Here is a 72,089-nt window from a genome sequence, read left to right on the forward strand (position 1 = left end):
CATTGGAAGCCTAGGCGTCTGCCCGTAAGTCATAAGCGAAAGCTATTGCTGGGTTGGACATTTGTGTATTTGGGACAATTGTCATTTGCATTTGTTTGGTATTTGGTATTTGATACTCGGTATTTGATATTTCGCATTTGATATTTGGTTGTTAATATTTGGCACTTGATATTTGATATTTGGTATATTTGGTATTTGATATATAAGTATAATGGTATTAGCCAAATTATTTAAGAGTAAGAGTGTGGGAAATATAAACACTGACGAAAAGATACTGAAAACATCACCATTGGGATGTTTATTGGCACATTGGGGTGAATTACATGATGATTTAGATAAAAGTCAAATGATTGAATATTGTAATAATTGGTGGCCTTTTTATGTTTTGGAAGATCAGGAAAAATGACCAACAAATGGAACTTTAAGTTATAATACTATATTACAGTTAATGTTATTTTGTAGGAGAGAGGGTAAATGGAGTGAAGTGCCATATGTGGATTTGTTCTTTTATTTGAGGCAGAGAACGGATTGGCAAAAAGAATGTAAGTTAATTAGTCAAGATAATTTGGTGATGACATTAACTTCAGAAAATAAGAAAGCTAAGAGTTGTTGTTTGGCTTGTGATATTGGAAGGAGGTGCATTAGATGTACGGTACCAAAAGAGGATGAAATGGAACTAGAATTAGAAGTAGCCCCACCAAGGGAGGAGCAGCATCTCTCTCCCTCACATGCATGGGAAAGGAGTATTCGATCAGGGAGAATAATAGAACCTGATAGTACTAGAATGAGGGAAGAAGCTGATGAGACACCAGAAGTAGTAATTCATACCCCGGTGTCTTGGAGAACTCGTCAGCAATCTCAGTTGTTGGCTCCTTTGAGACAGGGAGTGGGACAGCGTGGGCCAGTATATGTCAAAGTGCCATTTTCTCTTATGGATTTGATGGCATGGAAACAGGCAGCAGGAGTTTATAGAGAAGATCCGGAGAGAGTAGGAAGGGTTGTAGAAACAATTAATAGAACTCAGGATCCCGACTGGAATGATTTACAAGTAATATTGGATAATTTATTGGATAGTACTGAAAAACAGATGGTATTAAAAACTGGAAAAGAACAAGCAGAGGCAGCACTTATGAATGAAATGCTCTCTGGAACTTTGGAACAGAGTTTTCCTTTGGGAGATCCCCAGTGGGATCCGAACAACCCTGTACACAGGAGAAGGTTAACTCGATATCAAAATTGGGTATTATATGGAGTAAAGCATGCAATGCCGAAAGCTTTGAATTGGTCTAAATTATATGAGATAAAGCAAGATAAAAATAAATCTCCCTCTGTGTTTTTGGAAAAATTAAAGGAAACTGCTAGAAAATATACTGATTTAAAATTGGAAACAGAGGCAGAACAACAACAATTGGCTTCGATTTTTATGGGACAGTCAGTGCCTGATATAAGGTGAAAACTCCAAAAATTGGAGGGAGCGGACTCAAGAAATTTGAATAAAATGTTAGAAACAGCATGGAAAGTCTATAATAATCGAGAGAAGGAAGAAGAGCAAAGAAAAGAAAAGAAAGAAAAGATCAGAGACAGTAGATTGATAGCTGTCTTAACAGGGCATGCAGCAAGAGGAAGAGGACGAACTCGAGGAAGAGGAGGTTTTAGAAACTTTGGTAACCAGGAACCTAATGCACCTCTAGGAATGAATCAGTGTGCATATTGTAGGAAGGATGGACATTGGAAAAAGGATTGCCCTAAACAGCAAACAAATCAGCAAGAGGCTGCAAAAATGATGACTTTAAATGAATGAAGGGGACTGGAGGGGAACCCATCTGAACCTCTGGTTACAATTAAGCTGGGAGATGATAAAGTTGAATTTTTAGTTGATACAGGAGCAGTATATTCTGTTTTGAATACTTATAAAGGGAAATTAGGAAATAAAACAGCTAACATAATTGGAGCGACTGGGAAACAGGAAAATAGACCATTCTTTCAACCCTTTGATTTAAAATTTGGAAATAAGGCAATTACACATGAATTTTTGTATGTGCCAGAATGTCCGATACCCTTGTTGGGTTGAGATCTGTTATCCAAATTAAATGCACAGATAGCTTTTGAGGGAGGAGAAATTCTTTTAAAAATACCAGAATCAAAGACAGGAGAAATATTGATGATACAGGAGAAGATTCAGGAGATGCCACAAGAAGTTGATGATGCTGTGATCCCTACAGTTTGGAACACAGAGATACCTGGAAAATCTAAAACGGCACAGCCTGTAAAGGTAGAACTGAAGGAAAATGTGAAGCCAGTGAGATTAAAGCAGTATCCAATTAAACCTGAGGCTAGATTGGGAATCAAGAAATTAACTGATAAATTTTTGGAATATGGAGTTTTAGAGGACTGTGAATCTGAATATAATACTCCAATTTTACCAGTGAAAAATACATCAGGAGAATATAGATTAGTACAGGATCTGAGGGCAATAAATCAGATAGTGAAAGATATACATCTTGTAGTGGCCAATCCATATATACTTTTAACAGCTCTAGGGGAGAATCATCAGTGGTTTACAGTGCTTGATTTGAAGGATGCTTTCTTTTGTATACCCCTGGAAGAAGGAAGTCAAAAATTATTTGCTTTCGAGTGGGAAAATCCAAAAACAGGACGAAAAGCACAATTGACATGGACAAGATTGCCGCAAGGGTTCAAGAATAGTCCAACAATTTTTGGGAGCCAATTAGCAAAAGAACTTGAGATGTGGAAATGAGATGGTCCCAAACCTGGACATTTGCTCCTACAGTATGTAGACGACATATTGATAGCGACAGAAGAGAGACCAGTGTGTATAAAGGTAACAGTTGATCTTTTAAACTTTTTGGGGCTAAGCAGATACAAAGTCTCTAGAACTAAGGCCCAGATAGCAAAACAGACTGTGATATATCTGGGTTTTGAAATCTCACAAGGGGAAAGACAGTTGGGAACAGACTGCAAAGGACAATTTGCAGTATCCCGGAGCTGAGAAATACCCATGAATTGAGAACCTTCTTGGGAACGACTGGGTGGTGTCGGCTATGGATAATGAACTATGGTCTGTTGGCTAAACCATTATATGAAGCTCTTAAAGGTCCACCATTTGAATGGGGTCCAGATCAGCAGAGAGCTTTCAAGAATTTAAAACAGGCCCTGATGACAGCACCAGCCTTGGGACTTCCAGATTTGACTAAAGACTTCCAGTTATTTGTACATGAGAAACAACACATTCTACTGGGAGTGCTGACTCAGAAGATGGGAAGTTGGAAGCGACCGGTTGGATATTTTTCCAAACAATTGGACTTTGTAAGTAAGGACTGGCCTGCTTGTCTGAGAGCGGTAGCAGCCACTGTGATGATAACACAGGAGGCTCGAAAATTGACTTTGGGAAGAATGATGGTGGCATATGTGCCACACATGGTGATATCAGTGTTGGAGCAAAAGGGGGGCCATTGGCTATCCCCGAGCAGAATGATGAAATATCAGGTAATTTTAATGGAGCAAGATGATGTGATTTTGAAAACCACTAACTTAACTAATCCTGCAGTCTTTCTGAGTTCTGTACAGGAAGAAGGACAACTGGAACATGATTGCCTGACTACCATTGAATACGTATATTCCAGTCGAGAGGATGTGAAGGATGTACCTATGGACAATCCGGACCGGGAATTGTACACAGATGGTAGCAGTTTCATTGAAAATGGAATCCGCTATGCAGGATATGCAGTAACAACTGAAAAATCAGTTACAGAAGCCAATGCTTTGCCAAGCACAACTTCAGCTCAGAAGGTGGAATTAGTGGCTTTGACAAGGGCTCTAGAATTGAGTGAAGAAAAGAAAGTAAATATCTGGACTGATTCGAAATATGCATTTGGTGTGGTCCATGTCCATGGGATTTTATGGAAAGAAAGAGGATTATTATCCTCTCAGGGGTCCAACATTAAATATAAAGAGGAGATTTTGCATTTATTACAAGCAGTTCAGAAACCAACTGCAGTAGCAATCATGCACTGTAAAGTACATCAATCAGGGAATACAAAAGAGATTGTAGGGAACAGATTAGCAGATAAATCAGCTAGGGAAGCAGCCAAAAGGAATGCCTTACAAATGGCATTAATTCCTACAAAAACTATTGCATTACCAAAGGAAAAACCTAAATATTCAGAGGAGGATGAGAAATTGGGGAGATTATTAAATGCAAGGAAAAATCTGGAAGGATGGTGGGTGACATCAAAAGGACAAGTAGTAGTCCCACCATTTGTAAGGAGGGAAATAGTACAGACAAAACATAAGGAATGTCATTGGGGAGCAGAAGCATTAGTAACTCTTTTGAGAAGGCAAATGGTATCAGTAAAAATGCTAGAAATAGCTAAAATGACAACTGCTAAATGTGAGATATGTTTAAAAAAACAATCCAGTTGTAAAGAAAAAGGTCCAAATGGGAATATTGAAATCAGGAATGGAACCAGGGGATTATTGGCAAATAGATTTTTCAGAGTTACCTCGACAAAATGGGTATTGATACATTCTGGTGGGGGTTGATACTTTTACAGGATGGCCGGAAGCCTTTCCCTGTTGGACCAATCAAGCAAAGGAGGTCATTAAATGGTTATTACAAGAAAGTATCGCGAGATTTGGAGTACCTATTGGAATCTCTTCTGATAGAGTTCTCATTTTGTTGCAGAAGTGGTCCAGGGCGTTAGTAGAATTTTGGGAATTACGTGGGACTTGCATACACCTTGGAGGCCACAATCTAGTGGAAGGGTAGAAATAATGAATCAAACATTGAAAAGGCAAGTTAGTAAAATATGTCAAGAAACTAATTTAAAATGGCCTCAGGCACTCCCACTGGCCCTTTTACAAATTCGGGTCCAACCAAAGAGTGGGACATTAATTAGTCCTTATGAGTTATTATATGGAAAACCTTATGAATCTCCCAAACCAAATTAGAGCATACATTTAAAAGGAAAACAAGATGTATATAACTATTTACTTTCTTTAGGAAAAACTCTAACTGCGTTTCGGAGTGTGGTTGTTTGGAGCAGGCCTCTGTCTTTGGAAAATCCAGTACATGATTTCCAACCAGGTGATTATGTCTATGTGAAGACATGGACTTCTGAACTTCTTCAGGAATGCTGGAAAGGACCCTTTCAAATATTGTTGACTACTTTCACCGCTGTCAAGATTGCTGAATCAGATGCATGGATCCACTATACTCGGGTGAAGAAAGATCCATCATCTTGGAAAGTTGTATACAGAGACCCTAGAACTTCAAAACTGACTTTGAAGCATGTCTAATCTTGCATATCATTTTGAAATCTGGGGGAAATGGATTTTGATTTGGAAAATAATATTGGTGGGAGTCTGGTCTGAGATTGTGGCTAAACAACAAGTAACAGTGAACTATGGAGGTACTCTGGGATTGGGATGTAATTTTACTCAGATTCCAGAATTTGATCCTGACAAATTAGAAATTAGTTGCATGAGAGATAAAGAAAAAAGTGAGTATCTACCAGGACAATTTGAGCTGAAGAAAAAGATAAGAAATAAGAGACAAGCTGAACAATTAATTTACCTCCCAAAGAAAACTCAGGAAGAAAATTTGATAGTAGGATTGATTGAGGGATTTGCTAATTTCCAGAATGTGACACAAATTACTGCCTGTTTGCCAATACCAAGGGCCATTGGTGAATCTCTTCCATGGGGAATTTTGACAATGAATTTGATTAATTTAGAACATAGAAATGTGACTACCCACTGTGAACAAAGGCCAGTAGTTGGATGGCAAGAACAAGTGACAACTATTAAGAAGCAATGGAAGTCGCCAGGGAGCAGGGCAGATTGTGAAAAATTATTAAATGCTGTTTTTATTAAAATTGGGAGATTTCATAATGTAGGATATTGTACTTGTGATGAACAAGTTAAGAAAAATACAACTTGAATGATCATGGAATGGAAATGTGATAAGGCTAATCAGGCAATACCAGAAAGGACAATTAGTTGGGATTCAGTGTGGTCTATGACTATACTGTCTCAATTCCAATATATGGCTAAAGCTCCTTGGTGTTTTAGTTGGGATGGAACCATTTTTACAACTTGGCCATCAGTAAATGACAAAGGGAGTACATTATGAGAAAAGGAAAATTTAGTATCTTGGTGGAAATGTGAGAAAATATACAATTGCAGTACTAAAGACATGGCAATTCAAAGAATTCCACCTTTAGCAGCAGCCGTGAAGTATGGCTGCTTGTGTAGAGGACTTAAAAATGATCTTCAATTGACTGAAACCTTTAAACCTAAAAGAGGAACAATATTTAGTTGCAGAAGAACTACTATTCAGAGTCCAGGACACTTAGTTTGGGCAATGAGTGATGGAACCTGGACAACCCACCTGCCTCTTGATGGGAAGGTAAAACAAATCACTTTGGGAATGCCAACATTATGCCCAATTTGGAATAAGTCTCCTTTTAAAGAAACATTAGAAAATTTGAAATTGGAACGGACAAAAAGGTCAAAAATAGATGATGAATGGAATGAACCTTCCACTAGAGTTAGAATTAGTTGGGCCCTAGAATCTCTACTAACCCCTTTGGCAATATACAGGAATCGAGACTGGCTGTACCAACTAACAGGACAGGTAGAGAAACTGGCCAATGTGACCAGAAAAGGATTTAGAGATCTAAATATACAATTACAGGCCACTTCCAAAATGACTCTGCAAAATAGAATGGCTTTAGATATGCTTTTACTTAAAGAACACGGAGTGTATGGATGTTTAAAAGACAGAATGGACCATTGTTACATACACATTCCGAATGTAACTCAGGATGTAGAACATGATTTGGAATTATTGGGAAAAATTGAGAAAGACACACAAGAGTTGCAACAAGATATGCAAGAGAGTTGGATAGACAAGATCTTTAAGGGATTAAGTTGGAATCTAAGTTCTTGGATTAAATCATTGATTAGTACAGTATTAACTTTGTTGATAATCTCTTTAATGATCATTTTGTTTTATTATTTTCTGAAAAAGCAAATTACTCTTAAAACTTCTTTTAATCACATGATCATCCAAACTCTTGCAAGACAACAAAATGGACAATCAATCCCAGAGTTTCCTCCAGCTTATAGTGAATGATTAGTAAAATTATAGTAAAAGTATTGAAATGATTTTCAAAACTTTCAAAGGGGGGAAAATGTTACAATACAAAAATCAGTTTTGTACTTAGAAGTTAAAATTGTAACTACAGGGAATTGTGTTAGGTACAATGAATCATGATGGGTATAACCATAGAAATCTCATATATTTTCTGTCAAATTTTGTGTTTAAGAACTAACATTATGATTGAAACAATAGCCAAAAGTGTAGCCAGGGGACTAGCTAATAGACGTAATTACAAGAGTGTAGTTAAGTGATTAACTAGTATTTACTCATAAGTTTTGCAGTTCTTTGCTCTTATGACTAGATGTTCCTGTACACTAGATGAGAACAATGTTGAAATTGATCACATGTGACTGAAATTGCGCTAAGCTTCAAGATCAAAGAACAAGGACAAGAACAAAGACTTCAAGGACAGCCAACAAGAACTTCAAAAGGGTCGGTGGTCGCAAAAGCAGCCCTTCGACTCAAATGGATCCTTCATTGAGCATGATCGGATGTAGGCAGTACTAAGATAATCACTTGCAATTTTTATGTATATGTATACTAATCTGATTAATATGCAATTAGTTATTCTATATAACCTGTTAGTGCTAAAGCTGTGGTATGCACGCTAGGTGGAACTATCCCCCGTGCATCCAGCACTGCAATAAACGAAGTGCCTGCTTCTTAACTTCTCATTGCTGTTAAGGAGTTTTATTCCAGATTTCGGCAACATACTGATGTGAATGGGGTTGAGAACCAAGTTTTACTTGAAAAGGAATTTCAAATATTAAACAATAGCATCAAAGAACTGACTTTTTAGATATTTTTTACGTTTCTAGATGAGTATATTGTGCTTAAAATGTTCCTGCAATAAGTCCTACATTTATTAATGGGAGGAAAAAAAAGGTACAAAATCATGGAGACTAAATGTGAGAGATTGAATTGTTATCTCAAGCTGTATTCTCAAAGATAATTAGGTGCAAGAGACTGGACTGTCATCTCAAGCCATTCATCTCAAGAATTGTGAACTGCTTATCTCGAGCCCTTTGTCTCTGAGATGGCCTGTCTAAGCAGGACATTCCTCCATCCATAAGGGCAATTACTAGGCCACTGAGGCATCCAGGAGAGGAAACGGGCTGAAGCCGACAAGCATGCAAGAATGTGGAGGCTACCATTCTCACGGAAACTGTAGTCTTTGAGATAAGATACTGGTTTCTGGTGTTGACCAGGCGAAGGTCGTGTGGTAGACAAAACCTGCAGCTTGTGAACAGTGCATGATCAATACATATGTGCATACCCCATCAAAATATGCCTATAAAAAAACGTGGAAACAAGCCGTGGTGTGCACCCATCACCGAAGAATTGAAGACTGAGGACCAACAGGACACCGCTGGATCCATGGTGGTGACTATCCTTGCAACTCTATCCCGACTGCTTGCTTGATTTCTGCCTTTTCTTCCATTCTATCCTATCACCACTATTTTCTACTTTTGATACTTTTGATAATAAAAGGTCTTTTGTGTATACAGCATTTGACCTCGTTTGTGTGTTAATCTCACTCTTGGGATCATATCAAAACCTTCCCTGACTTTGGATCGGGACGCTAAGTGTCACAAGAGACAGCTGCTGGGTAAGAATGTGGAAGTAAAGACAAGAAATAACATGCAGAAATGAAGACAAATGTGGAGCTTAGAAATATGAACAAAGGAAGCCAAAGAAAATCCTAAAAACCTCTTTTTTTTTTTTTTTTTTAACTTTTGCACAAGACAGAATGAATCAATCTTGTCAAGAGGGACAGACAGAGTGGATCAGCTAGCTGTTTTCTAAACACACTAGAAGAAAAGCTTCCATAAAAATCATACTGTCACCGAGAAAAGCAAACAGCTTGGAATGGTGAATAGAATAGAATAGAATAGAATAGAATAGAATAGAATAGAATAGAATAGAATAGAATAGAATAGTAGTTCATTTGGAAGGGACCTACAACCATCATCTAGTCCAACTGCCTGACCAATTCAGGGCTGACCAAAAGTTAAAGCATATTATTAAAAGCATTGTCCAAATGCCTCTTGGGCATTGACCACCTCTCTAGGAAGCCTGTTCCAGTGTTTGACCACCCCCTCGGTAAAGAAATGCTTCCTAATGCCAAGTCTGAACCTCCCCTGGTGCAGCTTTGAGCCATTCCCAGGCGTCCTATCACTGGATCCCAGGGAGAAGAGCTCAGCACCTCCCTCTCCACTTCCCCTCCTCAGGAAGCTGTGGACAGCAATGGGGTCACCCCTCAGCCTCCTTTTCTCCAAACTAGACAAACTCAAAGTCCTCAGCCACTCCTCACAGGACATGCCTTCCAGCTCTTCCACCAGATTTGTTGCCCTCCTCTGGATGCATCCAAGGACCTTCACAACCTTCTTAAATTGTGGGACCCAGAATGGCACATGGTACTCCAGGTGAGGCAGCACCAATGCTGAATACAGCAGGATAAGTACCTCTTTTGGTGGCTTATGCTGTGTTTGAAGCACCCCAGGATGCAGAGGTTTGCCCTCGTGGCTGCCAGGGCACACTGCTGACTCATAATAAGCCTGCTGTCAACCAGCACCCCCAAGGTCCCTTTCTTCAGGGCTCCTCTCCAGCCACTTCTCTCCCAATTTATACTTGTTCCAGGTGGAGAATCCAGCATTTGGACTTGTTAAATTTCATGCTATTGATGATTGCCTGATGCTTCAATCAATCTAGATCCCTCTGCAAGGCCTCTTGTCCCTCAAGAGGAGCAACAGCACCTCCCAGTTTGATATCATCAGCAAACTTGCTAATGGTGTGTTTAATTCCTACATCCAGATTGTTGGTAAGTATATTGAACAGAACTGACCCTAGAATTTAACCCTGAGGAACACCACTGGTGACTGGTTGCTAGCCAGATGTAGCTCCATTTGACCTGCAAGTGGGGAGTGTATCTTGAAAAGACTTAAAGAATCTCGGGAGACTGTGCATTTGAAAAGAATACTTCAAGACCCTTTATTCTGTCTTACTCTTTCTCTTCCTGCCCAAGCCAGAAAGAAATTGGTTCCTGTAGGTGTTTAGGGGTTACTGGTTTGTTTGTTTGTTTGTTTGTTTGTTTAATGCATGTTGAATTAGGGCTCAAGTAGCTAGAATAGGCATATGTGTTCCCATGTGTCCTGATCCAATATTGGGGGAGGTTTCAATACGATCCCGAGAGCGAGATTAAGACACAAACGAGGTCAGATGTTGTACAACCCTACAAACTTTATTTCCATGACAAGGGGTAACAGCGATAAGACAGAGAGAAGAAGGAAGAGAAAGTCAGAATACCTAAGCAAGCAAACAGAAGAGATTTAGCAAGATTATCTACCACCACCACGAATCCAGCGACGTTCTGTTGGTTCAGTCTCAGTGAAGAAGAGTCCGGAAGAAAGAGAAAGCAAGAAAGCGATGCAGTCCTTTTATTGTCTTAGTCCCCGTGATTTTTCAAATAGTCCGCCCATTTCCACGACGTACACGCTGTCCATGTCCCTCCAGGCACGCATGCTTGGGTGTCCGTGGTGGTTCCTTCTCCACTAGGCTCGCGTGCAAGTGCAGCTTGGTAATCACTGCCAGGGACATTGCTGTTTTCAGGCAGGTATGGTGGTTTCTTCAGGGACAGAATGTTGTGGTCAAGAAGTGATAGTGGTGTAGCAGCAGTGTCGAGACAAACACAGTCTAACATAGTCTCTTACACCCATGTTACCATAGGATCTTTGTACTCCTTGTCTTCTGAGACAGCAACAGTGGTGATATTCCTAACTTTGCTCTCATAATTCTGTTGCATTATCTTTTCTTCCACTTTACTTTTCCCTAACATTTGAATTATCACAAATTTGCTTGAAGTCTTTCAGCATAGTTTTTTTTCCCTCTAGATAAAAGGAGAGGAATATATTTAAACTTTATTATCTTAGACTCTATAAAAATATGAGGTATTTGCAAGTGATACCTATAAATGGAATGACAGTTTTGAGACATACCTGTGTGCTCTCACACTCTTCAGGACCTATTTCAGGATGAAGTATTTCCTGGAAGCAGATCCATAAAAGAGGATCAGGGATCAGGGACCAAAAATTTGAGAACATGTTTAAGGATGTTATCTAGGGTAAAGGAAAGCTCTCGAAAATGTCCTGAATTAAAATGAAAGAGTTTTACCAGCCTATGATTTGTCCACCTCTGAAAGCTCTTGTTCTAAGGTCCTACTGTCCTACTCCCTAATGGTATCAAAAATCCTATCTTTCTACAGTTTTTATTCTCCTATATATTTAGTTTACATGTATCCTTAGTGTGAACTGCCATTGTAAGATTGCATTTTACCTATTTATGTTCCCCTCGCTGCAGCTGTTCTTTTAGTATCTGCATGACTTTTTGGTACCCTACTGGCTTGTATACCAACTTAAAAAATTCTCCATTTATATTCAGTTCTTTCATCATGACTGTAACACAATTTCTTACTTGGTTTTCTTTTTCTGAGTTAACCAAAACTTAAAATACCCTAAGTTCATTACTAGTTATTGTCAGATAAAAGCATACTTGCTGACTTTCGTTTTACTACTACTTATTGCTTGAAATTCAGAATTGAATGTTGTATATACCCCTATTCATTCTAACTTCTGCATAGCTTTTAACTGTTTTCTTTTGCACTTGACATTCTTTGTTTGTTCATTTGTTTTGTTGCAACTCACTTGTACCTAACCTTAAAGGCCTTATAAAGCAGCTCTTCTAAAGGAAATTCCCTGATTATGTCTTACCCATAGGACCGTTAAGTGCTTCCTGTCTCCCACACATATACCACAGCAATCTCTCAGCTTGATAGCATGAGACCTTATGACACAGCAGAGACCCTTTCTGTTAAGTCTTGGTTTATAAGAGCAGAAAAAACAGAACATGTAGGCCAAAACCAAGCTGTGAGGTGCTCTGGCTAGGTATTAGAGGTGCACCCGTCCAACCATGTTGATATTATTTCAGTAGTTAACCTTTTTTAAAACCCCATGTGTAAATTGGCAGTAAGAGCTTTCTTAGGCTTTTGGAAATGTTAATCTGTACATATTTTTTAATGCCTTTTGAATACAAGCCTATAATGGGACCATTGTAACAGCTATTCACAGGAAAACTTCTGATTTCTACTGATTCAGGATGTGTGGCTTTTTTTCATGTGCTAGTAACATGACAGCTCTGGAAGCTTTTTGTTTCCTTTTGGGAGTAAGTACAAAATTCTTATTTTTAGCCTTAAAGCTCTAGATTACTTGAGTCCAAGTAAACTATACAAATACCTTTATCCCAGTGCAGCTTTGTCATACCAGTGTTCACTTAATCACTTTTGCTAATTCATTTGAATATTTTCAAAGATGGTATATGTGAAATGTCAACAGCGTTGGGGATGGAGGTGTGAAAGAAGACCTACAGGAAACCTGTGCTCTTTTGAAGTAGCCAGGCAGGCTGTTGCAACCCAAGTAGCACTAGATATTAGTGCCGAGGTAACTGAACTAAGATTGCAATGGGTGGTGAGACACCTGGCGTGCCTGCAGTCTGTACATAACCCCCTAAATTGAATAGTTTTATGACTATCTTAAAATATGTTCTGTAAGCTTATTTACGCTTCTGCCTTAGTAAGGGTCATACTTATATTAACAGGAATGTACATTTTTCAGTCATCACCTCAAAGCTGTTTTAGCCTTTTTAACAATAAGAAATCTAGAGGGTCCTTTTGAAATGAAAATTTTAAAGGAAAATTTATAATAAAAAGATTTAGATATCATCATATAATTGATCACCTATCATCTCATTATTTTCACACAATCACTGTCCATTTTGAATACAGTGCTTATTTTATAGTTTTATAGATGTATATTTTTTTCTGACTTTGTACTTCAGAGAAGACTGCAGGGAACAGCTACTGTTTCTGCATATCTAATAGCTATCTTTACTATATATTAATCAGTCAAATACCTTGTATAGTTTGATACAGATATCTGTGAATCATTCTTATTTGTCCTATCGTTAACTTATTTTAGGAGAAGGCTGATTTATGAACCAGCATTTAAACTCCTTTTATATTGACTTATGATGATATATAATTTTGCTGAAATATGACTTTTTTTCATAGGAATGAAGTTCACATTTTAAAGGATTCTATTTCTGCAACAAGCTATTTCAAGTTGATGTTATTTTGTGGGCAGTAATGTCTCTTATACACAACATTTTATAGTATAGACTTTGCTATAATTAATCAGGATAATACTGTCTCTTCTAAACCAACTAAAATTTCTAGAAAAAAAGTTAATCAAATGGTTTCATTGCTACCTGTACACAATACCAAACAATTTTTCTGCATTATTCCTGGCATACTGCAATGATGGTTAACATCCTGTATGCCTCTTTTTGACTAGGACTGTTGCTGTCTGTGAAGTTAAAAAGCTTGATAGATGATGTGGGTTATATTGGTTTATATGTTACAGATGGCTACTCATAATACCCAAATGTTAGGGTAGTCTGTGGTGACAGAACCTCCACTGTAGACATTATTGCCTGTACAACTTCTTATCCATCCCTATATAACATACTAACTTTCAGTAATAATTGTAGCCCTTTTGTACATATATGAATATATACAATATATATAGGCACCCAAGTAGTAAGAGTGATTCATTTCAATCACACAGTAGAAATGGTTCAGCTCAGTAATGGAGAGAGATGTTATTCTTCTAATTTTGTATTAGGCTAAATCATAATTGAGAGGAAAACTCAAAAGTCCCAGCTCTTGGTCAGCAGGCAGGTAATGCTATCCGAGCATAAACACAGCTAACTTTATTACATCCTGGCCATTTCTTCTGCTAGAGTAAGCACTTCTACTAAAGAAGAAATCTGCTGAAGTACAAGTAAAGGTCTTATTTTGTAGCTACATAAGTATGTACATTAATTAGATAGGCTGTTGTTTGGGGTGCCAACATTCAAATTCACTGTGCCATAAACACCGACCTTTCCTTTGTAAACATTCAGTGATTATAACTCTTCAAACAGTTGTTGAGGAGTATTACCATTTTTCTTCATTTCCTTAAATATAAGATTATTTTTTGTGGTGTAAAAGTTGCATGTTAGTATTTCTATTTACATGTTTAGTGATATGAAAGTTATATTTCGAGATAGTGCAGTGTCTTATTAAAGAACAATTAATAAATTCGACCACAATGTACTGAAACCTGAAATTTCCCCTATGTGGGAAAGTCTGATATTTTAACAATATCTTAATTAAAAACAGAAGTAAATGCTAAAGCTTCGGTACTGTTCTAATATACGGGATTTCAAAAGACATTTTGAGAAAATTAAAAAAAAATCAAATGCAATATGTAATTTTATTTTCTTTTTTCCACTCAATTGTATATGTTTATATATTCCATGATATTTCAATAGAAATTTCTAACTGTCTCCAGCTGGTACATATCAGACGTTATTCTCTTTCTACTCTCTTGTATCCTAGCTCAAAGGGGCAATATTTAACAGTGACTGATGGGTTCGAGTCACTTTAACTGCTTCTTCAGGTAAAAAGTAAGAAAAATATTAAATTCAGAGTAAGTTGTTTGGACAGCCTTACAGACCTTAAAAATCACGGTTCTGTGAGAAGCTTGAAAGGAACTCTAATCTCACATAGAATCACATGCATGGGTATAAAGTGCAGAAGGACTTGTTTGCTCAAGAAATTTTCAGTATTCTTTTTTTAGCACTTACCAGTCCAAAGAAATCACTGACCTTCTCTCTTGTTCAGGAGTATTATTTACAAATTAAGGTGTGTTTTCTGTGAGCTTCTATGTTTCATATGAAAAAATTACTAAAACAAACTTACATAAATAAAATAATTGAAAGAATTAAAACTTCCTCTGTTTTCATTCTTGTTTGTTATTCAAAGATGTCTGTTTATTAAGGTAATCAAGAGAACTGAGCTTCAAATGGTTCCTCAAGTAAAACTACTTCATAGGTTTCTATCTGGCCTTACTGAATAAAATGGAATTCATACGCAGCTTTTTTATGTAAAGGAAAAGATAAAACTCTGTAGTAGAACAGAAGTCACTTGTCTTGTTCAGAGATAATGTTTTAGGAAGGCGAGAGATACTATCTTCACCTTTTAGTTTATTATGAAATAAATAGTTCTGGCTACCACAATGTGACATGGAAATGTGCGTTATTGTTCTCATACCACAGTTTTAGCAATATTTGAACTAAATTGTTCTTGAGCTTGGACAGAAGTGTCAATATTTTTTTTTAATCTCTTATGAGGAATTCTATAAATTAAGATAATGGGATTCTTTAATTAATTGACAACGTATTATGGAGATTCAATACTTATTCTTCTTTTATAATGTTTTCAGTAGTCAGTTTTATTGCAGTTCATCTGTGCTGAACATTCTTATTTTCTAGACAGCATTCACAATATCCAGGTGTTCCAGGTACCCATATTAATATGTTTAATTGTGTATCACTGAGAAATAACATTCCTTTTAAAAAACCACCTAACTTTAAATATCATCTTGCTGAGGCCACCGCCCCAAAAAAATAGTCATTTATTTGTTGGAAGGTTTTGCTAATATTGGAATCAATGTTAGTTTATTATTAAATTTGAACTAGTTGAGAACAGCTGGTTTGAGATACCACTTAATACAAGGACAAAGGATAAAGGCTAAGACAAGAGTCTTCACACAAGTCACATTATTAGTGTTTTCTATAAGTAAGGAGATTAAATATAGGTAGGGCATGTAAGTTCACTGAAACTAGACATAGCTGACACAGAGAACAAATGTAAGGGAGAAGACGATTGACAAACTTAACCCTAATGTGACAAGTGGTTAGCAACACCTGTCCTTTACGTCCCCGCCCCCATCCCCTACATTTGGCTCATGTAGTTTAGGAATGCTTTTACTTTCACAGGGAGGAGCATTAGGTCTGTTATTAGTCCCTTTACCCATTTCCTCTGTCTTGGCATTGACTTTCACAGCACTGCATCACAATTTTTGTCTGTGGGATCAAGGCATCCAAGATAACCCTGGAGCTGTATGAGCAGCAAGGAAAACTGCAGAAGGCACAGAGAAAATTAAGATAGTGCAAAGACTCCATAGGGAGATTAAACTTTGGCTAGGTTTTACCCTCATGTCATCCTTGGTAAGTTTGTGTATGAAAAGGGCAGGTAGAAATGAGCACAGCGACTGGCCTGCAAGCAGGCAAGGGTTGAGACTGAGAAAGGTGGGAGCCATGGGAAAAGAAAGCATCATAGAAACTAGGATTTCTTACTGGGTAGATTATGAAGGAGCTGACTGCAGTTCCTGGCTTGTAGAGCCAGAGATTATCTCTCCCCACACCTCCAGGAGCTCTACTTTCCACTCTTCAGTGGGCAGAGATCTGATAAGTAGCCTCAAAGTATCTTAGAAAAGTTAATTACACCTATTTCAAGCCATTGAGAAGAAATAGATTGAAAATGTGTTTGAATTGTCACATAGTAATCCAAACATTTGTCTGTAGTAAAGGAAGAAAGACTTGGAATTGCAAAGTGTATCAGTGACTCATCAGCAAGTCTTACTGCTTCATAAAAATTAAGAGAACATTAACCTTGCCATTGTACAGGCACACAAGAACAAGTGAGAACTAATGTTAATATATTACTTGCATAAAATCCATGTCTGCTCTTTCACAGAAAAAACCCTCATGCACTAATTCAAAGGGTTTAAGGTCTGCTTAAGACTAGTCGCACAAAATGTTAGCTCTGTATGTAATCTACTTCATAGGTTAGCTACGAAATACACAAAGTCCAACAGAGAGTGAACAATTACTCTGTGACACAAACTATGTAATTTTTTAGATTTGTTAGACGTTTTTAGATTTAGATTTAGATTAGGTCCCTAAACTGGAATCTGGCTTCCTTCTTTCCTCTTACTGGCACTCTTTGGTTGGAGGTAATATTACGAAATGTGCAGTATGACAGCAAAAGAATCAACAGAAATTTAGCTTCTGGGGATCAGTGAAAGCAGTAGAAGTCTATTTATGGGAGACATCAGACTTGTAATGCTAATGGTAAAGTTGTATGCTGTTTACTCTACAAGGTCAACATGAGATGTAAAATTAAGCAGAATAAGGAGGCAGTAGTGAAGGGTAAGTTCCTGTGTTTTGAGAGGAAGAAAATAAGTGGCTTGGGCAATCTTGTCCTTATCTAATGCAAGCTTCAACAACTGATATGGGAATGGACTTTTTCTGATCTGTTCCCCTGTCTCGATGCAGAAGCTTAACATTGACAGAGCCTACACATAAAGATCCTGACCCAGGACTATATGTGTTTTTTACATACATACCAAACAAACAAAAAACGTAATAGATTTATCTAGCCCTTGTTTCCAACAATTGTTTGTTTTCAACAATTTTATTATAAGTTATGGAAATGTAACAGCAGTATTAGGTAGAAATTAATTTGCTTTATATTATATGTGGAAATTTGGGAGTTTGGTATTAAGTGTTTCCTGAGAAATAATAAAGAAAATGCATCATATCTGAGAACCTAAAATAATTAAATGATCATGAGAATGATATGTAGATTTAAAGTTCAAAATCTGTTCCTTCCCTCCCCCTATTTTTTAAAAAAATTACTTTAGGGAAATAACTATAACAATTTTTTTCTATAAATAAGTCCTCCTCCAATGAGGGTATTTATGTATTACCTAACAGCGCTTTTGTATTTATGGAGCCAATCAATGCATATTTAAGTGGGTCTTATATTAAGACACCTGAGATGGACAACTTAACGCAACTTATTGTTCAGACCTTCATTGAATAGTCTGTCAAGAGCAGTTGTCCTTAATTTCTCTTTTCGAGCACATTTGTGTAACAACAACTAGTTTAAAAAGAAATGGAGGGAAAGACAAAGATATCTCTGCTATGATCAGATAGTATCATAAGTCAGTTAGGCAAATGAATATTTCTAAATAGTTTCAAGATTTAAAAAATTCATTTCTCTGCCAAACCAATAAGTACTATTTATTCCCACTTGCTGTATCACAAGCATAGTTTTTCAGAAATATCAAAGGGAATGTGTTAAGCTGAAAAAAAAATAAACTTCTCCATCTTCTACAGAATGCCTGGTCTGGATGTAATGCCACCAAAACTTGTGAGATGTTACAAGATGAAAAATATGTGTTGTAGGTAGTAAATGAAGAGCCAGTTGCCCATATTTACTTCTAACAATACTTAGAATGGAAGCTAGAAGTACTGGCTTTGTCCAGCATGCCACAACTCCTTATATTTTGCAGAGTTCAACTATTTTCTCAGGCCATCAGCTACACTATAAGTTTCTAATGATGCATCAAACAATTAAGGCAGATGTAAATGAATTGGAACAAAGAGCTAGAAAAATTTATTTTACACCCACATAGGAATAGAACAATGTGAGGAATTAATGAAGTGAATTGAACCTTCAATTACACCTCACTTGGTAACAAGAAGAAAATCATCTTTAGGGTATATTGGTCTACACAAATGTTTTATAGAATTATATCTTAGCTGATGATTAATCTTAGAGACTTAGAGGTCAGTCTTGGTTCCTTAAAGAGAAACTTGACTTGCAAATGTATTTTGGTCATTTGCCATTTTTTTCTGGACTTAACGTGATTCAATAATGTGACTAACAATTCTGGTTCAGCATCAAAGCAGAGGAAATGAATGAATTTTCTGTTATCCCTACTGGTTACCATCTGCTAGCTTTACCATCATGGAAAATAAACCTTCATAGTAACTGTAAAACTCTGTGTATCTCTGGTGGATTTGATTATAACGTGAAGGTTTCCATACAGAAAATGGAATACTTCAGGAGGAAAAAAGTCAACCTTTTGCAAGCAATTTCCTACAACTGACTTCCTAAAGCTTCCTGGTAGAAGTTTCACTAAAGGCAATAAATGAATGAATGAAAAAATAAATAAACAAATAGAACAGTATCTCATTTCTGTCTTTTCAATTTTTTGATGAATTTTACTTCTCTGTCTTACGGCTTTCTAAGTGTCTGGGGTGTGGGGGGGTTGCCTTAATGTTTCATTAACATCCAAAATTAAAATCACTGCAATTATGACATAAGCTTATTATATCCAAGGATTTTATCATTTCTTTTCCTTTCCTCAGTTTTCAAGTCCAGTGCTTTTATATGCATTGTACCTCTTTATGCATGAATTCTGATAGTTTAATGAAAATGCTAATGGTAATATAAACACTAGATGAATTAATGAACAGGTTAGAATACCTGTTACCTGAAAAGTTGAATTGATCACACAATCAGAATTATTTTAAATCAGAAATTATTTTTCTTGATGATGTTAACTCTCTCCATTTTTTTTTCTGTTTGCTGTCATATGTTCAGTTAGGAGGAGAAGTGAAATGTTCCAAATGTTTTAATAGAGTAATTCCTATATTGACTAGACTCAGAGATGATACATTGGAAAATTTGGGCCAAATCTGTACCTAAAAGTTTTAATTTCAGGAGTAGCCAAAAACACTTGATGAAAATTGTTTGATATTTCTCTCCAGTTATGTCCATTAACTTTAAACTTATCTTTTTAAATCCCAACCTGAAATGAATATTTTAATTTCCTAAGGTTTGAGAATCTTTAATTATTCTCATTATAGGCTGATATATTGATTACCTTCCCAATCTTTTTTCAGCATGAGAACTTCTTTATTCCATGTAAGCAATAAGTAAACATAAATTGATAACTTTACCTGACTTCATGATTTGATGCATAAAAAAAGGATTCTAGCTCAACCATCAAGTTAGATCATATATTTACTCAGTTGTGTTGTCTGACAGACTGAATGTGCTTTAGTGATTGATGGCTGAAGGGGTTCCTGCTATACTCTCAAGAACTCATTCATTCTTAAAGTTTGTTTTCTCTGTTATCTTGGTGAAAATCAGCAAATCAGGAAAAAACTTGTTAGTCAGAAAACTTCATGTTCATATACATATGTATACAAACCTGAGGTCTGTATATATGTATATATACATGTCTATAAACCTGAGATATCATGTGGTTGTTATGGAATTACATTATTTAAGTTAAAATAATATTAAACAAAGATGGGCTATAAGTAACCTAAAATGCTAAGAGAGTCAATAATAATTTTATACTGTGGCTTGATATAAAAAAAAAGAAAAAATGTTGATCAAAACCAATTTTTTTAAGTTTTCTTAGAGTTATTAAGATACCTTTTCTTAAAGATCTTCTCTTTGAACATACAGCTTATTATTAATGTAAACTTAGAAAGAGAGCAAATATGTGCTCTGGTGCATTAAGTAGAGTGCATCTCTGCTCCACAGAATTGGCAGTGTAAATAAACAAAAACTGGGAAGCAAAGCAGATATAGAGAAGTAGAATGACTTATCTGAAGTGAGATAATAAATTGGATTCAGAAAGAGTAAAAGAAACTATACTGAATTTCAGTCCAGTTCTTACTGGTAGACCACAAGGCTTCCAGAAGTTAAATTAATTTCTCTTTCTTTCTGACATCATTTACTCCCTATATGAAGTAAACGGCTTTATATACAATTTACATCTTCACCTAGCATAAAGAAAACCCTCTGCTCAGGAGATATCCTGTATTGGCATGTTTATTGCAGAGTAATGAAAACAGTATGTCCCAAAGTTTCTTCCTTTGCTTGCCCATTTTCTTATACAAGAAATAAATAAGAAAGAAGGAGAGAGAAATACAGTAAAAATAATATCACAGCTGGTTTACTGCTCCCTCTGAAACATGTTATTTGACCATTAAATAAGAATACAGTATAGCCTCTATACAGAAAAGTTAGTAAAGGGTACATTTGTGTATAAATAAAGAGTTAGTATGTTTGAATTCTGTATAGCTAAAACAATCAAGCTAGCAATAAAGAACAGACCATCAAACTAGGATATTATAACACAGATACACATCATTCTATTGACTTGCTAACAAAGCCTTCTCACATCTGCACTATTTCCATCTCTTAACACAATTCAGAAAAAAATTCTGAGTATCTTTTAGATACTTAGGTGTCAAGCTACACCTCTAAGAACTGAATAGTACCTAAATAATATGCAAGTAAAATACAGGTAAGCAGTACAACTTGTTAAGAAAGAAAGAAAATGAGGTTAATACCAATATCAATCTTTCTTATCAGCATTTGCTGAGTATGCAAAGTCAGTGAACAGCAAGTACATAACCCTTCTGTAAGAGAAACTGAGAGGTTGTATCGGGTCTGGCTGAGATGGAGTTAATTCTCCCCATAGCAGCCCTCGTAGTGCTGTGCTCTGCGTTGGTAGCTAGAAAGGTGTTGATAACACACCAGTGTTTTGGCTACTGCTGAGCAGTGCTGGCACAGCATCAAGGCTGTCTCTCCAACATTTTTGCCCCCCCTCAATGGCAGGCTGGGGCTGGGCAAGATCTTGGGAGGGGACATAACCAGGACAGCTGACCTAAACTAACCAAATAGATATTCCATACCATATGATATCAGCTCAGAGATAAAAGCTAAGTAAAGGGAGATGGAAGGGGGGCATTTTTGTCTTCTGGGGCAACCACTACACGTACTGAAGCCCTGCTTCCCAGGAAGTGGCTAGACATTGCCTGGTGATGGGAAGTAGAGAATAACATAATTTGTTTTTCTTTGCTTTCGCACGTGACCTTTGCTTTCAGTTTATTAAACTGACCTTATCTTGACCCACGAGCCTTTTGTTATATTTTCTCCCCCCTGTCCAGCTGAGGAGGGGCAGTGATAGAGCGGCTTTGGTGGGCACCTGGCGCCCAGCCAGGTTCAACCCACCACAGAGGTAAATCTTGTTCCAGTGAGATTTTAATTCACTGAAGTTCAATTTTGGAATGAACACACAATGTTTTCATGCTTTATACAGTTTTGGAAGGCAAAGAAGATGTTAGCCAGGCGGTTCCATGGTTCTGTCTCCTAATGTAAGTAAATGGGGTAAATACAGCAGTGCTGGGTCATAGCTGGAGACCAGACTGAGAAGTAAAGGGTATTCTCCTCCTTCTAGCCCTAATAAATGTCAAAGTTCTTTGCATGTATTTATTTCTTTTTCCATTCTTTCTGAAAAATAAACAAAAAATTCTGCCTATGTTTGGAACTATATGTTTAAAGTAGCACTGTTTGGTTTGGGGTTTTTTTTATTCCTTTTACTATTGTTCCAGGAATGCTTCAGAGAAAAATCTTCATTGCTAGATAGGACCTCCTTATGGCCTTACTCACTCATTGTTTCATGTAAAGGTGCCAATATTCCTTCTCTCTTCTTCACTGTCATTCTAAACCACAAACTCATTAAATATTTCCAGGAAATTAGGGAAAGGAAAAAAGAAAAAAAAGAGTTCAAACTTCCTAGAAAGTTTTCTCTTGGAAAGTAAAAGATTTAAATTGAACCTAACTGCCCTAGAACCCAAAGAAGTTATCTCAACATCGTGCTGTTAAGTATAAAAAGTAATTTTTAACTTTTTCTTGTCTCTGCTTTGGAAGAAGGATCAGCTAAAGAAATCTGTTGCTGCTGTTGGTTCCTCCCCCCCCCCCCAAGAAAGGCTAGCAGCTAATTGTTCAGAACTAAGAATGCACAGAAATATCTTAATTTTAGAGAGACGCTGGTTATAAGATACAGTCTTTTGCAACATTTTATATTGTCTATTTCAGGCTGGCTCTGCTCAATATACAAATAATTTGTCTGTTGCATACTCAGGAACTTAATTCTTTCTGTAGATTTTTATAGAAAGGAAGAAACCTAACTAAGCAATGGAGGTGTGACTTGCTTCCAATGAGAATCAGAAAAGATGAAAAAGCTTACCTGCTTTAAAACCATTTCTTCAGAGGGTAAAATATGACCTTCCCATGAATCCACTTCCAAAATATTTTATATTTTCTGGTAGAAAGTGTGAAAATCTTTTAAATTTTAATCTATATTTACATTTTACTTTTGTATATCATAGATCATAGTCCCACTGGAGAGTTGTGTTTGGTGTAATTGTGCATATAGACAGTATTTGCCTGTTAGTTTGTGTAATTACTCAGGAAGTGTTACTTAGAAGTTCAATCATAAATACTTCCAGTCAGATAGCAAAAACGTCAAAGCACAGGAAAGAATAAGGTGCTTTTTGAAATGAGACTCACTAATATGGATTTACTATATGGGCATCCATAAATGGAACTTTCTACATGCTTCAGTTGCAGACTAATCAGGAAAAGACCTGGCTATAGGATAATATAAAACCCCCTACTTTCTCCTCTGTCATAATTTAATTTTAAAATAGTTTGCTTAATTTATTCTAGACTTTATAAAAGTATTCTGTATCAATTTTATTTGCCTAGACAGAAACATTGTCAGAGTGCCACATCAGTCCCAGAAGTATATTTGCATCTTATTGTTTTTCAGGGATAAATTACATACTGCACAACTAAGTATTTTCATAAAGAAATTACAGATTTATTTTTCCTGCTCCTCTCTAAATGCTTCTCACATAATAGATTTTTATTTTTTGTAATGTGGAAAAAAAAAATTGATTAAATTGGAAAACTTTGAAGAGGGATTATAATACTGTCTTGACTTGTGATGCTCCCAGAGTAATATATTATCCAACAGTGGACAACAAGTAACCTCAACAATGTTAGCATTTTGAAACATTCAAGGAGCATTTATGCAAAAGAGTTTATATGGCCTTTATGTGTGTACTATTTAAATAATTTGAAGTGTACATTCTTAGTTTCAGGGAAAAAACCTATAAAGAAGTACAGAGTCAGAAACATTTGCATTATGAAGCAGTTAGGAGGTGATCAAAGTCATGTAATTGATATCAAAATGAGGTAACAGATCATTACAATTGAATGGAAGTAGTCACAATTATCATTTGATATGAATACTATGGGAGAAACAAATATCATACTCTTGATAAGGTAAACAACAGGATAGATGAATTCCTTTCACTGCTTGGGCCAGTTGCTGTATACTTTTGTTGCAGGGAAGAATTTCCTGTTTATAGTGTTTAAAAATTCAAATCACCAAATGAAATAAAAATTCTTACAATGAAAGTGCTCATACATTACTTTATTGCCTCTGATCTGAGAAAATAGTACTCTCATTGAAGAAGACTTTTCTCCTGCCTTCTTTTTCTAACACTGTCACGGTTGATCAGAGATAATAAAAAAAGTGTTTACCATGTTATATACTCTCCATTAAGAAAGAACTTTCCTATTTGGAAAGTATTGAGCATCACTGAGTTCAACTGCAATTCAGGACTGTACTTTTTGAAACCATCTTTGTTACCTACTTGGGAAAGTGCATTCCTTGTTGTCTGCTTTTTATGTAACACTTGCACACGAGCTTTGAATTTTATTCTGAGAATTGATTTTTTTTTTTATACCAAACCCATTTATATCCCGGAGATAACACAGAAGTACTTCTGCTGCTGTATTTTTTTTCAGCAAAGCAAAGCTAATAAATGTGAAATCCTCTCTCTACACTCAAGATATCAAGGTAAGGCAGATACGTTTGAAAAATTGCTCTAATACATCCGAAAATATAAAAATCAATAAGCTATAAAAGCTAAAAAGCTTCTTCAATTTTGTCCCCTTATTGCTCAATGTAGGTGGCTGGGGGTCTGAGAACAGTCCAAGGTTGCAAAAAAGCTATTATACAACTAGATGTGCATGGTGAAGAATGTAAGAAACCCCTATGCAAGTCTGAATGCACACTTGAAAAACGGAAGGGAGCCAGCAATGGCCTTCAAGTTCTTGCTCATTTGATTGAGGACTTGAAAGTGTGCTTGAGGGATTCTGCAGCCACAGCTGTGGTTCATGTCACGTTTGTACGAACATGAGATAAATCCTTTAAGACTGATTTCTAGTTGTTTCCTTTGTGTCTTTTTGGGCAGTGGAACTTCCATTTTTTATTTTCACTATATTTGGAAATTAAGGGAATAAACCTGCCTGACCAGAAGGATTTTTGGAAGCTGAAATGTTACTTTATGAATGTATTTATTTCCAAAAGGCAAATACAATCATTTGCAGGTTGTCTGCATTTTGAAAACTGAAATCAGGAAAAAAAAAAAAAGAAAGAAAGAAAAAGACAAGAAAAGCAAAATGTAAATCCTTCACCTTCTTTCACTTCCCTGCACATAGACACGAACCCACTCCCAGCTGAAGGGTACAGCTGTTCCATACCCTAGTGGCCTTTCCACAAGAGGAATCCAGTGCTGCTGCAGCACAAACTTCATTGCCTGGAAGTTGTAAAAATAGATCAAGATGATTTTCAAAATGTTATTTTATTACTGTTTTTTAATTAATGACTACATATATGAGAAATAAGAAATCAGAAGGTTGCCAAACAGAACATTTTAACTAAGAACCACCATTGAACTTCAGCTAAAACCTTTTATAATAAAATTCATATGGTGTGGTAGAGGTGTCTATGCAGAAAATGTAAAGGGACCAATAATAAGTCATTGGTGTGTAGCCTGGTCTCTGAACCTTACTGCTCTAATTTCCTATGTTAGCCATAGAACTGCTCCAGTGTGCTCCATTTACATGCTTCCCAAAAAATCTTACATCATGTGGGAATAATCCAGTAACATTTTCCCCTGCATTCCACCTTCCTCTCTCCTGTGTCTCTATATTTGAGACAGGGTGAGGAAGCAGGGACACAACCTTTCATTTAAATATTTATTGCCATTACAGGCTAGTATCATTCCACGGATTTTTAGAACAAACTCCTCCAAAATTTCCCAAGATTTACAGCTTGAGACCTCTTAAGAGAATAGTCATATGACAGAAAGCAAATGAATCATTGCCATTCTATCAAAGTAAACTCATCTTGGTCAGAGAACACAACTATTTTGTGCAATCATTGCTTGCAACCTGGAGGTGAGGAGTTATTCTCCAGTATGCTTTATGCTATTTATTATATCCTGAGAAAATACAGTCCTGCCACTCTTTCTCATACTTGTTCACTCAAAAATCCCACTAGACTTTCAAATTAGAGTAAAATCTCTGCTAATAGATTATGTTCAAAAGAAGCATAGACAGCAAGTGTAAGAAACTCTTAATACATGGAGGGAAATCAGATAGTCAGATCTTTCTGGCATTATGGCAAAATGTACACAAACAAGCATTTGACAATGCTTAGTCTGAATGACAACACTACGGAGACTTCCTGAGTTAAGGATTTAGAGAGCTGGGATGCATGTCAGTGAAAGACTTCATAAACATATCACTTTTTTATATACTTCCCTCAGATTCAGAGACACAGAATTTCAACAGAGCCTTCAGCAAAGGTCCCAACATTGTACCGGACTTTGTAATTGAATAATTCAATAGATTTAAGCACCTGTATTAGTATATTTAAGAACTAGAGAATACAGGCAAGCTCAGACATTTAGGAAAAGCACTAAATGATATTTTGAAGGAATAAATAATCAGAGACATGGAAGTAAAATGAAACATGAGATGAGTGGGGGGAAAAGAATAAAATACAACACAGATTTGCCAAAGGAACAATCTAATTATATACAGTACTATTAATGCCAGATTATTTAATTAAGGACAATGATAGCAAATGAAAAACACAATATGATCTAAGCATTAATAAATTTAGCCTGGAAACCATCAGTACAGTGAGGATCTGTGACTACAGTCTGAAAAATATCAGAGATCTAATCTGATCTGATCTGATCTCCAAAAGTATTGGACAACTTATCTGGATATCTGATCCACATTTTAAGAAAGGCTCTATTTGTTTCTGGAAAAGGCTGTATTCTTCAATTGCTCTGAAGGCAAGGAGACACGATGGCCTAAGGGATTCTTCTCCAGTTCAGTCTCCTGACAAAATGCTGGTTGAAATGGATTTAAACTGGGATGAAAATACTAACTTTAAATTATTATCCCAAATCCTTCATACTTATATCACTTGGTGTGGATAGTAATAATTTGCCTTGTCTTTTCAACCTGTGAAGACATTTTTGCTACATCAGCTTTTCCTACCAAAGCCAGAAGTTTCATTTTACAGCAGATTATATAAAAGGCAGAAGAACTATATCTGTCATGAAATATTTTTTTATGAAACAGGAAACCTGACACATTGTAAATGACAGTATTGAGCTGTGAACAAAATTTACAAGAGTCATAGCTTGTGTTTAATATATTGTTTACAGTAACAATGTAAGTTTAATGACATAAATTGTTGCATATTTGTGCCTAATTTCTTTTTAAAATTAACCTGACAACAATTCTGAAATGTATTCTATTTTATATATTGATATAAAAATATCTCAGTGTTATCTGGAATTATTTTCACTTGTATCAGATCAAAGAGTATTTTTAAACAAATATAGAATAGATTATGTTGATTTAAGGTACAGTCAAGGAAGTCAGCCTTCTCTATATGGTTCTGACTGCAGTCATGTGTCTGCAAAAAATAAATGTGGTTCTCCCAAAGAAAAATAGCTAATGGACCTGCTGAACTGTCCTGTCTGCTTCTTGTAGCAGCTCTCAGTATTCCCAGTGATGAGTGATGGAAAATGGGAACTCAATTATGAAGTTAATTGCTGATCACTATTTCTGTAGGTGAATGGTATCAGAGGGGCTACTCTTCTAGACTATGGGCATAGAGTTTGTCCCTAACTTTGAAAGGAGAGAAGAAAGAGAAGAGAGGAAGAGAACAAACTTTGTTTTCTATGAAAAACTAATTCAGTCCAGGATTGGTTTTGGCTATGTGTCTATGGAATATTTCACAGATAAAGATACAAATTGGAATTTCAAAATATTTAGTTTAAAAGATGTTTTTTATAGTCTTACTTATATGTGTATATATATATATTCAACAATGGAAAGCCGTTTTACAAATTTAGGCTTCACAAAGGTAGGTGCTGCTGAAGCAATGTACCATACAGATAAACCATGTACGAATAGTCCGTTTACCTTCTCTTTTTTTTTACTTAATGTGCCATGTTTAAATTGCCATTTTATAATTGATTTTAAGATATAAATTTTTTTTTGTCAGAAAACAAGACTATTGATTTCTATAAGTGTAAAGTAAATGCCTTCCTAATTTTTAAAATTTACAGTAAAATATATCTATGTTTTAAACAGTATTGGCATTTTCTGAACACTCTAGTATCTACAAAAGCATTGTCACTATGTAGTGCCTGTCTTATATTTTTATTACTTTTTTCCAATTTAATGGTTCTATTCAGCTTTATTTACGGTCAGCTTTTCTGTAAAGTCCTGAGAATAAAGGTCAAATTAAGCATCAAGAAATAGGCACAAATATGATTAGACTACATGATTAACAAATGAGTAAGCAATGCAATGTTGACCCAGTCTTTTTCCTGAATCTCCAGGCATTTTACAGTGGATATGGGAATATATTCTGGCAAGATTTATAAAAGGAGATCACAGCTTCAGTTAAGCAGTGATTCATTCCTAGACTTGGATTCAAAACTATATGTAGTCAGTAAATGACTTTGAGAAACCTAAAATAAGGGAGCTATGTAATATTAATGTCTACACTATACCCTGCAAAATATACTGTAGGGTGCAGGACTTCTCACTTTTTACTATTTTATTTTAAATGTATGAAAGTTTTATTTTTATTACAGAGAATGACTATGAAAATTATTGCATTTATTTGTGTAAGAAATCATCCCTTGTAGCAGCTAAGCAAAGTCTGTAGGAATTTGGTACTATTCATTTAAAAATTTTAAAGGTTAACTGCAAAGGAAAAACACATGTGCTCATGCTGTTTACTGCTCTTTTATGCTTTACAAAGATAATTATTTTGGGGTTTTGCTTGTTTGTTTGCTTTTTCTGCTAGATTTTTGCCTGTTATTTACTTTCAGTTATTTGCAGTGAAACCTATGAAGAATGAAGTGCTTGTATGGGGTAATGACATCACAGTGGCCAGAAACCTGACCTGAATTTCCAGCATCCTTTAATTAAAGAATATAAATGCGGAATCAGTAAAGGTTTTCGGAAACTACACTTCTAACTTCAACCTTAATCTTTCAAACTGTGTCTTCCTATTACATCTGTATGATCTTTGTAGCAACAAAACCTAAAATGTTTAATCACCCACCCATTGGAGAAGCTGAAAGCAAACTGCTTTCTGAACACTCAGTCTCCTGGTATTCTAGAGATATCCAGAAATAACATATGTCCAGATTTGTATTGCTTCATTTTTTTGTGATGATAGACTTCCCAAAGGAAGATTAATTAATTCAAGGAGACAGAATTAGAAAAACATTTTGGTTTTTTTCTGCATTGCAATCTGAATCAAGTAGGTTTTGGCCCAGTTGAATTGGTAGCACTTATGCACAATACTTTGTGGAATAAACATCATACTTCAGCTTACGTAGAAGTCTTGCCAAAAAGAAGCTGGTAGGTTACATGCATTTTTATATAAGATTATTCAAAACCTGATAAAACAATGCAATGTGGGACAAATTCCATGCAAGAGCTAAGCTTGTCATTATCCAGTGACTTACAGTATTTGATATCATGTTTCTACTAAAAGTGCGCAATTTACCATCCTGGTACAATAAAATAAACTAAAGGACCTTTTTTTTTTTTTTTGAAACTTCTGTTTTTTCTTTCTTTTTGTTGACTTCTGCTTAAAAACTAAAAAGAACTAAAAGGGATAGTAGATATGTCTGAGTATGCTGAAATACTAATTGTGCTTATTAATTTGGTGTCTTAGAATCCCTCCTATGTCAGGAAAATTATGAGAAGCACTTACTACACAAGTTAAGGGCAGAATTTGAAGGAATGAGTCTGCAGTTTATTACATGAAGAATGAGCAGGATTTTCCATTAATTTCCATGAAATTTCCACTATAATCTCAGCCTGTTCATCAAAAGTCCATACATTAAAGCTAATGAATGGTCTTCAAAAATTCCCAGTCAAGGAAAATATTGGCGAACTTCATTAAGAAAGTGAATTTTATCTGTTATGTGCTATATAATATGCTGTAGGTTGATAATTTATAGATTTTGTGATTCTAGACGTCTGTCTATCAAAAGGAACTTGATAGAGTCAGGTTAAAGCAAAATCAGAAAAAAATCCACAGTTTTCTTCACCATGTATTTATGTGCCTCCATTTTCACATACGACAATGTTGCAAGTACATGTACAAATCACTTTTTTTACATGACTCGTATACCTTAGATAGCTTGTACACAGTTGCCCTCTTTGAAAAGAAACTCATTAATGTGTAAATAAGTGCCCATCAAAATATACACTCTTCAAGGACACATTTAACCATCAAGATGTTCTGGAATTTGCTATAAAATCAGTACTAGATTTTAGCATTCTTGCCAGATTCCCATTTCAATGATAACATCATACTTGTCTAAGTTGCTCTGTGATTTCTGATGGATAAAGTGTTTAGTTAGATTCAACAATATTCTAATACCTTTTTTCCATATGGAGAAACAATTTATTACACAAGCAAACTCATTATTGGCAAGGCAATTACTTCGGCTGAAGGGACTATTCAGTGAAGATAAAGATATCAGCAATTAGACCATGCTGTTGCTCTCCACAGATAAATTCTGGTATTAGCAGGAGATTTTGGTATCCATGGAGATAGGAGACTTCTTATATATATGTAAGCTAAATGTCTTAACCCCGAATCTGAAAACGGTTCCTTTCTCTATGGATTTTTTCTGTCCTAATGTAATGGTAACACAGCAGTTTTGAAACGGTCTTTAGAGTTGGTTATGAAAAAGAATATGCTTTAATAAACACATTTTAGGAAAAGCATACAATGCAATGCAAAATAATCAAATAAAACAGTACTGAATTCTTGTTTTCTTTATTAATGACATTCTTGTTTCTAGGACTTCTAATCAAAGACACATATGTCACTAGGATGTATTAAGCTTAAACCACTATGAAGCAAACATTTGTTTATTTGCTTAACCAAGACAGAAGGGTTCTGACTGTAGTCTGAAGAAATGAGAAAGATAAATCCCTTTCATATCTCTGATTTTAACCCTTGGTTATATTTACTGAGCTTGCTAGCTGTGTTGAATCTGTACAATTTAAATTGGTTAGTTTTCTTTAATCAGAAAAAGACCTAAAAATCTGAAGAACTGAAATACTTCCAAAATCTTTTCTTCCTTCAACAATTTGCATATTGAATTCTCATGAGCTTAATGCAGCAAGCAATAGAATTTGTTAAAGCTATCCGTGAAAGGCAAGAATAATAATTGATGACTAAGGTGAAAATATCTTCACAGCCCATAGTATCATCTGCAGAGCCAATGAAAAAAAAATTTTATTAGAAACATTATTTATATACATAAAGAGAGCTGAGATGTTAACAGTTAATTAGCCACAAAGGGAAATTAAAACTAATTTCCTGACTGACACTTATTATCTGGCAACATTTTTTAAAACAAAATAAATTTTGATTTGTCATAGCTGGTACTTTAGAATTCAATAGGAATGATCAGACACATAAATTGGGTTAAAAGCTGACAATCACAGAGATCAGAACTATATCAGCAACTTTCCTAATCAATACCTTTTTTTTGTTAACAGTTAGCAGCTAAACTAAATCACAGTGATGCATTCCATGGCTTATGGGATTGTTATGCCTCTTAGCCATTGGTTTGCCCTTCATTATGCTGAACAGTTTTATAGAGCTGCAGCAAACTGTGAGAGTTAACAAAGTCAGAGGAACAATTAAAGCTTGTGTGCTTATGTTAATCTCTGAGATAAAGCGTACTCATTAGATCACAACAGAGAGGAAGATTTGAAAGGGGAAAAAGTAGAAGCAGGATAATGCTGGAAAATACACCTTTTAAGAAGGAACAGACTGAAAGACATGCAAGAAGGTCAGCAATAGAGTAGAGAATTAAGATGGGATGATCACATGAAGTACCAAAATATATTGAAAATAACAAGTATATTGTACATTTTAAAAGTCTTTCAGAAGCCAAGAGTGTAGTAGTGTGGGGTCACATGAATATGTAGCTCAAATTCCAGAACAACATAATCATCAGAAAGTCCGGAGCGGGGCAGGGGGGGGGGGGGGGGGGGGGGGAGGCAGAGATTTGAACCTGACGTGTACAATTGCTTTAGTTAAATTGCAGGTAAAATCATACTAGATGGGGCAAGATGGCAAATTCTTCAGAAGCTTTGGAGAACAAGAAGGTAAATTTATAGCCAGTTAGATTTATGGCACATTTTCCTTTTTTTAAAATTATTTTGTTCTTGTATTGTGGGTTTTTTTTAACAAGACTGAAGGGTGTAACAGGAAAATAATCATTATATAGCCATGGATTAATGAGATTTTTTACTAGATAAAAAAATTATCAGAAATATAATTATACAAAAATATAAAGAACTTACTTCAGTCAAGGGCAGGGATCTACAGTACTGTAAAACTCTAAGTAACTCATAAATTTCACAAATATTTTGGCTAATGAAGGGGATGCATCTATTATTTCAGCCATATGGAGGTCTGGTAGATGATCTTGAAGGTATCAACATCATTTCACCTTAGTATTTCAGTTTTGTGATCTGGGTTAGGCATCTTAACATCTATTAATGAATATTGAAAGAATAAATGAATGAATGAATGAATGAATGATTCCACAGACTTATTACTACTGATACCAAAAAGCCAGTCAAAGAAACTCTCTAAGACTCATTTTGGAGTTTTAGAAAGCAGGCATTCTTTATTGCAGCACTGGATGCACAGGGGATAATTCCACCTAGCATGCATACCACAGCTTCAGCACTAACAGGTTATATAGAATAACTATTACATATTAATCAGATTAGTATACTTATACATAAAAATTATTGTAACTGATTATCATAGTACTGCCTACATCCGATCATGCACAAAGAATTCATTTCAGTCGAAGGGCTGCTTTTACAACCACTGACCGTTTGAGATTCTGTTGACTGTCTTTGAAGTCTTTGTTCTTGTCCTTGTACTTTGATCTTAAAGCTTAACACAGTTTCAATCACATGTGGTCAGTTTCAATATTGTTCTCATCTAGCATACAGGAACATCTAGTCATAAAAGCAAAGAACTGCAAAACTTATGATTAACTACCTCTACTAGTTAATTGCTTGGCTATACTTTTGTCTATTGTTTCAATCATAGTGTTAGTATAAGATTTCTAATAATTATTTACCAAATCTCACTTTTACAGTCACCTAGCAGCAAACCAGTTTCCATGGCTGGTACAAAATATTAAAACCATCAAAATATTTAGATATACCATACAAAATGTATGGAAATATGCTATCACTACCACTTAATGTCTTGCTTGAGAAAAAACATACAGTTTTTAATCATAAGAGTAAAAGGAATACATTGATGAATAATTATACTTAAAATACTTATATGTATATATATTTGCATATGCATGTATGGTGATGTGTATGTGGATGTATGTACACTGAATTAAAAGTAGCATATTTAATGAATTGATCATAAATAGTTATCAGAAATTCATGTTTTTACCAAACATATAGAGTGCCAGAGCTTCAGGTGTACCTGGGCCTCATAAATGATGTCCATGATTTTAATGAATCTCTCTCATGAAGATGTATGTTTATGACTTGGTTTCATTCAGGCAAAATGCAGTCTGATATAGCCAAATGTAAAGTTATATACTGTCACGTCCCAGTTTCTCAGGATGATGACTCAGGTTTGCTGCTGCCCAGGTCAGAATTAAGGTGAAATGACACCAGGGAGCCTTTAGCTCACAAAACTCAATTTTTATTTGCTCACAACAAGAATTGGCATGCTAACCACCAAAATTGGTATGCTCACAACAAAAATTGGCGTGAAACTATGTCAGTAAACTGTGTAACATGTGCTAACCATACATCACCAAACATATACTACAGGCCTTGCTTATTTGGGAATCAGTTCAGGGAAGACAATAAGGAGAGCCCTCCTGTTGAGTCATGAGGTTCAGAGCAGACCCCCTTGCTTTCTAGACTCCTTCTCAGAGAGGAGCCCAGGGGCAGCTGGATCCACTCCTAGTCCCAGACTTGGTCAACGGTTTATGTCTAAAGGGATGAGATGTAGGTATCACAGAAAAGGAAAAAGAAAAAGAGAAACAGGAAACAGAGAGAGAGAAAGGGAAAGAAGAAAGATTTCACCGGTCCTGAGTCCAGTGTTGGTTCAGTCAGCCAAGGGGTCCAGTCAGCCGAGGGGTCCGGTTCCAGTGGCCTTGCGCACCTGGGGCTTCAGTTTGTGTCCTTTTATTATCCCTGCCCCTCCTTCGGGTGGGCCTTAGGCTAATTAGTTGTCATGAGCAGTTTGTGAGCCTTTGGGCTTGGGGGTCATTTGGGGAGTAACTTCCCCTTCCCTGCATGGTGAGCTGTCCTGCTCAACGGATCAGAACAGCGTTATCACAACAGGGAGCTGTGCACCCTCGGGCACGTTCTCCCCCTCCTGTTGCTGATGGGTTCTGATGCACTTCTTTTCACCTGTGGTTCATTACTAGGCAGAGTTAGTCATTAAGCAGAACTTACCCCACCACAATGTTTGAGACATTAACTCTTTCAGTCTCTCACATATACTAAGAGATAACTTAGAGAAGGATTTAAACGGTAGAGAAAGCAGGCACAGAAATGGGAGGAAGAAGCAATGAATTAAAGGTTGTTATGGGTTTGTGTGGTGGGGTTTTTTTGGTAGTGGGGGAGGGGGCTGCAGGGGTGGCTCCTGTGAGAAGCTGCTAGAAGCTTCCCTGGGTCCAAGTCTGACCCGCCTCTGGGCAAGGCCGACCCAATCAGTGACAGTGGTAGTGCCTCTGGGAGAACAGATTTAAGAAGGGGAACACCTAGTGAGTAGGGGGATTGGAATGTGAGAGGAACAGCTGTGCAGATACCGAGGTCAGTGAAGAAGGAGGGGGAGGAGGGGCACTGGAGTAGGTTGATGCCCCTGCAGCCCATGGTGAGATGGCAGGCTGACCCCCCCAGCCCATGGAGGTGAGTGGGGGAGCAAATGCCCCTGAAGATGGCTGCGACTCCATGGGAAAGCCCACGCTGCAGCAGTTTGTGACTGAAGATCGGCCTGTGGAAAGGACCCACGCCAGGGAAGTTCAGGAAGAACTGAAGCCTGTGGAAAGGACCCACGCCAGGGAAGTTTGTGAGGAACTGCAACCCACGGAAAGGACTCAGGAGATGTTCGTGAAGGACTGTTTCCCATGGGAGGGACCCTATGCTGGAGCAGGGGAAGAGTGAGGAGTCCTCCCCCTGAGGAGGAAGGAGTGGCAGAGACAAGGTGTGGTGAGCTGATCCCAACCCCCATCCCCTGTTTCCCTGCACCGCTGTGGGGAGGAGGTAGAGAAAATCGGGAGTGGAGTTGAGCCTGGGAAGGAGGGATGGGTAGGGGGAAGGCGTTTTAAGGTTTGGTTTTACTTCCTAATATTCTTGTTTTGATTTGACTTATAGTAAATTAAATTGATTTTGTTTCTTCCCCAAGTTGAGACTGTCTTTTGCCCATGACCATAAGTGGTGAGTGATCCCTCCCTGTCCTCGTCTCAACACACGAGCCTGCCTTTATATTTTCTCCTCATCCCACTGTGGCTGGTGGGGGAAGTGAGAGAGCGGCTGCGTGGTGCTTTTTTACCGGCTTGGCTGAAACCATGACAGAGGTGTAAGGCGTAATTTCTCAACACTTGCACCCCCCAGTACATCTACAAATTCCCTCTGTCAATGCCACAGTAAATGTCACCAGTTTTCGGGGAACGACTCTTGTCTGTACATCTTGCCAAGGACTGGCCACCTATAACACCACAGTAAACCACTGAGCCAGCAACAGGATCTCCAGGCCCATTCATGCAGCAGATGCCCCAGGGAGATGGTCTGAAATTCATGGTATCCTCAGAGCTCAAGTACAGAACATACTAGTTGGATCTACTCTAGAATGAGCTTGAAGGAAGTTTCAGAATGAAAACAGTGAACAGACTCTTGCAAATTTGGCTTTGAGAACTGATTGGATGTTGCTACTGCATAGCAGTGTTTCTGCAGACAGATTAGGCCTATAGGCTTCTGTAAGTCTTAGTAAAGTTCCAGAATACTGGGACTGTAGAATAAACCCTGAAGAGTCTTTTCCCAAGTTTATAACTTTTTTTTTAACCTAGTCATAGTTGGAAGTAAAATTTAGATTACCTAGTAATCCATCTAAGTTTTATTTAGGAAAAGTGCTTAGCTCTATTTATTTCAAAAATCACCATTTATTTCAAATATTTTAGATCAAAATTACAGGAAAAAAATGCAAGAGCAAAAAGTTCAGGTTAGCTGTCTTTATTATATCATCCACCAAACATAATGTAATTTGGGCTGGATACAGAAACATACAGAAGAATATTGAGTACTTTGTGTTGCAGAAATACAACTTTTGATAATTTACATTCATCTTTTGTAGGCAGACTCTTCCTTTCAACAAGATAAATTGCTAGAAACAGAAGAAGTTCATTGAAATTTGTAAGAAGACTTATAATTCTTACCATAATGCTTAACTGGGTAAAACTAAATACCATACCTATATATTGTAATATGGATTTGTGTAAAAATGCTTTTTAAAGTTGTCCATGCCCAGTGTTTGCTAATATTAATAAACTGGCTGTTTCTTTATATTTACACATTTATTTTACAGAATGATAAGGCAGAGCACATAGCTGTGACTAATGCAAATAATGTTTCATTTTAAAAAAAGAAACCATACTTTAATTATGATGTTTCAATAAAGCTTCCAGAAATATTAGTAGGGGTTTTTTTCTTCTTTTTTTGCTTTCTTCTATAATCAAAAAACATTCCTAAAAAAATGTGCTCTTTGTTTCCTTTAAAATGCTTAGGTGAGAACTAATACACGTGTTTGAACTTGTGGATTAATTTTGAACTTACAGATTCAATTCCATCCTCTCTGTGCAGCAAACTGTTTTCTTTATTATCCACTTTAGTTTATCATAATGGTAAATTCACACACAAAAGTAGCCTAAGAGTACAACTATATGAGTTAGTGATCTATAAGTATGCTGTCTTTTAGCCTTCATTTACAGACAGAAATGTTAGATACCACTGCTAACATGGCTGAGGCTAAGGCTATAATTCTTTTAGATGTCAAAAGCTGTGTGTGTGTCTACGTGCGTGCATGCACATACACACATGCCATACTCTGGGACAGGACAGCAATCCAAAGACTGACATGTACCTGTTGACTGTACCACACAGCAGGCACAGTACAAAGTGAAAACACATAGAATGGAGTACTGGGAAGACATTTTGTTTACAGAGAGCTACCAGCCATCTGTGAGTACCTGGAAAAAGTAAAAAAATACTTCCACCCTACATCCTTTGGAGAAAATATCTAGCATATGTTTTTCCTATGCCTCCAGTAAGAGAATACCTGAAAATGAGTTTAGTAGATCTGGTGTTATAGTATCTTACTTAATTTATGTTTTCAAGCTTGTAAAAAGATATAACTTCATGAATTCACAATCTGATATAACAAAGTTACCTAACTGATTGCAACCTCTCTGTGAGAGAGAAAAAAAGAAAAAAATTTAAGTAAGAAATTAAAAGGGAACATTTTTGGTAATTTCTTTCAGTTTACAAATAACCAAGTTGTGTTTAAACATTAAGGTTTTATGGGTTTAGATTTTGATTTTCTATCAGGAGGAAAAAAATAATACAACAAAAGAGGAAAACAAAAAGTATTCTAACAATTTGGGTCTTACTTTTAAAAACAAAACAAAAACCCAAACAAACAAAAAAACCCCCTCAAACCTAACTATGTACCTCATTCAGCTACGTTTTAAGATAAAAGAACTATGACAGTCCTTTGACCAAAATGCCTTACGAGACTTTTCTAAAACGTTAAGTGAAATATTTAAGGGGAAAGAATTTGTACAGTGACACTATATGTGATGGTTTTTTATTGCTGGGTCTTACTTGCCAACCACTTTGGCATGCTTCTTTGAGATATCTTCCAGACACCTTACTATCTCCTGTAAAAAGCTAATGTCTTAACAAAGGGCTTGGGTTCAATTTTGGCAATAGTGTACCTGAAATATAGAAACTAGAATACTTTTTTAAAGCAGTCCTCAGATTCTTCCAGAGGATCATAATTAGATGAAAAGAAAAATGTAAAAAACCTATTTTATTACTTTTGTGTCTAGATTTTCCAAACACAGAGAAGATGCCCTTTTGCATGAGTTTCTACAGAAAGCTTTGGTTATATTTTTACTTTTAAACTAAATCTCAGGAGGCATACGAACATACCCACAACTTAATTATAATCTAGTTGTTGCCACTACAGTTAAGAGCTCAAATATCTTTCATAAGTTTGGGGTAATATATAATCAGCCTGGAGAAAAAAAAACAGCAATGGTAACCTTTGGCTGCATGTGCTAATTTCTTTGTACTAGTACACAGTGACAGTGTGGTTCAGGCACTTTACTAGGTTGTATAGCAAGCAAGTGCCATCTATATGACAATGGAAAGAGTACAGCACTAATTCTGAAATCATTAATTCTACTGTTGGACACTGTGTTATGAAGCAGGGAATGTCTTTTTGTCATGCAAGAAAACAACCTGTATATATACTTACTTCAAAATAATAAGATTAGTCTAAATGTCTTGATTGATTTCTTGGCAGTGACACTTCTCTAAGTATGATGTAGTCTTTGCTATTCATAATAGAAAATCACATCCTTTCTTCAATCTGGAAGGCAGAAAATAACTTGCCCGCTTGATGAACCATTCCTATGACAGTGTTTGAACAGTAATAATCTTTGTCATGACTCATGTATCCTCATTTTCCTTTAAAATGATACCTTTTCCTGTGTAAAATCACAAGTAAACTTGCTTAGTCAATGCCTGTCAGGCTGACAGTTTGTTCAGACAGTGGAAGATTGGTTTGCAAAGTTATTGAAATCTATGCCATTTCCTTCTATCACTTTATATACAAAACGTATAGAGTAAAACAGAATTCTGAAGACTAATATATTTCATCTCACACTCTGACAAGAGAATTATTAAGACACAGTGGAATTTTTCGCTCCAAGTGACTTTCTTTCAGAAATACAAAACATAAGTGTTAGGTAGGGTTATCTAGCCCATACTGGATTACAGAGACTTTTTAAAACCCCTCAGTATAGAAAAATAAATATTTTGGACCCTGAAGCTATTCACTTGTACATGTATGCATGTTCAGTTTCTATTTTCAGTGCCTCTGAACTGAAAAAGACAACAGAGTATTTTCTTTAATTAAGTTAAAAATCATATAGTATTTCTACAGACTGCATAGCCCAGTTCTGCAAGACACTTTAATTTGTTCTTAATTTAAACCTGTGTGCATTCACGCTGATTTTAGTAGTTTCACTTATATGTTTCAAGCCTATGAATGAATGTTCTGCTGCACCAGGCATTTACCTCTTCTAATCACGAGTATATTGTACAATAAAAAACTTCGGAGTCTGACCAAAGAAGAGGCAACCAGAGTAAGAAACCCTAAATTTTAAAATTTATAGGTGTCATCTAAGAACTTCGCAATAGTTGCTCACAATTTGAGAGCAATGTATTTTGCAACTTAGAATCATAGAATCATAGAATCATTTAGGTTGGAAAAGACCTTCAAGATCATCGAGTCCAACCATCATCCATGCCCACTAAATCATGTTCTGGAGTACCCCATCTATGTGCTTTTTGAATACCTCCAGGGATGGTGACTCGACCACTTCCCTGGGCAGCCCATTCCAATGTCTGACAACCCTCTCAGTAAAGAAATTTTTCCTAATATCTAACCTAAACCTCCCCTGCGGCAACTTGAGGCCATTTCCTCTCGTCCTATCTCCAGCCACCTGACAGAAGAGACCAGCACCCACCTCACTACAAGCCCCCTTTCAGTTAGTTGTAGAGAGCTATAAGGTCTCCCCTCAGCCTCCTCTTCTCCAGACTAAACAGCCCCAGCTCCCTCAGCCACTCCTCATAAGACTTGTGCTCCAGGCCCCTCACCAACTTGGTTGCCCTTCTCTGGACACTCTCCAGCAACTCAATGTCTTTCTTGTAGTGTATATATGTGTACACACTTATATGTGTACACATACAAACTCCAATAAAAAAAAGTAATCAATTACAATACCATCTGTATTTTTCTTTCTTCACGTGCCGGTGTCATCTTATTTATGTGAGTAAAAACAATAGTCAATTTAGAAAGTAATCGAAAGGAAGAAGTAGAAAAATACAATTCAGAGGCAGGAAATATCCATGAGAATTGCAGGATGTTTTCTCCTTGGGAATCAACTCATTTTTATACTGGTAAAAGAGGCAGAAATGATCTCACTTTGACAGAAAGTATATTTCCCTTGAAATCCATAGGTATTGAAAGATCAACCAGATCAGAATCACTGTTTATATTGAGTCTTATGAAACTGGGAACACTACAACATTATTACTAATCTAAAAATATGTTTAAACAATAGCACACATCTAAGTTCAAAGCAGAAATAAAATTGTGCACAATGTTCAGGGCAAGTGTTTAGGTAACACAACACCATATTATCACATCATTAATATTAATACTGTGTTCGTGTATGGTAATGTGTGTTAGAATTTAAGAAACAAGAAAATATAACATAGATAAGTTTAAAGTTAGTGTAATGTATTTGGGTGAAAAGATTTCAGGAAAGAATGTGATAAACAGTCTGCTGTGTAGAGGCAGGAGTTATCTACACACCTATGCATCAGATGTGGAATTAAGAAGAAATATAGGTAACATAATCAAGGACAATTAGAATTATTTTATTATGGGAGGGATCATATTGCTTACAAAGCAAATGTTAACTATTACAGTAAAGATCAGGTAATCTTGGTTACAAAAGCTGACAGATTTATTTGTTGAATATCCTCTAAAGTAAAAAGACATAATTCTCTTTTTAACCTGGAATTAAAAATTAATGGGTTGCTACCAATTTCTTACATACATAATAATAAATTTTTTCTTCTTCAGATAGTCATGAATGGCTGGTAGTAGAAAACAACTTTAGTCCAAATGACCTTGAATTTATTTAATTGAAATTGAACAGCTAGATCAATTACAAACAAAAAACCAAACAAAACCAAATGTAATTTATGGTTTTTATTTCAAAAAGGGATTTGTTTTAACAAATTCAAGGAGCTAACTAGTGAAAATAATGAATTAAGTTAGCTAGACTGGAATATAGAGGAGTTCAAAATTCTGACTGGAAAATATAATACAAAGGGGAAAATTTATGTGGAATGGTTCAGCTATAGAAATTAACACCTCACAGAAGATGTTTAGAATAAACAATGTAAGAGAAGCTTCTCATGTAAGAGAAGTGAAAGGACTAGTCATGAAAGAAAGAAAGTTAAAATTCAAGTTTTGGGTTAAAGGGAGATTTACCAGAAGTAAAACTAAAGCCTTAGCAGAGGTAATCTTTTAGCTGATCTTAAACTATAAGAAGAATGAAGAAGGGGAAAAACAAGAGAGGGAAAAAAAAAAACATTCCTTAAATAAGGATATTCAAAACCTAAGTAAACTAAATTAATATTTTGTTTCATTTTCAATAATGACAGTAATGTTCAACACTAAGACAAAGGCAATGCTGCTAATGAGAAATACTGAGCATCTCCACAAGGTGAGCAGAACTGCAAGACACTAATGCATTTAAACTCAAAGGGCTAGATGGAACTCCATATCATAATTCTTTAAGAATCAGCAGAAGAAGTCATGGGTTCAACAGTAAAAAATTGTAATAAATTGCTCATGCAGAAGATAGGGATGGAGGAATTACATGACAGGTAAATATAAAACAGGCTACACTATTTATTGATTCAAGAAGAGGAAAGAAAGATTCAGATACTGCAGACTCATTATTCTTTCTTAATAGATCTTGCCAGACTACATAAACTAAAAGATAATGTTGGCAAAGGAACAAATGGATATAACATGAGTATTAATAAAATTAGCCTAGGTATTAGATGAAAGTTTGCAGACATCAGAGCAGCGTACTTGAGGAACAGACTTCTCACTGGAATAAGGAAGTAAAATGAGTATCCAATTTTAAGATAGAACTTGATTCCTTTGTGAATAATATTGCATAATGTGATTGTGCATGATGAGAAAAGGACTTGATGTCACTCCAGTGTAATGCACTTAATCTCCAAATGTGATTGTATGGCATAAAAATGAATTTAACTCCCTTCATCTTAATACATTATATTTCCAAGCCACAATCCAAAATTCTCACCAGAAACAGAGTTAATTTATTCCTTTAGTTTAGCAGGAAAACAACCCCCAGTGTGAAAACTGAAAAAGATGTTATATTCTTATGTAATCATATGTGAATGCAGTCACCTACTGCTGACACTAAGGTCCTTACAAAATGTGCTAAGGGATGGACAGCTATAGCGAACATACTGCTGTATTCCTGGGTTCTGTCTCAGTCTTATCTGGCATCTATTTTATTAGAGAATAAGGGTTTTTTTCCAAATATCTCCAGTTCTTCTCTGAATAAGATAGATGATACTTAAAAGAATATTTAGAGTGAACAAAATGCCCATTGCAAGAATTATAAGGTTAAGCTATACGATGAGTTTGGCTGCTGGAAAATGTAAATACAGTTCTAACGATAGTGACCTTGATGAGCACTTAGGCAATAAAACTAAATATCTTTGGCACGAAAGATGCAAAAAAGTATCAGAGAGTTTCATATCATTATAGTGGGCTTTACTAGATCATTAATACTGCACATAGTTTACTACCTAAGTGTAATATGTTCTGGGGGGTGCGGGGGGGAACAAACCCAACAAAAAAACCAACTTGATTTTGGCTAAACCAGGCTAACATAATTTTTGGTTTTTTTTCTACAAAAAGTAATTCTAAATATATTAGAATTCACCCAGAAAAGGTTAGATTCTTCTGATTCTTTCTCATGTTCTTTCCTCTCTACTTGTTATTCTGAATTTTCGTCACTCTTTTTCTTTCATTCTTGCTTTCACAATCCCCATACTCAACTATGTTCACAGCAAATTACATGGAATGTGCTATAAATAAATACTGCAAAAATGTACCCACACTCTCTCTTCAGCCTCACAAAGGACCATACTTGTAGCAGCATGTCCCAGAATTTAACAAATCCAGACTCCAGTTAATAAAGTAATATAATACTAAAATAGTGGTGATATTTTATCACTCATCACTGAAAAGAATGAAGCTGCAGAATTCAGTAGATTTCCTTACTTCTGTCAATTTTTATTCCTTTCAGTGTCTGGTATCTTCTGCCTTTTTTTGGAATCTTGCCTCAAGGCTGTTACATGATAAGCAGCATATTTCCAGCTGCTGCTTGCTAACTTCTCCACAAGAAAGATTCTTTCCAAGACGAGTAGTTGTGTACTAAAGGCAGCAAGTGGACAGCTGCACCTCAGCTTTTTTCAGACAAAAGACTGTAAAACTTCTTACCAGAGTTCCCTGTGGCTTTAAGCTGGGCTACAATGAAAGCTGTAGTGCTCTGTTGTTAACTGGGCATAACACTACATATGGGTCAGTAACAAAAAAGATGGAGCAGCCTCAGCCTCTGAATGCTGGAGAAGTTACTGTGGTTCGGCAAGAGGTTCAGCAGCATGGCCTTCCGTAAGCACCAAGGTACTCACTCCCAGACGAACTGATGTTTTTCTGTTCACTAAAAAAGGGAGAATGCAAAACTATCATGATGGTATGAGGGAAGTAGCCTTAAGCTTTCTAATTCTAAAGTTTTCATGACTTGCAAGCCAAGCAGGAAATATATACATCAAAATAAATCATTCCTCTTTTCAATTTAAACAGTTAATACAACATTCACACAACTAATTGCTACACATTGTATTCATGTATGACTACATTGTTTGCCATAAGCTCTAACGTGAGTCTCATTAACCCTTAAAATCTCCCCGGGTTCTCAAATTTTTACCTTTTTATTTCTTCAAGTAATTTTTTAATTTCCTTATTACCAGCAACACACCTAATTCTATCCTAAGCTTTACAACTATCTTTTGAAGTTTAACATTATCTGCTTTGTTTTCTCCTGGTGTTTAGACCTCCACAGAGATTCACTGAAGCTTCTTGTATTCCAACATTTAGGTTTTTTTTTAATTATTTTGATAATTGTTCATTTTTTAGTCCTTTATGAGCAAAGTTAATAAATGTTTTTCCAATCAGCCTTTTTCCTATGCTTAGCTTAAGAAACAGAAGCAAAGCAGCTTGTCTTCTTGATAGCAGCTGTAAGCTGCCTGTTTATAAGAGATTATTTTCATTTACTTGTACTACAAAACTTACTTGTTAAAGCACAGAAACATCTACAGGTAAATGGTGAATTACATAAGTCTAATACAAAACAAGTTACAGGAATGTCAGGAAAACTAATGAATAAGATGAATAAAACTATTTTAACAAGTTACAGGAATATCAGGAAAACTAATGAATAAGATTAATAAAACTATTTTAACATGAAACTCAATTATTTCTTATTTCATACTTTCCCAAACTGTTTCTTTTCATATATGATATTATCCAAATGTAAAGCACTAAACATCTAGAGCCAGATTTGCTTTTGGCACAAATTGGTAGCACTTGAATTCAGTTGCAGTAACTTGATAGAGGCTAAATTGAGTGGCACCTTAAAAAAAAAAATGTAAAAATGCTGTTGACTTTAATAAGAAATGAATTGCACCTTTAAAGAGAGCTTTTCTGAAGAAATTAGTCAGACACAATTTGATAAAACTGATTTTCTTTAATTAAGAAGGAACATTTGCAGAAATGGAGAAGCCTATTCAGTGCAAGTAAAAACTTAACTCAAACCCATAAACCAAGAAAAATTATTTACTTAACCGATGTTGTCATGATATGTTCATACTTAATGCTTTCTTTCCTAGCCCAAAAAGTAACTCCCAGAACAGTCGAGCCAGATGATGTTCTTATTTGTTTTACCAATTCCAGCAAGCCCCAAATTGCAAAATATACTACCAACACCAAACATGTAAGTATACTCACCTATATCATGATTTCCATACAAAACTGAGGCTTTGGTAACTGTTTGATGACTGTGTCTCTTTCTCTGTGTATTCCAGATGAACTTAGAAGTGCTACACATAAGTTGTCATCTAATCATCCACAATAACTGTTGAAGAAGAGCCTGCAGTGAGAGATAATTTTAGGAGAATGAACTTTCAGTCATTTATGAAATTAGTGGATGGGACCCCTGGGAAACTTCCCTCAGGGATTAAGGAGCTGAACAGAGCTGGCAGCCCTTTAAGAACATTATTCTTAGGGCACAAGAGTTCTCAATTCCCACATGTAAGAAATCAGGCAAGGAAGGCAGTAGGCCAGCATGCCTGAGTAAGGACCTCCTGGTCAAACTGATGTGTAAGAAGAAAAGTAATAGGCAGTGGAACCAGGGACAAATATAGAATAGAATATAGAATCCTGGGAAGAATATAGAGATGCTGCTCGGATGTGTAGGGATGGGATCAGGAAGGCTAAAGCACAGTTAGTGTTGAATTTAGTAAGAAATTTGAAGAATAGTAAGAAGGGAATCTACAGGTACACTGATCAGCAAATGAAGATTAAAAAAAAATGTACCCCCCAATAAATAAAACAGGAGAACAAGTGACAACTGAAATGGAGAAGGAATCATATCCTGGCCTGCATAAGAAAAGCATGGCCAGCAGGTCGAGGGAGGTGATTTTCCCCCTCTACTCTGCTCTTGTGAGACCCCACCTGGAGTACTGCATCCAGCTCTGGAGCCCTTGGCACAGGAAAGACATGGACTTGTGGAGCGAGTCAAGAGGAAGGCCACAAAAACGATCAGAGGGATGGAACACCTCTCCTATGGAAAGAGGCTGAGAGAGTTGGGATTGTTCAGCCTGCAGAAGAGAAAGCTCTGGGAAGACCTTATTACAGACATTACAGATAAAATAACTGAATATGACTTGTAATGAGTGTTTGCAGCCCAGAAAGCCGATCATATCCTGTACTGCATCAAAAGAAGAGTGACCAGCAGGTTGATGGAGGTAATTCTCCCCCTCTACGCTGCTCTTGTGAGACACCACCTGGAGTACTGTGTTCAGCTGTGGGGTTCCCCAGTACAAGAAATATGTGGGCCAGTTAGCCTGGGTGCAGAGGAGGGCCACAAAAATTATCAGAGGACTAGAAGGATTGCCCATGGCAGGGGGTTTGGACTAGATGATCTTTGAATGTCTTTTCCAACCCAACTCCAAATTTATTGAAAATTAAACATAGAGCTTGAAGTGTCTAGGGGAAAGTCATATGATCCTATGATAAGCTCTCTGTTGTGCTCTGAACAGAACTGAGAACTGGAGTTTGTAATGTCCCTTTCCAGTTGTTGCAGCATAGAGTGGGTGGCTTCCCCCACATGATTTGATTAACTTAATAACATGCATTCATTGAGTTAATTTTGATATCACTGGTAGTTTCTCTGTCCCTGTGGCAAATGTGTTACTGCTAGATTAAAGATACTAAATAATACACCGTGTTTGATCAAATGATCTTACAATAGTGAATACAGTGTAGTAGTTACTATCTTTATTTCTGAAATTTGCACAATTCTTGCTCAATTGGCTATAGAAAAAGAACTTCTTCAAATCAGTTAAGACTTGACATGAAATCTCATGAAAACACAAAGATAACTGTGAATTAAGGCTTTTAGGAGATTTCAGATTTTTGTTAAAAATTTTCTCGTTTTTCTTCAAATGATTTTACCTGACATTTATGGGGAACATTTGTATAGAGGAGTATATAGATATGCATGGGTCAAGGCAGAATAAAAGAGGCATTCACATCTCAGACAGAACCATAAGTCTTAGAAAATTTTCCTCTAGACTTTTCAAGCTTTGTGTTTAATTTTTAAGAGATTTGTGTAGGTATTCAAACATTTTGGGGAATGACTTTTAAGTTTTCCACATCTTTCATATTTTTATTCTTTAAATATTTGAAGGTGTTTCTTTTGATTTTCTGTAATGTTAACTCATAGACCACAAGACAAAGAGTCCTTAAGGGCAACAGTTACTTAGGATCTTCACTTCCTTTAAAAAAAAAAAAATCTACTATAAGGTTGTTTCTTTTTCATCTTCTGCTGTGCAGTACACTGAAACAAAAGAGCTGAAATAATGTTTTAAAACATCACACTAAAATAGATTTAGTATATACAAAACATTTATTGTTTTGATCTAGGACCTCTGACACAGAACTTTCATGCCTCCAACTTTTGGAAAATGAGGGTGATCCTCGTTTCAGATATGCCCTGAAATGATAATGTCTTTAGCAATAAAGACAATAATTTAGCATGACCCAGCAACAGAGAGGTGGCAAATATAAAGTTTTCCATCTTCTAGGAAATATTAATGCAGAGCAATTATATCTGTTTAAATTTTTTTTAAAACCTTTGTAGGTACATTTTTATATGTGCTGAGATGCAGTGTGAGCAATTTCCAAGCTTTTTTACAGCTTAGTAAATAATTTATACCAGCAGCCTTAACAGAAGATCCTCTTTCTAAATAACATAAGATATATTGATTATAGATTACTTTACCTTTCTATAAATTTACACAGATCCAGCAAAACCTTTGCTTTATACAACTGGTGTTGACTAACAGCATTTATTCTGCAGCCTTAATTGCAAGCATTGAAAACTTGAGAAATTTGAAAAAAAGGATCAAAATTTTGTTCTTTCTGTTGTGCAAAATTTTAAAAAGTAAGACTCCTAAGGGAAAGGACAACTATTCAAGAATAAGGATAATTACATTGATGAGAATGAATATGTGAGAAGTAAAGCTGGAGTTGGAACTCTTTCTGATGATTAACCTCAAAAGTTAATCCGTCTCATATTTAACTGTAAGTAGGCATCTCACATCAAGTTCTTTTCATTTTCACGGTTAGAATTCTTAAAAAATATTATAATTTCCATGAAAAAAGTGAAGTCAGATGCTGTTGTATACATATTGAGTGGGCTTAGATATTGCCTTTGAGTTACCTATCAAAATTTACAGCCTTTGAAATAGCAATTGACTGTCACATTATAATTCCTATAAGACATTCAGGTTGACAGCTCTTTAGAATAATTAATTCAAAATGAAATGAAAAGTGCAGGTAAGTAATTTACAAATGAGGAGTGCTGGTCTTACTGCTATTTTTATAGCCTACCATGTTCTAAAGAAGGAATCAATGGCAGAGAACATAGTGAGATAGTCCAAACTGTAGTCTTTCATATCTTTCAGGTAAAGACTATGACACAATCAGGTAATTACAGAAAACTAAAAGCTATTTCCTATGTAAAATCCTGGAGTGATATTGTATTGATCCCTGGAAAAAGGCTTTTTATATAAGTAAATGAGCATCAGCTAAAGAAAGGTAGTGAGTAGAATACATCTGGTGACTTACATTTTTATCTGTGTGAAGTATACATTAATTCACACCACATCAAATATAGTACTTAGTTGTCTTCCAACATGAGGTCCAAGAGCACACAATAAATTTGTATTATATGCAGCATGTAAACTGACAGAGAGTGAAACTGTAGTATTTCTCCCACTAGGGAGGATAAAACAAATAACACTGAAATGATTTGAAGATGTAATTCAGAATTGCACTCCTTTCTAGTTATATTGTATGATGAGATTTTATTATGATTTTCATTCTAAAGCAAAGAAGTCAGAATACAAAAAGCTAGAAGAGAAATTTTAAGTTAAAAACCCTCCCTGCAGTAGACAATTAAGATGGGGGATGGAAAACCAAAGCTGTTGATTAAAATAGATCATGAAAAAAATGCCATACTTTTTAGGTTTTATAAATAAAAAAAAGCCAAAATTAGTGAAAACTTTGCTTAGATTCCTCAGCCTTCTGGGAAATCTTGATATTAAGTGCAGATATTTTCCAATTTTATTCTATCTCTAATGAACTTGCAGCATATGAAGGAGTTGGGCACATATTTTGATTGCAGTGACTCACTGGGACCAGCATAACTCCATATTTCCTGTAGGAAAGGTCATATATCCAAGAGTCATGAGATTTTAATTTTCAGGTAGTACTATAGTCCTGAAGAAAAGTTATACTCTCTTTGTACAGCTTTTGTTTTTCATCATAGGGAAACTGTAAGGTGAATTATCTGTACTTTTCAAATTTAATCTGAGAGAAAAATTAATGAATAGTTATGCAATAGAAAAAGGCAAGAATTGACTATGCAGAACTTTCTTCATCTTCAGATGTCTTCAGTTTGGACAACATCCAAACTCCACTTAATTTTCTTTAATGTACTTTGCCCACTACTACAAAAGTCCCCAAAGTTTTCTCTTGTCTTCCTTGGTAAAGTGAGCAAAAAGTTTTGATCTATTATCTTTGGCATGGCCTCTGGTTTCAACTGGGAACTCTGGATGATGAAAAGGACTGTTCTATGCCTGATTTTCCTTTGAACTTTGAAGAAATTCATCCAAGCTGCTGCAAGGAGGTATGACAATGAGTCCTCTGAAGACACTCTTATTTTTGTATATCCATTTATGCCAAACAAAAAATACTCATCAAAAGGAACATACAAAACTATTTGTCTTTATTTTTTCCTTTATTCTTTCTCTTAAGTATTATTTATTTCTTATAATATTCAATGGTATATGTCCTTCCAGACAGTGCGAGTTCCATGTTTCTGTCAGAGGTTTCATCGCACTTTTAAAACCAGATAAAAATGCCAAACACATAAGAGCCTTCTAATTCTGCAGTCATTTGGTTCCACTTGTGTATTTAAGCTTGCAGTGGAAATCTAACTTAATGGGCTCCTGTGAAATATAGAGATGGATGAAAACATGTTAACTGTCTTCCTTGTGCCACAGAGATTGCCTAAAGTTTCTACCTAACTCATCAATAAACATGCAAGAATTAAGAATAATTTATTATGGCTAAACATTTTAGCCATCCAAATAATCACTGAGATTCTTTTGAATGGAAAGCTTTTTAAAAATAGAGGAAAAGGCAGCTTGCTTAATTTGTGCAGAGAGGTGGCCTAGTTAATCAGCACTGATTACTCTGGCTTGGCCTCTCAGTTATGTTTCTTAATTAAAGTGCTTTCTAATGAACACTACTAGCTCAATTCCCCCCATGTGGAGGGCAGGCTGGGAGATGATAGACATCTAAACCAGGATTCTTTCTCACTTGAATACACAGGGATTCTTTCTCACTTGAAAAGTCATAGCTGAATTAATCGAAACAGAAAAAAGCATTTTTGTGGGCATAGTCTTTTATCTGCAGGGCCCCCTGGCTATCAGTGTGGGGAAATATCAATGGAGTGAACATATTTTAGTGGGAGTAATCATCATCATCATGAAGTGCTCATCAGAAAGGAAGACAAAATGCAATTAGGTTGGATTTACAATCGGGCCAATAATTACTATTCAGATTTCTCAGCTGTATGGAAAACACAGGATTCTGAACTGTGACACTTGTGTTTGAATGTGAGGCTTTTTCCTCCCTTTCTTGCTCTCTCTTTCTTTTAAACATTTATAAAATATGTCAGTTATGATGTGGCACAGCTGAATAATTGTCACAGAGTCAAATGCTTGCAGATGGTTAATGGAAACAGAGAATTAAATGAACAGCAGTAAAGAAACTCATGCAAAATTAAAGAAGCCTATTGCAAATTTAAAGGGTCATTTGGTTTCATCAAAAATCAAATAATATGAATATGTTATTCTCTGCATGAAAGAGGCTATGTTAAATTGTTTTGAGAGCTGAAAAATGAGCAATCAATGGTGTACTAATGAAATTTGTGAAAAATCATGCACTATTGAAATATGAAGTAATTGCCACTTAGGGACTACAGAAAAAAGCCTGATTTTGGTGACTAAATTTTGCTAATGTTTAGTTAAATTATTGAAGTCTAGATTTAAAACACGAAAGAGTCCTACAGAAAAATATAGAAATAAAGATTAAACTAAGTAGTCTTTACCCTACCCAAATCTTCTTTACTGTTTCAAAATTTTTTTTTTTGGAGAACTTATCAGATTCAAATAACTCAACATTTCAGTAGACATTATTTTTACATATACATGCAAGGTCTTAGAGCTGCATTATGAGACTAAGCTCTCACCTGTCTGACATTTTTTAAAGATGTAGTTGATAAATCCTTTGTAAGGAACAAAGTTATCTTTCTGGTACAAAAGTATTTGTGATACCGCTTAGTATCACTTGGAAGTTGATTTAAGTTAAAGATACTTTAGAATAAATGTCAAAGCATTGTATTCTTTATAAACTCTTCCTTATTTTTCATCTCTCTTTCATCCTTTCCCAGTAAAGTCTGAAGCTAATATCAATATCTCTGTCTATCATGAAAATTATTTCAAAAGGTTTTTTTTCTCTTAATCTAAGAAAAAATTCTAATTGCAAATACGTCAGATATGTGTTAATCATACACCATCAACTATATTTTGATAACTGAAAACACTTTGAGAGGGGCCCATGTCTATGAAAGAGAGGATTTTCCTCATGTAATAGATTAAAAAGAAAATTTAAACTGACTATTCAACAAAACCAGAAACAGCAACTGCCTCCAAAAATATTTAGTAAAGAAAAAACAAAACTTAATAGCTACTATTAGCATGATTTTTTTTTTTTTTAGTATCTGGACAAATTATAGTGCATCTTATCCTGTACTAATCATAAAATAAAAGCAGTTACAAATTTTTATGTCTCCTTCTTGATACGTGCCTTTGAGAATGCTAAAAGTATACCTATGATTTCTTGTCTACTATATATAACTCCTGCAAAGTCAAGGAGCTGCTAATCAAATAGAAGCAGAGATGAAAATATTGATCTTGTTTTCCCATTCTAGTAGGTACAAAGCATCTTGTCTTAAATCTTTTTTAATAACTACATTACACTAGCTAACTAATAGAGTTTAAAGTGAAAGTTTCTTTCCCTTTCTTATAACACAAAGAGTTTCAAATAGAAAATAGCTAGGGAATGATGAATGTTTCATTGTAAATACATTGTAAATAAGCATTTTGCTTCTCTGGATTTTATTTAAAGACTTAATGCCATTTCCCTAATGGTATTGGATCAAATATGGAAGCATCTGTATATTTTTCACCAGAATTGTTCACGTTATTCAATTTTTAAATGACAGATACACAGTACTTGCCATGAGAAATCAGTCTCTCACAGCAAATAAATGTGGCAGAATAATCCATATGATGCATATAAAAACAGTAGGCTTTTGCTGACCTATTATTCTTTATGAATATGTTTTTAAATGCTATTTCTAGTTGTATGACTATCATTTTAAAAATGTAATTTGTGATATGGTTTTGATGAATTTAATGGAGATGGGGTTTTTTTCTTATAAACCATGCTATTTTTCCTCTATGTAATTTTACAGTTACATTTATTAAAAAAAAAAAATAAATCTGTTAAAATTAAGCTTTCTGTTTCATCGAAGAGAAATGAAAATGGCATTTGTCCAGCATGTTTTACTTCACAAATTTTGGAACTTCATAAGGAACATATATTCAGTAGTTTCATATGAATCCTGTACCTCTTTTGCAGCACCTGGTGGGTAAGAGGAAAAGCCTTTCTTGCTTAAACGTTGAACTATGAAATGCTATTTTTTTCAGGCCCTTTAAATTCTTTTATGTCCTTCTTTGCACTTCCAGGAGATGGCAGTATCCCAAGAGGCTAGAAATGTTCAGAGTTAGATAGGATGATTAATTTAGGGAAGATGCTCCCAGCTTCATACCAATTATAAAGCAGTATCATACACTGTGCCTGCAGGTTTAAGCTTGTATTCACTGTGCAAGCAACTGGAGAGAAGAAATATGTTGACACTGTCCCTGTCATGTCCTCTCTTCTTTCTATGAAACACCTCCTCTATTAGCCCCAAACCACTGCTTTCAAGCTCTGTGGGAAGCCAGATGACCTGCTTCCACTGGTGATAGTGGTGGGCTGCACTAACATGGCCAGCTTTGCTCTGGGTTGAGTAAGAAGCTCTTAAGCCCATGGCTGAGAGACAGAGAGAGAAACCTGTATGTGGTGGGAAGATATATGAATCATAGAATCATAGAATCATTTAGGTTGGAAAAGACCTTCAAGATCATCAAGTCCAACCATCATCCATGCCCACTAAACCATGTTCTGGAGTTCTATTATTCTATGAATTCACCCCTGTAGCACCCCTCCCCACTACAAAAAAATTTACCAGGTAAACCCAATACAGCCTCTTTCCTACCAAAGCTGCTTATCTTTTCTGAGTAGCAACTTTTTGGAATAGGAGTTCTCAACTGATAATTGAAATAAGTGCTTAGTGTCTCCAGCTTACTGCTAGACCGGAGGGAGGTGTTACTCAATAACCATCTGAGGCTATATCACCACAATTAATTTCAGATGAGCTGCATTAAGATTGTGAACATCTCTATGTGTATTTAAAGCCACTGAGGTGAACTTTCAGTACTATATTTTATTTTTGAATATCTGGAATTATCATTAAAATATACATTCATCACACAATCTGCAATCTTCACAAACTTCACTTACATCACAAAAATAATTCCACACAACAAAATCAAAATAACAAAATCACAACACCAAGAAAGATGGACAATTTACACACACTCCACCCCTCATCCCTTCACCACAATTTTTCCATATCTGGAAAAATAAAATTTAAATTTTAAATGTTTAATGGCATTCGGTTGCAAGTCTGCAGTTTTTGTAAATCTATTACATCCTATATACTGAACAACCAATGTAAAATACTCTAATTAAAATTAAGAGAAGTTATTTTTAAAGAGATTTGTGCTTTCTAGATGCATTTTTAGTGGGGCTGAAACATATTCTTACAACATAGGAGTTTTTGGGGAATGCCATTGAAATCCCTTCCAAAAACTGTAGGAGACATTATAGAGAAAGTTTTATTAACAAGTGATTAGTATAACTTGGGAGTTACGACTGTTTTCTTATCCTATTTATTAAAACAGTTTTTAATTTGCAACATTGATTTCCAATTGCTCTCTCTCACAAAATAAATAATAAAAAATTCTCAAAATCAATTAAAAATTAGAAAGGCAAATTTGGCAGGAGGTGTAAAATATTTAAATGAGCACTGAAATTTGCTTATCATCTTTTATCATTCCCATACCAACCAAGCACAATACTTTTCAATAATGGAGATAAAAGAAAGGAAAATATATTGAAAGTCTGTAGTAAAGTAAAAGGGTGCCTTTGTGATCAAATACTATACTGATGCAGATAAGTGCCATTGGCTATATAACGTGTTAGCAGGCACTTTGATTCTATGATTCTTTCTCAATGTCTCTCTTTATATAATTGTAGATCAGTTTAATCAACTTATGCACTGACTACCAGACTGTAAAAGAAAAAAAAAAAGTAGCTAAATGAATCACAGTGTTACAAAGTGCACTAAAGAAATAAGTTTTTTTTTTAAACTTCCCATATAAAGTTACTCCATGGGGAACTATTGTTGTATTCCACTGTAACATCCCCAAACTCTTATGGTTTGGGATCACATAATAATCTTCATTGTAATTAAAAACATAGTCAATATCTTCTGGTGCCCAGGTACCTCAAGATCTCAAAGTACTCTACAAATATTAACTAAAGCTCATAAAACGCCTACAAGGATATATAAAGGATCTCTAGTACTCTTTTAACCTTTGCTATAATACAGCCATTTCAGTCAAGAAAACAGAAGTTTTGCAGGAATGTCTGACATTACAAAACACTGATATACATTGAAGGGATGGATAGTACTGCATTAATTTGAAACTCCCTGGAAAATTTAGATAAACAGACTGCAATTAAACAGAGTTGAAAATTGACTACAATTAAGGCTAATATGTCGACACATCTGAAAAATGTCTGAGGTATTAGTAATCATGAGAAGTGTTATACAAAAGATTTCTCTAGTGCCACAAGATACTACATACATGAATTCCCTAATGTTTAAGGCAAACTTACACTGATTCTGCTCATGCCAGGAGATAGCTGAAAATCCACTGGATATGTTTATTATAGAAAACAGCTTCATCCTGTTTCCAGTAGCTGCTTCTGCCTGTAAGTAGGATGCTACCACCAGAGCAGACAGGAGTTACTTTGTTTAAACATGACAGTCATTGTTAATCTCTATAAGACATCTGCCTTTTTTAACCTACCATGCTGCTGAGTTATTGAATTGCATTTGTGAATTACTTCCTGTTCCTCCGAGTCAATTAACACTTCTACAATTGCTGAGATGTTAGTCTCTGAGGGGAATCTGGATTTCTTTTCAAATTAGCCTTCTAGCTTTACATGGGCTGTATAAATACATAATACTGCCTCTGAGTTGCCAAATCTCTTGCTATTTGCTGCATACAGCTATGGCACTCTCTGGGGCATCTTTTGACAGAATCACCGTTCCAATCTTTTTGATAACATCACATTGTATGGAATACCCCATTGGCCACTTTGGGTCAGCTGCCCTGGCTGTGTCCTCTGCCAACTTCTTGTACCCCTCCAGCTTTCTCGCTGGCTGGGCATGAGAAGATGAAAAATCCTTGACATTAGTCTAAACATTACTTAGCAACAACCGAAAACATCAGTGTTATCAACATTCTTCGCATACTGAACCCAAAACATAGCACTATACCAGCTACTAGGAAGACAGTTAACTCTATCCCAGCTGAAACTAGGACAGGTTCTGATACAAAGACTGTAGCCATACTATCATATTAAGTTGATAGTGCCCTTTTTATTGTTTTCTCTTTCACTTCTTAGTTGCACTGCCTGCAACCCACAAAAAAATAAATAACAACTTCTGACATTTTGTTCTGTATATCATGTCATGCTTAAGCCTTTTAATTTTGAGGCCTGATACATCCTCCCAAGATATATATTTTAGCCTAAATTTCCCATCGATTTATAGTGATTAACAGCTGTGTTCACTTCTTATCACCTCCAGAATTTAAACCTAAATTTCCTACTCCCCAACTTGTCCTCAGTAAAGTCAGGTTGGTTTGATTCCCACATTACTTAGTTCTGTAGTGAACATACTATAGATGTGAATTTGGTTTATGACTTCCTGAGAAGTTACTGGAAGCAAGGGGTTCTACTGACTTAGTATTTGTGATAGCATTCCTTTCATAATTATAATGTGGGAGCAACAATTTCCTTCACCTGTTTGCAATACAGCATAAACGAAACCATCCTTAGCCCTGAGCTGCTCCTCTAAACATCTGTATTACCTCTTCATGCTGCTGGTGACTAAAGGCTGCAATAACTAGCTCTGTCTAGACTACATATTTCAAGATGGGGTTTTGAAACATGTTGAAGTTCTGTTGCATTTCCTTCAGCTACTCATTATCCACTTTCAAACCAGCCATGTCTCTCTAAACACTGGTCTTTTTGTCAATAATTCTTTTCAGGTGTATACCAATATCTCAAAAATCTCATTTTTACACTTCTAACTATTCACTTCTGGTACTTCTTTTTCATACTTGCTCTCCTCCATTCTACATTCCTTTTTTAATATACCCAGTCTGTTCTTCAGTATCAGAATAGTTCTATGTATAGACAAGTACAGGTTCTATTTTTGCTTTGATATTTAATTATTATTTCTCAGAGACAACTCCTTATATTCTTTTTGAGCAATCAGGCTCTTTAAGATTATCCAATTTCTATGGCCTATATGTTTATATAGTTAATACTGTAATTTTCCAACCTTATTTCCGCTTCAGGTACAGTCGAACCCCATTCTTTAGTCACAACATCTAATCTTGGCAATCATCTTTATTCCACTGTTCTACATTCTGCAATGTGTATGCCCCAATTTTAGGTGTCTGACACACCTGTCCTGTGGCACTTGCACTCATTGTGAGGATCCAGTGCTCTTAGGAATGGTAGGTTGTGACACAGAGAAATTATCCACCAAAATTATCTACTATCACAAGAATTTTCCTGCCCACCAAAAAAAACATCTGGGGTTAGCAGGAATTTATTTTATTCAGGTTTCAAATTATTCATAACTCCACACTATTTTTTTAATATATATGTAAGAAAATATTTCCTCTTTGCAAATATACAGTAGTATAAGGCATTACCAGTTTTCTTGAGAAAATTTCAGAGGATACCCTCAGGCTTTGAGCATTCTCCCAGTGTTCTACTGAAAGACTCTCTCTTTAATCCAACTTGTTTTCTAAGTTTTTTTTTTTTTCCTGCTAAATTAGAACACTTATTGCCCTACTTCTCTGATTAGCTCATTTGAACAACTCCCTTACTTTATAGCTCTTTTAGAACATGTATTTTCCTTTTCTACTTCTTTGGTAGAAGGAGAGAAGGCAGTATATTACCACTTCTATGTTTGCTTTGGTATTGATGGGAGGCATGCCTCCAAACTACAACAACCTGTTTTCTTAAAATATGTTTTAATGTTATTTTATAGCAACTCCTCTTTTTTCCCCACCTTTAAAAAAATAGGGGTTGTCTTTGGTTTTGTTTTCAATTTAAATTTGTCAGTGATCTGTTGTGTAGCCTGTGCTTTTTGCAGCACAGAGGAATAGCCAGGAAACTATAGTATAGGGGCAAGATAAGGGGAAAGCCAGAGAGAATTATTAAAAGATGTTTTCTTTGAAAGATGGAGTCTCACAAAATTGCACATATACCTAAAAATCACCTCCTTCTAATTCGTTACTAATAAAAGTTATTTCAGTCTGTAAAATCTGTTCATATATGAAAATTTCATCAAGTGGATTAGAAAGAGAAAAGGGGAAATGTTGTCCTTAGCTAAATGGGTGCTTCCATGAACATTTTGCATCTACTTATTAATAATCTGATATAAGTGGAAATAGAACAAATCACTTCTGTCCTGACATGCAATATATGATGATAACAATGAGTCCCTCACATGGGTCACAGACACAGTAAGCAGACAGAATGGAATGTTCTTTTGCTGAGTGCAATACTGCTCCCACAGATCACCTTCCTTATGTTGATAAAAATATGTCATTAGAGAATCATGTACATCAAATGAAGAAGAAAACCTATTAAATTCTGTATAATGCATGCAATATTGCTTGTGATGCAGCCTAGTTTTTATCTTATTTTTGTTCATTGAAACTTCCTGTCATTTATGCTTTTCAAAATTTCTTTTTCAGAATTCCTTTCTTAACTTATATGATTTTAAAAAAATCACCAGTGTCATGGTACTCACAGATTCTTTTCACATTTTAAAAAGCAGAGGTGCAAGAAACCAGCCTATTTTGAAGGGAACAAGCGAAGTTCTGAGTATTATGTCTTCCTAGTATGCACATACAATAAATTTTCTTTTGAATCTCTGTGATCTGTTGATGACTTTGAATATTGGCATTGAATATTTGTGAAACAGGAATATGAATAATGCCTAGAAGATAAGAATGCCTGATTTTTTTTTTTTTTTTTTTTTTACAGACTTATCATTGATTTAAGTTTGATGTGATTTTATAATACCCAGCTAAAACTTAAAAGCACTGTCTGGCTGGATGACCCAGCACCCTGCAAAGTGAGTAAGTTCTTCAAAGTAAGCCATATGCCTCTGCAGTTATTTAAAACAAGTTCTAGGTTTTCAAGCCAGAAAAAAAAAAAACCAAACAAAAAAAAGGAAAGGAAAGCATTCTTTCATTTGTGAACTCTGACTGCAGCTCACAAACTCTTTGGGACATTATTTTGTTTCTTAAATAAATTCACCTTCTGCAACATAAGTATACATCATTTACTCAGATTTATACTTAAGCGATCTTAAACTATTTTCACATTGTACATATATGCATTTCTTCGGATTAATTTCACTCAAGAAATCTGAGAATTGTTATTCAGAATTACATCTAAATGAGTGGCCACATGATTCATTCAGTGTCACAGTTAGACATTTGTGGAAAATGAACTTTCTGAATGTGTAATCCTTAAATTCCATATGTTCTGTTTGTATCGGAAAAAGTATTAAGGTTAAAAGTACAGAGTGGCAAATCACATTGTATAGCTGACTTTCTCTGAATAGAAAAACCAGTTTTACAGGCCTATTCAGTCATGCAGCTTTGTTTCACCTCATTTCCTCTTTTGTGCTTCCTGTGACTAGTTTTGTTCATTTAATCATTCTTACAAGGTATAGATAAATTTGTGAACCAGTTTTGCAATCACAGACCCAGTGATGTTTCAGATTTAGATTTCTTCACACTACTTTTATAATAAGTTTACAAAATGAGGCTTGAAAATACCCTAAGGCTACCTTGATGGTATTTATCCTGAATGGAGTGGATAATAGAAATAAACTTATGTATTTGTAAGGAAACATCAGTGTATTCACCATTAACTATTTGGAAGTGAGTTCAATTATGGAATTACAGTCACACTTTCCAAATTCCCTAATACAGAGCTATTCATTGCATTTCTAGAGACACTATCTGTCAAAGCCCATAGGAAAGTAAATTCTGTAAAAATATAGTTTTCCAGTAAGACACTTTATAATAACTTATCATTCTTAATACTTGTGGTGGGTTAACCCTGGCTGGACGCCAGGTGCCCACCAAAGCTGCTCTATCACTCCCCCCCACCTCAGCTGGACAGGGGAGAGAAAATATGACAAAGGGGTCATGGGTAGAGATAAGGACAGGGAGAGATCACTCAACCGATTACCGTCACAGGCAAAACAGACTCAGCTTGGGGAACATTAACTTAATTTATTGCCAATCAACCAGAGTAGGGTAATGAGAAATAAACCCAAATCTTTCCTCCACCCCTCCCTTCTTCCGGGGCACAGCTTCACTCCTGGATTCTCTACCTACCCTCCAGCAGTGCAGGGGGATGGGGAATGGGGGTTATGATCAGTTCATCACACGCTGTCTCTGCTGTTTCATCCTCTTCAGGGGCAGGACTCATCACACTCTTCCCCTGCTCCAGCATGGGGTTCCTCCCATGGGAGACAGTCCTCCATGGATTTTTCCAGTCCTTCCCATGGGCTGCAGTTCTTCAAGAACTGCACCAGCATGGGTCCCTTCCACGGCATATAGTCCTTCAGGAGAACACCGCTCCAGCGTGGGTCCCCCACAGGGTCACAAGTCCTGCCAGAAAACCTGCTCCATGGGCTCCTCTCTCCACAGATCTGCAGGTCCTGCCAGGAGCCTGCTCCAGCACGGGCTTCCCATGGGGTCACAGGCTTCTTCGGGCACCCACCTGCTCCGGCATGGGGTCCTCCATGGGCTGCAAGTGGATATCTGCTCCACCATGGACCTCCATGGGCTGCAGGGGGACAGCCTGCCTCACCATGGTCTTCCCCACGGGCTGCAGGGGAACCTCTGCTCTGGCACCTGGAGCACCTCCTCCCCCTCCTTCTTCACTGACCTGGGTGTCTGCAGGGCTGGTTCTCTTACATGTTCTCACTCGTCTCTCCAGCTGCCATTTCTGTGACCTCTGCAACTTTTATTCCCTTCTTAAATATGTTTTTACAGACGTGTTACCACTATCACTGAATGGCTCAGCCTTGGCCGGTGGCAGATCCATCTTAGAGCTGGCTGGTGTTGGCTCTGTCGGACATAGGGGAAGCTTCTAGCAGCTTCTCACAGAAGCCACCCCTGTAAACTCCCCGCTACCACAATCTTGCCACACAAACCCAATACAATACTTCAAGTTTAGCTTTGTTTACTCTACAACATTCAACTTTATTAAGCCCAAGGATTGCTATAACAGCTTCTTATCTTAATTGTCCATGATTTAATGAGATGTTGCAGTACAGAACTTTCTTTTCTTGAACATAACATATCCAAAGAATCACAGAATGGTTCAGGCTGAAAGGGACCTCTGGAGGTCATCTGGTCCAAACCCCCTGCTCAAGCAGGGCAACCTTGAACCTGTTGCCCGGGACCATGTCCAGATGGCTTTTCAATATCTCCAAGGATGGATACTCCACAATCTCTCTGGGCAACCTGTGCCAGTGCTCAGTCACCCTCACAGCGAAAAAGTGCTTTCTGATGTTCAGAGGGAGCCTCCTGTGTTCTAGTTCATGCCCATTGCATCTAGTCCTGTCACTGGGCACCACTGGAAAGAACCTGGTTCCATCTTCTTTGCACCCTCCCTTCAGGTATTTATATACATCAGTAAGATCCTCCTGAGCCTTCTCTTTTCTAGGCTAAACAGTCCCCACTCTCTCAGCCTTTAGTCTTAGGAGAAATGCTCTAGTCCCTTCATCATCTTGGTGACCCTTCATTGGACTCTCTCCAGTATGTCCATGTCTCTCTTGTACTGGGGAGCCCAGCACTGGACACAATACTCCAGGTGTGGCCTCACCAATACTGAATAGAGGTGAAAGATCAGCTCCCTCAACCTGCTGTCAACACTAATGAAAGACATGTCATATGTATTTGCAGACTCAAAAGCAGCCTATGGACAAGTGCAACCTTTAGGGGCTTCTGCGTGAGAAAATATAGACAGTTGTCTTTATACCCATAGTGATAGGGAGTTCTGATAATTCCATTTCTGGACAGTGATGCCTAAATTTCCTTAGCATCTCATATTGGGCACCTCCATTCTTCACTCACTCTGACTCTTTGACAGATGACACAGAAACTGTGTCAGTTTCTGTTCACACCTAAATGGCGCATTGAGCTTTGGAGCTTCAGCCCTGAAATGCACATTAGCCATGTAGAAGTGGGTGACCAAACTCAGTAAAAGACTGTAAAAAAAGTAAAATTTATGGGTAAACACAGTCAGAACTAATAACTGAACAAGGACAGAACTGCAGGCCTCCAAACCAGTCCATGAGGTCTGAATAAAAATCAGTGATGTCTTTATTTTCTAGATGTTTTCCTTTTAAAAAGGCCAAGTACTAGAGATATGCATGATCATTTGAAACAACGGTTACCTAAACACACCTAATGAATGACTCTTACAGTATTCTTACAATGAGCTCAGCACTGACTACACATTTAACAAATTATCCTGAAGAGATTGTAACAAGTCACTACAATCATGAAAAGAGCAGTCACCATTTCAATTACAAAATGTTGGTAAAAGTTGCTAGTGGATTACCGTTGTCAACTGCCAAAAAGCAAGGAAGGTCAAAGGACTGTGGTGGGTTAACCTTGGCTGGCTGCATGGACCTACCAAGCCTCACTCTCACTCCTCCTCCTCAGCAGGAGAGGGAGAAAAAATATGATGAAAAAATTTTTGAGTCAAGATGAGAACAGGGAGATTGCTCACTAACTACTCTCATGGGCAAAACAGGCTCAACTTGGGAAAGATTAATCTAATTTATTGCCAATTAAAAATGGAGTAGGACAGTGAGAAGCAAAACCAAAACTAAAACCACCTTCCTAGCACCCTTCTTCCCAGGCTCAACTTCACTCATGAGGCTTCAACCTCTTCCCCTCCAAGTGGATTCAGGGGGATGGGGAACAGGGGTTGTTGCCAGTTCATAACACTTCATCTCTGCTGCTCCTTCCTCCTCATGCTGTTTCCCTGCTCCAGTGTGGGTTCCCTCCTACAAGAGAGAGTCCTTTACAAACTGCTCCAACATGGGTCCTTTCCACGAGGTACAGTCCATTAGGAACAGAATAGTCCAACCTGGGTCCTCCATGGGCCACAGTTCCTGTCAGAAAACCTGCTCCTTCATGAAGTCCTCTCCATGGGCCAAGTATCCTTCCAGGAGCCTGCGCCAGCACGGCCTCTCAATGTGCTGCATCTTCCTTCAGGAAATCTCTACCTGCTGTGGCATGGGGTCCTCCATCGGCTGCAGGCAGACAACCTGCTTCACCATGGTCTTCTCCTTGGGTTGCAGGGGAATCTCTGTTTCAGTACCCGGAGCATCTCCTCCCCCTCCTTCTTCACTGACCTTGATGTCTGCAATGGTACTTATGTCACATCATTCTCACTTTTCCATCTCCTAGCTGTTGCACTGTGGTTTTTACCCTCTCTTAAATGTTATTACAGATGTGTCACCAGCATTGCTGTTGGGCTCAGCTTTGGGCAGCAGCAGGTCTGTCTTGTAGCTGGCTGAAACTGGCTGTGTTTCACATGGGGGCAGTTACTGGTATCTTCTCAGAGAAGTCACCCTGCACACACACACCCCTCGCTACAAAGACTTGCCGTGTAACTACAGTACAAGCAGTTTGCTAAGTGCAAATGGCCACTGTTATATTTCTCTTTGCTGAACATTTTTTCCTATTTTGTAATGAAATCTAAACTGAACTTTGAAAAATATTTGTCATTTCATCCATTTTTAATTTTTTCTTTTTTTGTGGAACTAGAAAAAATATATGCACAAATGATTAGTGTTTTGAATAAAAACTTTTTTTTTCCTGTTCATTGAAGGAAATATTTCAATTGACATGCCCAAGTGTTAATGACTTAGGAATTATATAATCAATTAATAATTACTTTCCAGCTAGCAATTAAAAATAACATTTCATGTTGAAATGCAAAGTCAAGTTTCAGTTTGAAACTGTTCACATTTTAGTATCTGATTTTTCTTTCAACTATTTTTTGCTGTTGCAGTACAATAGGCCTGACATAAATTTTTTTATATTTTCTCCCAGCTAACTAATAATTTTCATGCAGGAAAAAGTTTTTATGATTGTGGGTTTTTTTCCCTAGAAAATGTTTATTTGTGCTATATTTTATTTATAAAATAAGCTGTATGTTTTATTAAACAAAATGAAAAAAAAATCAGTAATTCACTTCAGCATTTTACCTTTACTTCCCAAGGATCTTAAAATGTACTGGGTATTAACTATCAAATGGAAAGTTTGAAGAAAAATAACATTGGAAAGTTTAATGTTATCAGCTAGCTGTTATTCTTTCACTAGAGAATTTAGTCTCTTTTGACCACCTATGTTTAAGGATGTCATTGTGAAAAACAAGGTGCTTCAAAACAGGTAACAATTTTTAGAGGCTTGAAGTTACTTCTATGAATGGAAAGATTGAAAGGATTGTGACAGTTTCATTTAGATACAGGAGAAATTAAAGCAGATATGAGAAGGCTAAACAAAGTAATAAATGGTGTAGAGAGAGTCATTCAGCTTCCCCATTTAGCCTTTCACATGAGGCAAACCCAGAGATTTTCAAACAGCAATTATTAAAATTGCTAACCAAGTGCTTTCCTAAATGAGATTGTACTGTTGTCTCATTAATACAGCATTCAAAATGCAATACAACTTTACATTATCTTTCCATGGAAACTATTTGCAAGCACTTTGCAACATTAATAACAGAACTGGAGATAAGTAGTAACAGAGGGAAAAATAGAGTAATGGGTGAGGAAGAAGATGTCTCCAGCTGGGATTTGTGATCAACTGATGAAGCAAAGTAGCAGAGTTACACAAGAAAACAGGTTCAGATCACATGAAGTACATAGTACTTTCACATAAAGAAAACCTTACTATGCAAAATGGTAGAGGAAAAGACAACTTTTTGGCCTAAACAAGGAAAGGCACAGAAACAGAAAAAGAGAAGATATCAGAAATACCGTGAGCTGAAAGACAGCTTCACACAAATGGAATTTCACCCCAGCATACATAAAAAATCCATGGAGGGACGGGTCTGCTACAAAGCTTTGGAAGGGAGATAATATTTGTCAGTTAGGAATACCTAGATCACTTCAAGTGTTAAGGGACTCTGATGTTTTTAAGTGACTACCTGCTCTTTTTACAATATAGCTTTATTTACAGATTAATCGGGCACGTATGAATTCCAGTAGCTTGCTGTGGTGTGTTGATGTCTGCTAGCCACGACATGTCCACCAAGCTGCTCTATCACTCCCCTTCCTCAACTGGACAGGGGAGAGAAAATATAACGAAAGGCTTGTGGATCAAGATAAGGACAGGGAGATCATTCAGCAATTACCATCATGAGTGAAACACACTTGACTTGAAGAAATTGATTTAATTTATTGCCAATCAAAAGTCAGAGTAGGAAATAAAAGTAAAAACAAATCTCAAAACACTTTCCCCCACACCTCCCTTCTTCCCAGGCTCAACTTTACTCCCAATTTTCTCTACCTCCTTCCTCCTGAGCAGCTCAGGAGGACAGGGCTTGGGGTTGTGGTCAGTTCATTATGTGTTGTGTCTGCTGCTCCTTCTTCCTCATGCTCTTTCCCTGCTCCAGCATGGGGTCCCTCCCATGGGATACAGTCCTTCACAAAGTGCTCCAATGTGGGTCCTTGCCATGGACTGCAGTTCTTCATGAACTGCTCCAGCATGAGTCCCTTCCTTGGGGTGCAGTCCTTCAGGAATGGACTGCTCCAGTGTGAGTACCCCATGGTGTCACGGTTGCTGCCAGAAAACCTGCTCCAGCATGGGATCCTATCTCCATGAGGTCACAGGTCCTGCCAGTAGCCTGCTCCAACATGGGCTTTCCACAGGGTCACAGGACATATACACCTGCTGTAGTGTGGGGTACCCCATAGGCTACAGGTTGGATATCTGCTCCACTGTGGACCTCCATGGGCTGCAGGGGGACAGCCTGCCTCACCATGGTCTTCCCCACAGGCTGCAGGGGAATCTTTGCTCCAGCACTTGGCCTTCCTTCTTCACTGACCTTGGTGTCTGCATAGTAGTTTCTCTCACATATTCTCACTCTTCTTTTCCAGCTGCTGTTGCACAGCAGTTTTTACCCCTTCTTAAATTTGTTATCACAGAGGTGCTATGAACATCACTGGTTGGCTCAGCTTTGGCCAGTGGCGGATCCATCTTGGAGCTGTCTGGCACAGGGTCTGTTGGACATGGAGGAAGCTTCTGACACCTTCTCACAGAAGCCACCCCTGTAGCCCCCCCGCTACCAAAACCTTGCCACATAAACCCAATACACTTTCTCTTCTTAAAAGTGCAATGTGGTGAGACTAGGGACAGAAAAATAACAGTTATGGTACGTTGCACAGTTCTGAGCAGAATCTTTTGCTCCTAGATTTCTGAAGAGTTATTACAATAATAAACTACTACTGTAAAGCCTATGAATATTAATTTTAATCTTTGCCTTAGGATTTGATTTTTATTTTCTCTCTTAAACTTTCTAAACTCTGTTCTGCTGAAACTAAAAGTATTCATTCTGGCTTTTTCTTTTAACATATTCAGGGAAGGAGGTTTTGTCTGCTTGTTTCATCATTTATAGTCTTTTGGGTTCTCTCCACTTCATTTGTGGTACCATCAACTTCAAGGTAGCAAATTAAAATACAGCAGTGTGATGGGTTGGCCTCGGCTGACAGCCAAGCACCCACAATGATGCTCACTCACTCCCCTTCCTGATCCAGCAGGAGGAGGGGAGAAAATAGGAAGGAGTGAGAAAGTCTGTGGGTTTAGGTAGACAGAGAGATTGATTACCAATTACTGTCACAGACAAAACTGATTCAACTCAGGGAATTTAACTTAAAATATTACTGATTAAATATGAATATTTGAGTATTGATTCAGGTATTGGGAAACAAAACCAAAAAGACTGAAATATTTGCACAGCTATAGAAAACACCTTCCCCCCTCCTGCCTTTCCAAGGCTCAGCTCCACTCCTTCACCCCAGCTTCCTCTCCTTCCCTCTGTGAAAAGGCCATCTGCTACACTGAGTCCCTTCAGTGAGGCAACGGGAAGTGCTGGGTGGCCTCACAGTCACGACTTCATGGTTTCTCTCCACTGCTCCCTCTCACTCCCTTCTCCAGCATGGGTCCTCCAAGAGCTGTCATCCCTTTCAGCAATCTCTGCTTTGCCATGGAACACATCCTCCACCTCCTTCTTCCCTGACCTTAGTGTTCCCAGGGCTGTTTCTCACACTTTTTTCCTCACGGCTCACTGGCAGTCATAATTTTTTGCTCTTTCTTAGATACATTTTCACTAAGGTGCCACTACCTTGGCTGACATGCTCAGCCATGTCCTGCAGTGTGTCCATTGGAGCTGGCTGGAACTAGCTGTGTCCAGCATGAGAGAAGCCAAAGTTTGTAGAAAAGTGGTATAACCAAGCTCCTCTCTGTTTCAACATCAGGTCCAAATGTATTAAGGTGTTTGGCTGCATGCTTTACACTCAACCATGGGATGCCATTGTGGATGGTTCTACAGGCCAGCGTGCTTGGCCTGGCCAGAGGCCCGTTACTGTCCACAGGGGGCACAGTCACAAGAAGCAGAGAGAGAAAGGTGAGTCAAGAGGAAAAGAGTAGGCTACATTTCAAAACAGGAATAATCAGCAAGCATGTTTCAGTCTGTCAGCCAGAGAGACTGGAAGGAGAGAGTCCTAAAGAGTAAAATATTTCTAGGAGCGTTCCCTGAGCTGAAGAGGCTCTTGCCTTTGTTCTGGGTAGTGGTCGCCATGTGTCATGGGTAACAGTCACCAGTAAGGCTTAAAAAAATGAAATAATTTGGTCATTCCAGTTTATCTGTAATTGTTAAAGCTTTGTGAACAAAGAAGGATATTCCGTGAAACAATGTGAAGCATACTTTGAGTGGAATTTAGTGTTAATGATAATATTTGTTTCCTAACAAAGAAAAACTGCATAGAAAAAGCTAGTATGCACAGTATATTGGTATCTTTAGGCCAGAAAAAACTGAGATTCAAAGCCTTCTAAAATTATTTCCATTTAGTAAGAAATTACTCATGCAGAATAAGGATATTTTCATAGCATTATTCATTTATTTATAAAATATCCGTGTGCCAGTTCTCCTGAAAGGCAGCAGAAACAAAGCTGTATGTGGGCCACGCTTTTTCTGAGAAAGCCTCAGGCCAAATTCCTTTACCCTCTCACAAGAAACGGCTTTCTTGTCATGCTCCTCTCCTGGGAACTGTGTGGGATCACAAGCAAACTACAGATTTTCTGTTGACTATTCACACCGTATTTTTATCTCAGCTCTCAAGTTTGACCCACTTGTTCCCACAGTTCCCCCCAAGGGCTGTGTGATTTTGCCAAGTGCTCTGAGCAGCCTCAGCATCGTTTCTGTCTGCTGCTGTCTGTAGTAAAGATAGGCACCCGTTCAATTTAGTACTGTCTGCCTTTGCTTCCCAAATTCCTAATGGTACATATTAACACCTCAGGTTTTATTTTTGTTTTGTCTTAAGTTCAGGTAATCTCTGGCTTTCAACCAGGGGTTAATGTCTTTTTTCTTTTTGATACTGTAGTCAGGGTTGTCCTGTGCTGAATTGCACAGCTTAGTGCTTCACCTTGACTCCCACAGTACAGTGGGACTTGCAGAGGGGTGAGTCAGCAATGATATGACAATAGTGACAGAATCTGCTAATCTGTAGATGTATTCCCTATATATTGTAAATCTATAATTACCTTTTTCTCTTCCATCCACTCTACCTTTTATTTACCTCCTCTCTTACACTACAAAGTGTTTTGTTTTAGATCACCTCTCACTCTTTCATGCCCTTACTACAGCACAATACAGTTCCCTTTATTGGGTTAGCTCTAATGGTTTAACTATGCTGACAAAGTGCCTCTAAGAGCACAACGAACAGAATGAATTTTTTTGTCCTTAGTTTCACCATCTGATGACATAAGCCAAACCAACAGACCACTTTTTACTGGCAGCATATCTGTGTATGCAGAAGAGGTTTTACCAGCTTAGGTATATCAAAAAGGAGAAAAGGGTTTTGGTGTTTTTTTATACCTAACTCTGTGATTGAGACCAAGACTTTGACTCCAACATTCATGGCTTTCTATATTATTGATCTTCCTGTAACCTTTTTTTTCTGTATTTGCTAACATCCATTATCTTAAATTGGCAGTAAAACCAAATATTGAGATTTCCTTTCCTTGGCTTTCTTTCTACGCCTTTTTATGGACCGGACCACATTTATAATGAAACAATTCAGAGCTCTGGTATCCACAAAATTATCATAACCTCTTAATCTTTCAGTGGGATGGGTCTTTTTTCAGCTTAGTATTCTATAACTCTTACACTTGTTTTTTTTCTCCAAGTTTTCTTTTTTAAGTTAGATTTTCTACATGTGATATTCATTATCTTTGTGTAGTGTCATTCAGACTTAACTTTATGAAGTACCCTGTTCTATGCCGTCTTTTTTCTGTCAGGATATAGCATAAGCATTTTGGCACTGCTGCACAGTTGGTAATTGTGTTTTACAACCATCATGAAATCCTTAAGAGCTCTTTAAATTTTTATATAGTGAGCTCCCCCAATATACTCTTCTTCACTCCAGAATTCAAGTCTGATATGCTATCCCCATGTCATACATTGACATAACAAAAATCAGGAAGAACAAAACAAGAAATGTGAACATACTTGTTCTGTTCATGAACTATGCAAGCATGCACATGTTCATCATCTATTCAGGATGTTGTATTTAACTCTATTTAAGAATTATTTATTTAGCTTGCTTTATTTTTAACTCAGTCATTTTGATCTATAGGAATTTGTATTCCTGGATTCTTTTTCTGTTTTTTTTCCTAAGTAATAAAGGTAATTTTCAGTGCCTTTATTTATTAATTTTTGTAAAAAAAACTTGTCTAGGAAATAACATATAAAATGCAATAGTGATTTTATAATTGTCATGGAATCTACTGCTCATTGTGGTATATCAGAAAACTAAGTATGGACAAACCCAATTATTTCACAACTAATTAATCTCATTGTTGCTACTACATGTCCATCAGACTCCAAATGAATGCCATTTATTCTGGATTATTTTTGTTGCAGAAACTGATTTTTTATTTAGTTGAGGCATCAAAACTTTTTAAAGAATTTTTTTTTTTTCAAATTGACATCATGCTGACATAAGTTATCTTTGAGTTTGTGGCTTAGTTCATACAGAAGGAATAAACACAATATGCTATACACTGATGAATAGCAGTTCACTGTATTTGTTACAGCATATAGAGTGAGTACCCCAGTTCTGAGATATGGATTGCTGTGCACTAAACTGAGAATCACTGTTCTTTGGTACAGTTTTGTTGTTTTATTCACTCAGAGATGATGTGCTGGAATAAAGAAGGTGAACTTTCACTTCCAATCCTGCAAATTCAGACCTGCTGTTTTCTGCTGAACAGAGGTAAATAGCATCATTCTGAGTAGCAAAAGCAACATTGACAGAAGGCTGAGCTGAGGAAGTCTAATCCCAATTTTCTTCTCAAAGGCAATGAGTAATTGATCCATTGTGCCATGGTGCCATGTGTAATGTAAGTCTAGAAGACTTTGGGTTTTCTTAGTAGCCATTTACTATTACTGAAGGGCCAAAGTCTGAAGTCTAAATTTTAGACCTTGGTACTACAGTCTTTACTCACACTGAATAAAATTTCCTATGTGAACAAAATATTCATAAGGCTTGAGTCCTAGTAAATTTTTATTTCCTTGAGTTTTACCCTCCTAAGTAAAAATAAATAAATGAATACAGCATTTTGCTATACATAAGCCTATTGAATGTACAAGTGAACAACCCATGGTCTACCTGACTCTGATTTCTTAATATGAATAAATTAATTGAAGAGCAGAAATACAATATTGAATTAAAAATTGAGAAATTACTGCAATTGTTCAGAACTTGTCAATATCTCTTTGAAATAAATGAGCTCTGTAATGTGATACCCTCCTTGCCTTTCCAGTCACACACTTGTGAATTGTTTCTTGGTATACACTAGTCTTACATTCTTGCTGTATCTTTCTATTACATCATTTACTGCCTTCCTGCAAATTCTTCCTAGCTCTCTAGAGGGCAAGAAATTTGTAAGAGTTTCCCCACTCCTTTCTTAGCAGTCTCTTTCCCTTCTCTAGTGTGCTTCCTGTGACTACTTAATATCTTCTTGCCTTTGATCTGGTAACTTCAGTGTTTAATTCAACCTGCTTACCATCTTTCTTCATATGAAAACGGAGACAAGTCTTCCTCAAATTGACTGAATTGAAAATCAGTGCACAGTGTTGCTCTCATCACTGATGACAACTTTTATCGTGCTTGTGATGGGATAACGTGCACCTACTCAGTCCCTCTTCCTCTCCTATTCACCTTTGACATGCCTAAGATTCCTTTCTTCCAAATCTGTACTTTGTTTGAAAAAGTGATCTCATATCCAAAGTGATCCCGAGTGCTCTCCAAAAACCATCATTGGCTTGGTTCCTCACATCAGCCAATAAAGATTCCAGTTCAGTTTTACCAGTACAAATATTACACAAACCAGTACGTTCCTTTGTAAATCCATTGTCTCTGTATTTCTCTATATGTCAAAATACACTTACATACTTTAGGTCTAGATGTAGACAAACTATCATAGGAGAATTTCATTGGTTTGAGTGGAAGTATTCTTACACTATTAGGTAGAAAATCATCTGGCAAATAGTGACATTATGCAGTAGTGAACAGGTGCTGATATCCACTCTTCTGCAAGCCTGATGCTTACATTGTCAGAAAAACAGGTGTGCTTTACTGTCTTGCTCCAGCTGTCATGAGTGGTACCCTCAGACAACACTGGCCCAGCCTGATGTGTTACTTACTGTTTCTGCTAGCCCTACAGTTTTATACTTTCAGCAGTAACAGCAGTTTTTGCTTGAGTCTCTCTTAGGCAATCTGAACTATCTTGGACTGTTTTTAGTAACCTGCCTCATTATTAAAAATAAAATTAAAAAGTTCCTCTGAAAGGAAACAGATTTTAACAAGTTGCTATAGGTTTCTTTTTGTATTATATTTTGTCATGACTTGCTGAATAATCTTATAGGGTAGTTCAACTCCTCCCTACTTGTGACATCTGATATAACTGCACTTTAGAATCATCAGCAATTTCTTCATCATGCTGTTAAAAAATAAAGTAAAAAGAGAGCATAAACTAACACAGTGGTCAAGAGTCTATGAATTTAGAAGTCACTATTTTTAAAAGAGACCTTAAAGGTAAGCC

Source organism: Harpia harpyja, chromosome Z, assembly GCF_026419915.1.
Source record: "Harpia harpyja isolate bHarHar1 chromosome Z, bHarHar1 primary haplotype, whole genome shotgun sequence".
NCBI lineage: Eukaryota > Metazoa > Chordata > Aves > Accipitriformes > Accipitridae > Harpia > Harpia harpyja.